At 37.7% G+C, this 63085-nt stretch overlaps 2 protein-coding genes across 3 annotated transcripts; both read right to left on the bottom strand.

The window, feature by feature from the left end:
• Positions 1-11200: 11200 nt before the first annotated feature.
• LOC127646565 (adenosine receptor A1-like) lies at positions 11201-20244 on the bottom strand. Its single transcript, XM_052130320.1, has 4 exons — positions 19971-20244; positions 16342-16346; positions 15837-16213; positions 11201-11831 (listed from the first exon to the last, which is right to left on the bottom strand). Exons 1-4 carry the CDS (start codon positions 20242-20244, stop codon positions 11201-11203), a joined length of 1287 nt encoding a protein of 428 aa, XP_051986280.1.
• Positions 20245-33073: 12829 nt separating this feature from the next.
• On the bottom strand, positions 33074-62710 carry LOC127646927 (adenosine receptor A1-like). 2 transcript variants are annotated; one of them, XM_052130909.1, is made up of 2 exons: positions 38820-39561; positions 33074-36597 (listed from the first exon to the last, which is right to left on the bottom strand). In XM_052130909.1, exons 1-2 carry the CDS (start codon positions 39149-39151, stop codon positions 36003-36005), a joined length of 927 nt encoding a protein of 308 aa, XP_051986869.1. In that variant the 5' UTR covers positions 39152-39561; the 3' UTR covers positions 33074-36002. The 2 variants fall into 2 exon arrangements, 1 of the variants encoding a protein (XP_051986869.1); XR_007970982.1 differs by lacking the exon at positions 38820-39561 and adding an exon at positions 59881-62710 and having other exon boundaries at positions 36473-36597.
• Between the last annotated feature and the right edge of the window lie 375 nt (positions 62711-63085).

Here is a 63085-nt window from a genome sequence, read left to right as displayed (position 1 = left end):
GCAACACCTCGAAAGACCTGAGACTTATGCAAGGATCCTATTTGTGGACTTCAGTTCAGCCTTCAGTACATCATGCCTGATATTCAACCAAACTGACCCAGCTCTCCATGCCCACTCTAATCTGTCGATGGATCACCAGCTTTCTGACAGATAGGCAGCAGCTAGTGAGACTGGGGAAACTCACATCCGGGACCCTCACAATTAGCACTGGTTCTCTTCAGGGATGCATTCTCTCTCCCTGTACACCAATGACTACACTGAAAAAGACCCCACAGTCAAGCTCCTGAAGTCTGCAGATGATACCACGGTCATCTGCCTCATCTACAATGGTGACGAGTCTGCATCAGAGTATGTGAGTGGAGTGGAGCGGCAACAATTTCCCCTCCATACTCAAACCATTCTTTAATCACTCCGCTCCAGTTCCACTCCAGGTTGTCCATTTCCCGCTCCTCGCTCACTCCATGCGCCTAGATTAGAGAAACCCACTCCATGTTCGCTCCATGGAAAAATGAGCGCCGAACTACCTCTCCACTGTAAAGTTAGTTCAGTATGCTTTTTAATATCACAACCTTCCATGCAGAAGGTGTATTAAATTAAAAATAAATACACAATACTAGAAGAAAAGCTGCAATGTGCTTTATTAGAACACTAACATAAGCCCAAGGCTAAATTAAATAATTTTTGTAGCTTACTTTTGAAACATATCAGCAGCATTCTCTGGGTTTGATCAATTAAATAAATTGATAGATGCAAAAAAAAAAAAAAAAAAAAACCATAAAATTTAAAATATAAATGACCAAACAATTTTTTTATATAAATTACATAACAAACAAAAAATCAAAACATTAAATTAAATCAATGTAATAAGTTAACAAAAAAAAAAAAAAAAAAAAAACATAATTAGGCCTATGTATTATTGCCTAATTATTGCCTGTTATTTTCTATTATTGCACTTCTTTTAAATAACCATGCCCTATTATTTTGTGAACGAAAAAAAAAATACATTCTCAGAATATTCTACACTTTTTTAAAGCTACACTAGATAAGATTGTCAAAACTATATTGTCACGATTCACTGTTGTCTGCCCTGTGTTTCTCCCCTGTCATTTATTCTGAGTTACCTGGTTCATCTTTTGTTTTCATTAAAAGCTGCATTTAGATCCTCACTCCTCGTCTGCCTCGTAACATATATGTCTAATGCGGTTCACTTTTAGAAATACTAGCATCTGAATTTAAGATTTTAAATCTTCCTCTTCACATTTGCTGAGCTTCTTCATCTGCAAATGTATAACACATAAATTAGCCTACGGCACTAAAATAAATTTAGATGGCAATCAATTAAAGTCAAACTACGCAATATTAACATGTTGATTAGTTCCGTTGGTGTTTTACGTCGTTAAAAGTTCAGATTCTATTTAATGCGGGCATAATAGCCTACAGTTAAGATTGAGATGCATTAGATTAGAATGTTGATAAGATTATTCAAAGTATTTTATAGGGGATATCTGTATTACTGACCTTTAGATTTTCTCTCCACATGTGAAGGGATTATCATCGTGTTTTTTGGACACGTCTTTTAGGATTTCACAACAAACATTTGATCATGGCAATCACCTCCCCACTCGTGTTCTCCTGCCATCTCATCATTAAATTTCACTAAATGCCAGTTGACATAAGAATAAAGAGACGAGACACAAGCATGTAGTTAAGTCAAGCTTTACCGCCAGCTTAACTCAATAATAGGGAGCGTGAAAACAGGAAGTGAAAGTAACCTTCACCAAGTGCCGCTAGATTTTATATTAGTTTTTTTTTTTATCACATTCCTTCCGGTTATTTCAGAAATGTCATCTTTCCTTCATGCCAATAGTGTTTAACACTGCTTAACACATGGTGAATTATTGCATTAAGGTCCGTTAACAGGTGTTTTGCCTGTAATGGAGCATTAATGGAGCACTCTTGGAGCGAGAGAAAACAATAACGCTCAGATTTTCTAAAAACCTGCTCCTCGCTCCAGGCAAAATCATGCCGCTCCGCTCACATACTCTGGTCTGCATACAGATGGGAGGTTGATCAGCTGGCTATCTGGTGCAGTCACAACAACCATGAGCTGAACATGCTCAAAACAGTGGAGATGATAGTGGACTTCAGGAGCTGATGACACAGTTCTACTCAGCCGTCACTGAGTCTGTCCAGTGTACATCTATAACTGTCTGGTTTGGTTCAGCCACTAAATCAGACTGAAGGAAACTACAATGGACAGTTGGGACTGCTGAGCAAGGCTGTAATTGGGCAGATTCATCTTTGTGAAGGACACATGAATCAAGCCACGTATAAGGTTATCCTGGAAGAAAACTTGCTTCCTTCTGCTTTGACAATGTTCCCTAACTCTGAGGATTGTTTTTTCCAGCAGGACAATGCTTCATGCCACACTGCCAGGTAAGCTAGTAAGCTAATGTGCATAATATTACCAAAAGAAACTATTTGGACATGGAATTTTGATAGATTTTGTTATCTCGTGACCTTTAGTTGATAACGTCATCAGTTTGGTGTAGGAGTAACATTATTGGAATTGGAAAGTTGGAATCCGCGCGTTTGTTTGTGCGTTTGTTTGCGCGTGTGTGTGTGTGTGTGTGTGTGTGTGTGTGTGTGTGTGTGTGCCCCGTGTGTATGTGTGTGTGTGTGTTGGCTCCGTTTGGAGAAGCTTGTCACTCGTTTTTTTCTTGCTAGCTACCGTGAGGCTAAACGCAACAAGGGGTAGGACTTTTAAACACCACAACATTTTTGATAGGATAGGAACATGGTGGATGTTTTCCACTCCTATGGAACAGCAAATACCACTATTTGTATAAGGAGCCAGACTATCTCTGTTTTTCTCCTTGGCTAGGGTAATGCATGATGTCTGTTATATTTACAGATATTTATTTTTTGTCAGGATAAATCCAGAGAAGAGTAAGTGTGCTTCCAAGGTCCAGGTGAGAAGAAGAACTGGCGAGATGGCCCAATGAAAGATTGAGTCCTTCAATTCACATGTGGCATCGTTCATCAGGGACGTCATTGAGGATGACTGGCAGAACAACTAATTCCTTCCACTTCAGGGAAGAAGACTCCAGCCCAGGAAGCAGAATCCAGTTCAGGAACAATAAAGTCAGTCTTAGACATTTTATTGTATAAAATTCTACAGTTTTTGGTTCATATATATTTGTGTTTTTATACATATTTGAATTGCTTCCAGTGCTTGGATTTTACGGTTTTGTTTGAAAAAATTACTATTTTGTGAGTTTTCCACAATGTGATGTTTTTGTGTTTGTTTATGTTTTCCGCATTGAATCAAGGTTACTAGGATACATGCGACTGTCATCGAGTCTCAGAAAGCAAATGTAAACAATAGAGGCATTGCACACATCTTTATGATTAACAACTCCTTCCCTTTGTTTTTTCTTATTATTTCTTTTATATTTGTCTCTAGAATTACAGTCAAATTAACTAAAACTCCTCAAACAATAAATCAATAATTTTAAAACTCTCTAAATATGCACGAAAGTTTCAGGTCATGCAGTTTACATTGTCAGGTTAACTGGAACAAAGAGGAAGGATATGTATGTTCAGGAAATTAGTAGTGTTGTTGTTTACAAAATATAATTTTTTTACAAAATGAAAAACACCAAATAAAATCTATTTAGTGCCTATGTATTTTCAAATTTAAAATGTTGAAAGTTGAATGAAGTTATACAATAAATCTCATTTTTGTGACAAACAGAGTGTCTTCATTTTACAGTATGTAATTAATTTACAGTATTAAAAGTAACGCAGTAATGCCTGTTACAGTAATGTAATAGAAAACAAAATACAGCATCTATTACTCTGATGACAATTACAGTACTGTGATGTATACATCATACAGGGCGTGATGTATTTCCCACGGTACGGTCCCCCTGTCGGCGGACCTGCGTTTCCCTTGGGCAGCCCCGCTGCCCCGGTCGCCGTGCTTGTAGAGTCCCCCCTCATTAGGCTGGACCTACCACCGCACCATTTCCCACGTACGGCTTCACAACCCTCGTGGTGTATTTGCCACATGTTACCTCTCCCTAGACTGGGCAGGATGTGGCCTCCGCAGGGTCTTTTCCCCCTGAAAGAATAGGACCGGGAAAGACCGCCTTCCCCGATGCGTTTCATAGCTTTAAGATAGCCCCAGCCGCTTCACGTCCTATGAGAGACATAGTGAGAGAAAAGATCTCGGCTGCCGGGCTTGCTTCCATGCTAGTCATGTTGCGCCTGTTCCCCCCTCAGGGGTGCGGGGAACCTAAGGTATGTATGTGACATCTCTTTGGGGGCATTGGGTAGGGCTAGGTGCAGCCGACACAGTTGCCTCTAGCACACAGTAGCCTGCTTGCACCTGTCTCGACAGTTTACGTAACACGGTCAGTCCGTGACATTTTTAGATGGGACCCCTTGTGTCACTTCATTCGACTTAACGTCGAGTGAGTGACAGAAGGGGAACGTCATGGTTACTGTTGTAACCTCCATTCCCCAAGGGAAGGAACAAGACGTTGTGTCCCTCCTGCCAGCACTAGACCTACCACTGTAAACGGCCGTACCTTATTTTCCGCTCCTCAGTGCAAAATCCTGACTGGCACTCGCTGCCCCGCTTCCCTTTATACACGTATGTCCGTGCGGGGCATGCAAATTCTGTCTGCCAACTTGACATTGGCCTTTTCTCAGGTTCAGAGGTACGTTTGGCATCCCAGGAATACCCCTTGTGTCACTTCATTCGACACAATGTCTCGTTCCTTCCCTCGGGGAACGGAGGTTACAACAGTAACCATGACGTTACTTTTACCTATTACAATAATATGCGAAGTGCATCATTATTAATAAATGATCAAAACGGAACACTTCTGATTTGTCTGCAATTTCATTGGTTCATTTTTGGACATAATGCCTGCATGCATTGGAAAATACAGCTTCTACGCTTTAAAACGATACTTATTTTGTGTTGGCCAAGACTGTAGTTATAAATATTTTTTTATCGGTACCATCTAAGCTTAAAGGGTTAAATTGCAACACATGCATATACATTTTTGGTTAAAGTTATAGAGTTCAAAAGATATTGTGTTTGTTATCAATAACTCTTTGTTGCCAGAACTGTCAGGTTAACACCCATTATAAAAATCTGCATTAAAAACTCATTAAGTTGGAAGATGTTTTATTATTGTATGTACATTGCATTAGGAATTTTCCAGGACATCACAATTCACCTCTGCTGAGTCATGAAAATGAAGGGAGAGAGAGTGTATATGTGTGTATAGTGCTGATGTAGACACAAGCTATGTGTTCTTTCACTTAGACAGATTAAAGAACATTTTAATCATGTTCAAATCCCTGGCCTCAAATAAAAGCATAATTTACTGTTCACTTTGATTCTTTTGTCTTTAATTTTTAAGTGGAAAACCCATGCATTTGATCACAAATTGTCAAGAATTACAGCATGTAATCCCAGATCCCAGATCGGTCTCCTTCCGCAGTGACACATGATAAGCACATCATCTAGATGCAGATAATTATTTAAGTTATTCTTGTCCTCTTTGATTGTTACTGTTCAATAAGTAAAGCAATAGATTAATTTACATGTACTTTATGGCTATTTAAACATAAAAAATTCAAGGTATACCATTGTACATACAGTATAAGACACATTATCATGCTGTGCAACCAATTATATCATAAACATCTTCTATTTCCATATGAAATATGTCCATTAGAGGGGTGAATCATAGGAAACATGTAAATATTACATCTGGGTCATATTTACCCCAAAATCAAAGACAAATAATAAGAAATTATATTTTGTGTATAGAAAATGAAGATTATTTTTAGTTGGTAGGTCTATTACCACTGCAGAATTTATTTTTACACTACATCTCATTTTAAAAAACTCTATTAATCCTTTATACTCGGGTGCATTTTTGGGCTGCCTGCAATTTTTCACACTCAAATTTAAAATCTCGCCATTCACACATGCTGTGGACTAATTATTTAAAAAAATTCAGAGAATATTATTTTATGTATTTATAATCTTACGATTAACAGATTTGTTTTATTTTTTTATTTTTTATTTTTTTAAACAAAACAAAACAAAACTTTTTTTTTGTAAACATGTAATTCTGGTTCTGTTCACTCTACCTCACTTTGAAAAGTTTCATTTCATTCCACTAGATGGCAGCAATCTTTAAAAAATATATTATTTATTTCTCTATCACATTCCATCACAATATACAGATTTGAAATGTAGGTGGCGCTCTAACGCATTTTAGCCTCATACAGATGTGCACGTCCATAGACATTCATTCTAATTTTCAGTTCATGCACCACTCATGTTTTTCATCAAATATCTCGGCCTCTGAGTGGACTAGAAGATCAATGTAGGTGTCATTAGAAAGCAGAGATCCTCCCCTATGCAATGGTATGTAACATTTGATCATCAATAGTGGAAACATATGTTTCTGATGATTTGATTTGCATGTTTTTCCTTCTGGATGACATATTTTGTTCTGGACATATAAGATATAACATTGGATTCTTCAGCCAAGCAAGCGCACAGACAAGTAAAAAATTGCCATCTAAAAAAAAGGGGCCAAAGGTAAAAGCAGTTATAAGGTTTTAGCTATTTGCTACTTGCTACTTACAGCAGTTGTTATCGGAGCATAAAAAAACTTGATGACTTCAACAGAAATCATATTTCACTTTGTGAAACTTTTGAAAATCTTTTAAAGTGTTGTTTTAGGGCTACAAAAGTAACTGCACATTCACATTCCTGAGAATGAGAGCTTTCATTTGATATATTACTTGTTCATTTAGGCGCTATGTGAACGATAGGGGACTTTTATTTTTATAGAAATATTTCTACCCCATTACCTCTAGGGGGTGCTCATTTTCAATGCAAGTTTTTTGAGGCCATATTTCGTTATTTTAAGTAACATTAATGTAGAAGTGATGGTTATCTCTGAAAAGTTACCATCAGATGATACCTCATATGCCTGACTTACAGTATGTATACGAAGAGTGTAAGGCTTTAAGTTTAAACCTTTTTCGCGATATAGTGTTTCTTGTGGTGTTAATCAAGAAATACAAATTCTCAACTGCATGATAATGTAGATGATTTTTAATTTCAGACACTCTATAGTTAAACAATACACACCATTTTCTTTCCTTTTTTTGGCATAGAAAGCCCTGGTTCTTACTTTATTGTTCGAAACCTGTATAAAACCAATATACAGTATATATATATATATATATATAAACCTACATACAGATGTTTGACGTTTGTATATAAATGTCAATCTTAATCACCCTGAGAAGTAACCCAATGATAAACCCAATCAAGTTAAACCTAAACGTAAACAAACAAATGAAAAAAAAACTAAAAACGCCCCAGTTAAAACTGTATATTGGTTTGTTTCACAGATTGGAAAACCTTTTCTCTATTTTGATCCCTTTTACTCTATATCACTTGCTCTCAACTGGTTTTGCTTCATCGGCATATTTTACATTGAACATCAAGTGGTGAAACAGCTCAATACAAATCCCGTAATCTACAGTATATTTAATGTAGTCTGGGTTGTATTTTACTTTAAATTGAATAGTTCTGTTCAAAAGAAATTTGATGCATTCCTCTTTTAAAATTTGATAAGCCAATTTATTTGTCTTTATGTACAATTATTCACTTTTTGCATTTAGCATTGTTTTCAGCAGACATGCGACCCAACAGTTAAGAACCGATCTTTATCTTTGTTTTGTGGTGTGAATTTTTATTATATAAGAGGTTGAACAAAAATATCCATTGACCATCCTTTGCCACATACGACAGCAAAATATTTCTTACATCATTCCAATGAAAGAGATCTTTTAAGCTTCACAGTTTTTGTTTTCACGGCCTACTCAAAGGGGGAAAATCACTCAAATGTTGTGATGTTTTTAACACAACAATCTGGGTCTTAATCACTTACAATCCAACTTAATAAAAGGATTATTTGTGCAGGTATAGTGATGCGCTGTATCATTGTTTTCAGTGCAAAACTTCTTCCTGTTTATGCAAATGAGACTTATTATAGATTGCGCCATATTCACAAAAGTCAGCACTATTTGCCTGTTGCAATTAATGTTGCGGGTTTCTGCAGGTGGTAATGGAATTTTATTTTAGAAATATATTAGTACACTTTTTAGTGTTGTGATCATTGCAGCAGTAATTCATCAAAAATGATCAAATGATGGAGAAGATTATTATAACCAGGCATACATTTGGACACAAGGTAGCTGAGTGCACTTTCGGCATTTCAAAAAGACAATTCAAGTTTAGAGTCCCAGAAAAGTTTGTCAGATTTGGGGTAGTATAGTACATTCTCCAATACTCAAAACCTGCCTTCAGGATTAAAATAGTGCTTTGCACAAATTGTTTTGACATGTTTGCACCGTTACCTGATTTGCATAATTCCTTTTGTAAATCATTTGCTAAAACAACAAAGACAGTGCATGCAAATAAATTATGTTATCAGCGTGCACAGTGCATTCTTAGTGAATTCCCCCCAAAGTTTACAAGTCATGCTAATTGCAGCTAGCACCTTCCACAAAAAGGGTCCAAATGAGTGCCCAACACTCCTTAAAAAAAGTCAAGCAATAACCATTAAAATAAATGTAAAATGAAATAATTCTTACAGTAATGTTGAATATAGTATTAAACGGTTGAGTCAAATGCAGTCCACAATGCAATTTATGTAAAAATGTGTAAAATTGACTGAGATTTATTTTCCTAGCATGCCGTAGGAGGGTTACTTAACTTTAAGAAATGTACTTATTTTTTTTTAATAGGGGGAAAATCATTAAACGTTTTGCATTTAGCGTTGTTTTCAGCAGACCTGCAACTCAACAGTTGAGAACCGATCTTTACACTTGTTTTGTGGTGTGTATTTTATTATATTAGAGGTCGAACAAAGTTTAACGGTTTTGTATGTAAACTGATAGACAGCTAAACATGAAATTTGTTATTAAAAGAAGTTTATAATAAAAAATACGGAACCACTTTATATTACTGTGTCTTTACCATTTGATAAGCATTTGATACAATGTACGTATTATGTACATATGTGTTGTCGCATTGTACTTACATTTAAAGTATCTTCTTTTAGTTACATCTGTAGTAGCACTATTAACCTTACCCCTAACCCTAAAACCTAACCCTACCTGTAACTCAACCACAGTAGCAGCAAATGTGAACCTTGTGAGAGTTTTGCAGAACAACATGTAGTTACACAATAAGTACATTGTACTGTATGTAGTTTAATGTTAGTACATAGTAGTTAAAGATACCTAATATCAAGTGGGACCAAAAATACCTTTTTACTACAATTAATTGAATATCAATTCAAAAGACTAGGGTACAGTGGGATTAAAGGCACTTTTGATTTTAATTTCTCTCTCCTTTTTGTCACTTTGCACTGCTAAATTTGCCTGATCCATGAGGGCATCACATTGTAAGTTAGGTTATTTGATCTAACATTTGATAACTTTTTTTCTCCCCTTTTCTCCCCAATTGGGAATGCCCAATTCCCAATGCGTTCTAAGTCCTCGTGGTGGCATAGTGACTCGCCTTAATCTGGGTGGTGGAGGACGAATCTCGGTTGTCTCCATGTCTGAGAACGTCAATCCGTGCATCTTATAACGTGGCTGGTTGAGCGCGTTACAGTGTAGAATGTAGCGCGTGTGAAGGCCCATGCTATTCTCCATGGCATCCACGCACAACTCACCACGTGCCCCTCTGAGAGCAAGAACCACACATTGTAGTGACCACGAGGAGGTTACCCCATGTCACTCTACCCTCCCTAGCAACCTGGCCAATTTGGTTGCTTAGGAGACCTGGCTGGAGTCACTCCGCACACTCTGGATTCGAACTCGTGACTCCATGGTTGATATTGTCAATACTCGCCGAGCTACCCAGGCCCTACATTTGATAACTTCTAAAATATTGCAAATGTATAATCCCTGAAATGATCACATTTATTTTGAGACAAGATGCTTATTTGTCATTTTGAATTTTGTTCAAGGTGATTAAACCAAAAGTTTCCCCCCATTTTTTTTTTTTAATGAATTTTATTAAAAAACAACGCAACCTAGAATAAACGTTAGTATGACTAAATTTTTGCAAACCGACATTTACGTGCCACTCTCTACGTTTTGCTGCAGTTTCCATGTGACATTAACACTAGAGGTGCTACAACAATGGCACGTTTTGTTCACTTTCACACAAAGCACGGGTACTATGGCTGTTTATGACTTTATAAACACGTATTTTTCGCTCTATTACTTAGATCTACATTTTAAAGCTTGTGTAACAGACCCGCCTACATGTACACACTTATTCCAATGTGATTAACTTCTGCGGTAGCCGAACTGCTAGAATGTTGGACATTGGACTCGGAGACCGAGCCTCGAACCCAGCCAAGGGTGCACGAAACAAAAGTGAAATGACGTGATTGCATAAGTAAATATGCTTTTAATGTCGAATCATGACGGAATTTGCTTTTAAACATTATTGGTTAGGTTTAGTTGCTGGATTAGGGTAAGGATGACTGTTTTGTTCACATCTCATTTATCGTTTTGAACACTATTGGTTAAGTTTAGGTTAGGGGGTAAGTTTTACTCATTAAAACATCCATCAAAGATTCACCTCAAAGCCCTTGTTTGATTACAACACCATTTCACTCACTTTTGGAGCCCCCTGCTGGACATTTCACTGGGAAACTGCAGCAAAACGTGTAACAATTTTGGTTTTCAAAGATGTTGCTATTGTTAAGTAAATTTCATGAGGCTGAAACAACCATAGTTATTATTTATTTTCACACAAATTATGTGCTCCATCAATATTAGATAAAAAGAAAGGTATTTTTTTATCTTGATGCATTTTGCGACCCGAAAAAAAGCATTTTCCTTAATGGATGCTTTTAGCCCCATTTGTACCTTATGTATACAATATTTTTCTATGATTTAATTTGACTGGCCAAAATCTTTTATAGGGGAGGTGAGTGGACCTTAACCCTACTGACATTTGATAGTTTACAATAGTTCTAACAATAAAAACGGATGTTTAAAACAAACAAAAAAAAAGGATATTCGTGGAAAGTGCCAGTTAATTAGCTTTTAGTCGTAGTGGCTACACCTGAACTTGTGTTTTTTCAGTGATTGGTCCAGGACCATGGTAGCTTGAGATAGTTGAGGTTTTACAAAGCACGAATCGCTGGATGATGTGAATGAGTGTATCACGGAAGCGCTGGATACGGAACGCGTACACCAACGGGTTGAGGGCAGAGTTGCCGTGCGACATAAAGATACCCACATAAAAGGCGCTCTTTGGCACATTACATGTAGGGCAAAAAAACTCAATGCAGTTCATACAATGGAGCGGCAGCCAGCAGAGAGCAAACAGAAAGAGAACTAGCGCCAACGACTTGGCCAGTTTCAGCTCTTTGCGGTAGTACTTGCTGGAGTCGGTAGTAGTAGCCTCGGCTCTGCGATTGAGCTGGCGGCAAATCACGCGGAAAATTTCTGCATACAGTCCAATCATGACCGACAGGGGTACCACCACCCAACCGAAGAAGTTAAAGTAGACCATGTAATCCAGTCTCATGACACTGGTGAACTGGCATTGTATGGGCACCGTGCTGCTGTTCCCGGGTAGGCTGTGGTGCCAGCCGGCCATGGGCACTAAACCGGCCAGAAAAGATAGGAGCCAGCACAAACCCACAGCTAACCATGCCCGTCTCTGCGTAACGATGATGTTGTAGCTGTCAAAAAATATACAGACAATGGCATACATTAGTTTAAATGTGAAGAGTGTAATGTTATGAATAAATTAATTTCAGTAAAAGCTTAATATGCAGAGTCAGCTATAAGTAAGACATTCATAGACTCTTCACTTAAAAGTGTAAACGGTGCAAATAACATATTTCAACAATCATATCATAAATGATGTTTAAAGCTGATTCTCAACTGGTTTTTCTTCAGAACCTAGATTTTACATTGGAGCTTAAGTGGCGACCCAACACAGCCCTTAGTTTCAATGGTTTTATGCTTGTGGCATCCAATAATTCACTAATATAAAAAACGTATTGTGATCAGCACAAACCATGTTATCCCTGTTGCATGTGTGAAAACGTATTTAATCCAGGTTGTATTGTCTTTTGCTTTACATACTGTAGTTTCATTCTTGGTGTTCAAGAATCAGGATATGTGATGCAAACCTGTCCATGTTGGCATCTGCCTAATTAAGCTAGATTCTACCAAGTAACATGAATTTGTGGCAAAATAGAGTTTGCCTGGATGCAAGGCCTTTGGCATCAATAACAAAAGGTATAGAAAGTGTTTTTCCTCATTTTCTAAAGTTAAAGAAATAGTTAATCCAAAAATGATAATTATCTCATCATTTACTCACCTCATGTCATTTCAAACACTATTTTTTTAAAGAATGTACAATTTTCAAGACACTTTGACTTTCAAGCTCCAAAAAGACATAATGGCAGCATAAAGGTAATCTCTGCGACTCAAGGGGTTTAAGCCATGCCTTCTGAAGTGATACAATCGTTTTTGGGCGAGAAACAGACCCAAATCGAACTCCTTTAAATTCCCTGCCATCCGCAATTTAAATGGTTGGAACTCACCAGTTGAGAACCACTGGATCGAAATACACTTGATCTGTGTTTTCTTATTAGCAACTATTAAAAGACAGATATTTGACCAATTTATAGGCATCAGCCAATAACCAGCCAATAATAAGCGTCAATTTGCCTAATTAACATATGGTTAATCTATATAAATATATACTGTATATATATATATATTTATTCAGGGTTGGGAGGGTTACTTTTAAAAATGTATTCCACTACAGATTACAGAATACATGCTGTAAAATTTTTTAATGTATTCCATTAGATTACTTAAGGTCAGTAATGTAATCTAAATACTTTGGATTACTTCTACAGCACTGGCAATTTTTTTTACTTGTTTTGACTATAAAAGACAAAATAAACATGTTAAAAATACATTGTCTGAAAAAACTAAATATCTGATGCAGTGTTGCTTCTAAAACAAGTTCAATCAAATTCATCTTGTTTTAAGGATTTTTAGATATTTTTACAGGAAAACAATACAACATTTTTTATCAAGAATATGATTTTTGAGCCTAATATCAAAGGTCTTACTAGAAAAAATTAATTATGATCCAACGTGAATATTCTTGATAAGAAATATGATCGTGTCTGGTAACGTGTGCATGTAAAATGGCTAGAAATTGCATTTTAGCTTAGCGTAAAGCTAACAGTTTACACAAGGTTTATTTCTATTTCTTCTGCTCCAAACTTACTTCAAAAGTACTTCTTTGTCTGCTCGTATGAATGTAACACATCATAAGAAAGTGTTTCAGCGCTGTTCAAATGCACTTTGGATCGCATCATTTATATGTATAAATGTTTATCTGAATGGACTAAATATTAAATTAAACAAATTACAATAAAATGCTAATTATCTCTTCAGTAATCAAAATACTTTTAGAATGTAACTGTATTCTAATTACAATGATTTTAATTGTAACTGTAATGGAATACAGTTACTTATATTTTGTATTTTAAATATGTAATCCCGTTACATGTATTACGTTACTCCCCAACCCTGTTATATATATATATATAAACAATTTTAAATCAACCCCAAATTGGTCAACCACTATTAGCTATACAGTACTTCACAAGCATTACAAAAAGTACAATACTCTTTATTTATTATATATTTGTAAACATATTTTGACACTTTAAGACATTTTAATATAAACAATTCATAAATGTTTTGCATAAGAATTTAAATCATGTGTTATCTATCTCATAGTAAGCAAATGAGTGGTTAGGGAGGCTGACAAAATACTAAGAGACCAGTGGATATCATTCCCTCTGACGGACAGCAGTTTAATTTAGTTAAAAGCCTCACATTACACCCCTTCATCGATTTGCATTAAAGAAAGCAACAGATATATGGCTGTCCTGCAATATGGCCAAGAACATAATAAAAAAAAAAAAAACTGAAGCATTAAAGCTAGTACTTTAATAAAAAACATCTTCATGTACTGTAACAATTGCAAAATATAGACCAAATATTTCAGCATTCATTTATGCCTCAAATCAAAACGTTTTCTCTTAGTTTGACTACCACACATGTGATGATGTCATAGATACCTATAGTCAGTAAAATAGCACAAAAAGACCAAACTCAAAACAAATTGAGGCAACTTTGTATTTTGAACTGAACAAGTTTGACATATTGGATTTAACATGTTTTCAACATGTAACCCGAAGTAATTCCAACGAAAACTGATCAGTTTACAGGCTATTGTTTAAAGTTACAAAAGGCACTATTTATCTTGTAGTTTACTACCGTTTCAAGAAATATTTACTTATTTTCTCTAATAAGCAACTTGTATTTTTTAACTTAGCTATGCTTGATTTTCAAATGCATTTCATTTGTAAACCAACGTTCCTAATATAGCCTATTTAAAAAAGTATAATAATAAAATAAACCTAAATACAAATTCAAAATAATTTATATATTTTATAATGTATTTACAACATTTCAACAGCCATACATTTGTAAATGTAGCTAATAGGCTGCTCAAAAAAAAAAAAAAAATACAAATGAATTAAACACACCTACTTACATACTACTACTACTACTAAACACAAATGTGAGTACAAGGCAACAGGACAGGAATAGTCCTGTTAAATTAGTTACATTTGGTCTTAGTGTATTTAAAACTCTTAACAAAATGTAGAGAATTCCTTGATTCTGTTAGGAGTTACACTATCTTTCAGTCATCCAAATATTTCCACATCTTGCGGTAGATAGTAGGGCACTGATTCTTGAATACTGGGCCAATCAGGCTACAGAACAAAAATAAAGTTTGTATCAACAAATCAATTTGGATTAACTTATCTGACATGATTTTATTCACCTTTGTGTTGGTACATTTTGGTCCTGCTTTTTGGTGTTTTTTCTAGGGATGTGCAAAACAACATATTTTCAAAATCAACTAGCCGTTTGGTTGCCTGATGACTAGTCAACTAATCAGTCTTAAGGGCGCATCTAATTCGATTTAATTGCATGTGTTTCTATATAAGATGCATTCTTGCAAATGGTATCCTCATGCCATCTCACGGCCTTGTGCGAGGAATCGCTATTTTGGATTTACTATACGCAGCGCATAATTGAAATTAATTTAAACCCATTGCACGCTGTTCGGGACACTCTAAGGAGTCATTTAATGGTTAAACATCTGATGCACATAGTCACGTGACCGAACACCATGGCATGGATTTCCGTGAAATGCTTCTATGGGCACAGTGCCAACAAAATGCCTCTGGTAAGAAACCTCTTCAAATGTTTTCACTGAAACCTGTTTGGTTGTAAAGAGTAGCATCTCTAGATTCATTTGATATGCTGCTTTAAACATTTAGTTAATTTTTCGAGCTTGGGCAGGCTGAGAAACATGAACTATGGACGTTCCAAAAACATGTTCGTTATTTTGACTAACTTTTCACAGTAACAAATCTGTGGGTCATTTCACTTCATGAAATGGATGTATATAAAGATGCACATTTTCAGAGATGGTTTTAACGTGGAACATGTCAAACAGCTAAAGCACAGCATTCTGTTGGCATGCTAATTTAAGCGCTGGTGCTAAACATATAAAAAATATGGAATAATAAATCCCAATAAGACCCCAGATTCAATGATAGTTTTAGACTCACCTGGTGGGGATTTTGACACGTAAGAAGCGGTCGATGGCGATGGCCAACAGGGACAGTATAGAGCTTTGAGTGATGATGACAAGTAGACAGGAGATGAAGAGGCAGGAGTAAAATGGGGTCATTAGCCCAAGACTGATAACCACCGCCAAGGGAATGACCAGAGAGCCAACGGCAATATCAGCCAGTGCCAGAGATACAATGAAACAGAAGGTGGGATCTCTGAGAGTTTGGTTCATGGCGATCACCAAGACCACCAGTACGTTCCCCAGCACTGATGCAAGGGCAATGGTGCTCTCGATAGAGATGTAGATTAGATCCACTTGCCCAAAATTCTCAATCACTGTAGGGGTTGACGTGTTCGCCATCTTTACTTCTTCCTGCACCACAGCACTAAATCTGTTAAATTCTTCAGCTTTTCCTCATGGTGTCATATTGCTATGTATACTCATTGTATTTTATTATTCTCGATTTGCACTGTTTCTTTAGTCTTTGGCTTGTCTCGTACCTGCACTGTAAAAAAAAATATAGTGTGAATGTACGGTATATTCCAGTTTCCCAGTTGTTGCACTGTTACGGTACTTTTCTACAGTAGTAGTCCTACAATTTACAGTTTTACAACTAAATGACATGATAACACTTTACAATAAGGTTTTTTCATTAACATAAGTTGATATTAACTGACTATGAACAATACTTTTAAAGTACTTATTAAGCTGATGTAACATTTTTGGTGTCAAAATACTTTCTGCAGTCTCAGCTAATGGACCCTTTTCACACATAGGCGTTCGCGAAGCCGAAGTCGTCATAGCTGGATAAACGTACGTAAATATGGCTGCTGCCGAGGCAGGGCTGGATTGGTAATCTGGCATACTGGGCATTTTCCCAGTGGGCCGACGCACTTTGGGGCTGATCAGGGGCGGACTGTCCATCGGGAGAACCGAGAGGGCTGGTGGGTCAGCCGCGAAACGGGCCGAATGGGCCGCGATACGCTAAAAGGAGCTGCCGCGTTATGCAGAACAGACCACAAACAGCGCCGCCCCCGTTCAACAACTTCAACTTTTGGGCCAGTTGCTATGTAAAATCCCGGGCCAATTTCTTTTCCCAGTCCAGCCCTGAGCTGAGGTGTTTTCACAGTCCTTAAATGTTTTGCCTGCATACAGTTTGAGACGATAACCGCATTGTCCATCAGTCGTTAAATCTAAACTCAACAAAGGTTACAAATGAAATCAAATCAAATCAAATCAAATCACTTTATTGTCACACTACCATGTACACAAGTGCAACAGTAGGTGAAATTCTTGTGTGCAGTTCCGAGCAACATAGCAGTCATGACAGTGACGAGACATATACCAATTACAGTAAAACAACATACTTACACAACACAATTTACAAATCAAATGTACACATACTTACACAACACAATAATTATATACAATATACAGTAAACAATACACACAATATACAATACACAATATACAGTACAATACAATAAGTAGGAGTATATGAAATATATATACATTATAGGTTAATAAAGTGCAGTGCTAATTATTGATCGTGATAGATCAAGTGTTCAACAGTCTGACTGCTTGGGGAAAGAAGCTGTCATGTAGTCGGCTGGTGCGGTCTTGATGCTGCGATACCGCCTGCCTGATGGTAGCAGTGAGAACAGCCCATGACTCGGGTGGCTGGAGTCTCTGATGATCCTCCGAGCTTTTTTCACACACCGCCTAGTGTATATGTCCTGGAGGGAGGGAAGCTCACCTCTGATGATGTTTCTGGCAGTTCGCACCACCCTTTGCAGGGCTTTGCGGTTGTTTGCGGTGCTATTGCCATAGCAGGCAGTGATGCAGCCAGTCAGGATGCTCTCTACAGTACTGGTGTAGAACCGTGTGAGGATGTGGTGGTTCATTCCAAACTTCCTCAGCCGTCTCAGGAAGAAGAGGCGCTGGTGAGCCTTCTTCACACCGGCCTCAGTGTGAGTTCTTCAGTGATGTGGACACCGAGGAACTTGAAACTGCTGACTCTCTCTACCGGTGCAAGTGATTTATTGAGGGTTATCTTCTGGAATATGATGGTAAATTGATAAAAAAATTATGATAATTGAGAGTTTGTGTGTTATATCCGCAGGAACATATTTATAGGGCACATAGGGGCAGCTGTGGCTCAGTTGGTAGAGCGGGTCGGCCACTAATCGCAGGACTGGTGGTTTGAATCCCGGCCCACATGACTCCACATGCCAAAGTGTCCTTGGGCAAGACATTGAACCCCAAGTTGCTCCCAATGGCAGGCTAGCACCTTGCATGGCAGCTCTGCCGCCATTGGTGTGTGAATGTGTGTATGAATGGGTGAATGAGTCACAGTGTAAAGCGCTTCGAATACCGTTAAGGTTAAAAAGGCGCTATATAAGTGCAGACCATTTACCATTTATGCATTAAAAGAACAATCTACAAATCTGTCCCCATAAATTGCAAAAATACTTAAAGAGGGCACAATTAACAAATCTGTGAGTAGGTCTTGGTGAAACTAATACCTGATGGGGAGGCGACGCAGGATGTGAAGGAGTGGAGAGACCCTTGTCGCTCTCCATCTGACTTCTAACCCTGTCAAACACACACTCTCATGTCGGTTGTGATGTGTAATCATGACGGTACAGCTCAGACCACAAAGCGTTTCACAATTCCACATGTGAGCGACTGCAAAATACTGTCCACAGACGAAAGTGCTTCCTCGTTTAATAACGAAGTAATCTTCTACGCGATTTATTGCCTGAACCCACCGAGCCTGTACAAAGTTCAGCATCTTTTGGAAATTCATGGAAACACCAATCCAGATGTTTTCTTTTAGAATTTGTGCAAATAGGAACTCTGTAGTGGCACTGGTTATTACTCTTCTTCCCGATTGCCACAATAGTTTACCCAACTGACGACTTTCACTTCGCATACACGAAAGTGTGAAAAGGGTCCATATGCAGGGAAAGCTATAAATAAGCCATTTACAAGTAAAAAACTATTTTTTCTTTTATTTAATCACTGTGTCTCTGTGGTGCTATGGAAATTTTGAGCGTTTCTCAAGAGAGACAATAACATTGACTCGACCAATGGCATGAGTTGGGGGCAGACTATCAGTTTCTTTAACCAATGGCAGATTGGGGGGCATATTTAGAAATCTGACTGAAAACAATGTTTATTTTTGCAGTTTCATTTGGTGTAATAGACCATTGATTAATTAAAGGAATTTTTTGGGTTCAATATAAGTTAAGCATGATCGACAGCATTTGTGGCATAATGTTGATAACACCAAAAAATGATTCTCGTCCCTCGTGTTCTTAAAAATAAATAAACAAATCTTGGATACAGTGAGCCACTTACACCTACACAATCCGTAAACGTTAAAATACTCACTATTTCAATATAACCACAAGACATGACCAATATGTGTGTTAGCATGATTTTAGTTTGATAAACCCTTACTACCCTTTTTTGTGTAAAGTTATATCCAATTTTACAACTTCTTTGCCATGACGACAAAACACCATAAATCCTCAAAGTGTAAAAACGACAATTTAAACATCTTTACAGCTCAAATAATGCACAAGTTTTAGCAGAAGAATGAATGTAAGTGCTTTTATAAAATTATAAACTTCACATTTACGCCTAAACAAATTGGTCCCTTTGCCACACTGTTACCTCGTTTTTTTCATTATTGTTTATTCTTTTAAGAAAAGGATATAAATCAAAATAAATGTTTGTGGTATTCAATATTATGTCACAAATAGTATTGAACCCGGAATATTCCTTCAACATTAACCAATAGTAGTATGATGTCCACAGTAATGTGCTGGTGCTTTTGTTCCTGTGTTTTCTGATTTATTTTGCTGTTGCTGTTTTTATTGTCATTTGTAATTAGTTGTTTTAAATGTTTTAATTTTTGTATGTAAAATTGTTTGTTCATTGCCACCATTGCTGTATATGTCATAATGGTAGCATAAAACAAAGCAGCGCTATATAGATTTTGTTTTTCAGTAATTTGTTGTGTTTATCTCACAGTTAAAATTCTCAATACAGTATTTTTTTTTTAAGAAATTATTGTTAAATCTTATAAAATCCTGGCAACATTTTGCAGTTTGAGTCTTACCGTAATAGCTGAACTGACGAGGCTTGTTATTGTATACCAAGATGCTTGGAGAGTCTTCTGAAGCAGTTCCACCAAATCTGAAGTTATTTAGAGATGCTCTTCTCTTACTCTGCATCCTCACAAACTCCTGCTTTTCCTTCTCCCTGATGCGGAGACACTGCTGGTTGGAAAGGGAGGGGTGGTCCTGTCTCTGCAGCACCTTACCCACAACATCTCTCTCTCTCTCTCTCTCTCTCTCTCTCTCTCTTCTTACATTTCCAAACGTATAACACATGGGTGTCTCCATTTGTGTGTAGAAGATTCATAATTTGATATTCAAATTTCATCTTCATCAAATACAATTTTCATAAACAAGCGTTCATTATAGTGCACTAATTAAGATGAGATTCTGTTATAAAGGAAGCACTTCCACGTACACTACCAGTCAAATGTTTGGACATGCCTACTCATTCTTTGTTATTAGGCGACTGTTTCCAACATTATATTAGTAAAGCAGTGTTCAACAATTGGGATTGTTTTTTTGCTGGCCGTGGGGGCAAAAAGTTCTGAATTTAGCTTGCAATGCTAAAATTTTTGCTTGCCCCATCACAAAAACTGATAAGGAAAAATGTTTTGTAAAGACATTCATTCAAATACAATTTATATTTAGAAAAGGGGTTTCAAACCTTTTAGTTTACATTTTTGTATTTTTATGAAATAAAAATAGAAATAAGATTTGTTTTTATATAAAATATTATTCTAGAGCTATAAAATGTATGTGAATGCATAGCTCAGAAAATGTGGTTCTGTCTCTTCCACACAGACCTAAAACTTTGGAAACATGTTACTGAAATTAAACAGCATGCCACCTTGCCAAGAACCTTTCTGATGTTTAACTATATTAAAAAAGGCCATTGTCTAAAGTAAGTGCTAATTGTTCTTTTGGACAGTGTTCTTGACTGTCCTGAAAGGAAATATCTTAATAAGGCAATCTGTTTGATTACTTTCCACTAAAGATGTCGCAGACAATTCTATGTCTTTTCACAGAAATGTCAGATTTATGATGCTTTCTAAGGTAAGCATCATGAATCCTATTATTCATATTATGCTAAGGGGTGTGCTATTACTTTTCTAAGCAATCAGATTTATAGTTTTAGCTTGGCAGACTGAACAAAATTCACTAGAAAATCATAGAGACTTGGCGGTGGGATCTTTTGACTTGGTCTAGTAAGCAACCACAAAAATGCTCTAACAACACCCTAGTAACCACCCAGAACATCTTAGCAACCGCATAGCAACACCTTGTCAACCACAATCAACACCCTAGCAACAACCTTGCAGCCACCCTCAACACTCACCAACCTAGCAGCGCCCTAGTAACCACATAGAACACTCTAGCAACCACCTAGCAGCGCTCTAGCAACCACATAGAACATCCTAGCCACTGCATAGCAACATACTTAAAAACCTCCCAGAACTCCTTAGCAAATGCCTAGTAACACCCTGGAAACCACTCTCAACACCCTAGCAACCACATTGCAGCCACTCTCAACACTTTAGCAGCCACGTATAAACACACTAGCAACCTGAAAGAACACCCTAGCAACTGCATAGTAACATGCTTAAAAGCCACCCTGAACACTTTAGCGACTGCATAGCAATGCCCTGTGAACAGCTCACAACATCCTAGCAGCCAATTTGCAGCCACCCTCAACACTAGCAACAACCTAGCAGCATCCTAGCAATCACATAGAACACCCTAGCAACTGCATAGCAACATGCTTAAATCCACCCAGAACACTTTAGAAACAACATAGCAACACCCTCAACACTCTATCAACCACCTAGCAGCCCCCAAGCAACCACATAGAACAATCCTCCAGCCTCCTAGCAGTGCTCTAGCAACCACATAGAACATCCTAGCCACTGCATAGGTTGCTAAGGAGTTCTGGGTGGCTTTTAAGCATGTTGCTAGTTGCTAGGGTGTTCTATGTGATTGAACATGTACAGTTGTATCATATATATACAGATATAGACATTACAGATTTATCTTCTGTTAATGCCTGATCTTCTATAGAGCTGCTTTGAAATGACGTGTTTTGAAAGGTGCTATACAAATAAAAATGACATGACTTGACTTGATTGCTAAGGCACTGCTAGGTTGTTGCTAGTGTTGAGAGTGGTTGCTAGGATGTTGTGAGTGGTTCCCAGGGAATTGCTATCCAGTTGCTAAAGTGTTCAGGGTGGCTTTTTAGCATGTTACTATGCAGTTGCAAGGGTGCTCTGTGTGGTTGCTAGGGTGCTTCTATATGGTTGCTAAAGTGTTGAGAGTGGCTGCAATGTGGTTGCTAGGGTGTTGAGGGTGGTTGCCAGGGTGTTACTATGGATTTGCTAAGGAGTTCTGGGTGGTTTTTAAGCACGTTAGCCAGCCTCAGTTCAACACTTGTTTCTCAAACAATGTACATAATCATACAGTGTGGAGTGATGGTAAAGCATTCAACTTAGTACATTTGTATGGTACTGTCTTCACTGAAGATTCGCTAGCTGCTACATACTCCTTTATTTTCAATTGTTTTGTCAGACCAGCAATGAGGCATGGTAACGCCGCCCCTTCCGCAATGTACAGCAAGCCACGACTGCTCAGTGCATAAAGTATCCACTGTCCAACATGCCATACTCCATTTTGACGGATGAAGAAGTGCATCATCAGGGTACTCTTAGGACACTTGTATGTGTTGCATTTTCAGTGTTAACATAGTACTACTCACAATACTTACCATTTAAAATCTCATATAATAGTGCAGAAGTGTGCGGTTTGGGATACACCATCAGTTTGTTTCTTTTTTAAGTGAATCGCTGCTGTGTGTGACTATGTCTTCGACTCACTTATATAAAATGGTGTGGTTTTACAATTTTCCACCAAAGTCTGATCGCTTAAAACAAAAAAGGGAAAACCTCTCCACAACTAACCACATGATTTGAGGTATAACTAATATCTCAGATGATATCCCATTGGAGTACAATGGTTTGTATTTAAATGTTGCCATGATTAGAGCACTTTTCCATTTATGCCAACAGTCTTCTACTCTAATCATAAACCTCAAGATGACTGTAAACACATTCATTACTGCTCTTTGAATCATGCCTCTAAATGTGTAATGAGTACCGCGCAACAGGACAATCATCCCATGGGACAGTCTAAAGCTGTTTGTTCTTAATAGAAGAATAAGTGATCTCTCTTCAATTAGATGACATAATACATCTCTATGACAACTCAGGGCTTTATGGCTGTCATGTCACACATCTCCGGAAAAATACTTTGGAAGACTGTTATGCTTGAAGAGATGTCCCAACCAGAATGTTTGCATGAGAGATTTTGGTTTCATTTGCATTCTCTTGTATGAAGATAGGCTTGCATCTGTTTTGCCTATTGTAAATTGTCTATCACATACAAGCAAATGTCTGACCAGGTGTAAAGCCACTGCAATTGAAATTAGATTTTTACATTGACTGAAGAAAATGTGAGTCGTGGTGCTTTCTCACATCCACCATGCTAGGGTGTTGTGGGTGCTTTCAGCCAAACTGAGCGATCGGGGGAGAAGGGCCTTAGTCAGGGAGGTGACCGAGAACCCGATGGTCAGTCTGACAGAGCTTCAGTGTTTCTCTTTGGAGAGAGGAGAACCTTCCAGAAGAACAACCTTCTCTGCAGCACTCCACCAATCAGGCCTGTATGGTAGAGTGGCCAGACAGAAGCCAATCCTCTGAAAAAGGCACATGACAGCCCGCCTGGAGTTTGCCAAAAGGCACCTGAAGGACTCTCAGAACATGAGAAACAAAATTCTCTGGTCCGATGAAAAAAAGATTGAACTCTTTGGCCTGAATGGCAAGCGTCATGTCTGGAGGAAACCAGGCACCACTCATCATCTGGCCAATACCATCCCTACAGTGAAGCATGGTGGTGGCAGCATCATGCTGTGGATGTTTTTCAGCGGCAGGAACTGGGAGACTAGTCAGGATCGAGGGAAAGATGAATGCAGCAATGTACATAGACATCCTTGATGAAAACCTGCTCCAGAGCACTCTGGATGTCAGACTGGGGTGAAGGTTCATCTTCCATCAGGACAACGACCCGAAGCACACAGACAAGATAACAAAGGAGAGGCTATAATGATGGGAAATGTAGTTTTGTTGTTCAGTAGTTCAGAAGTTTGCAGCTCTTCGCCACTAGTGGTGAACCTGCAGCAACCTTTGGCAACAGTGGACAATTTGCCGCAAGTTTACTGCTAATGTACCCTTTTCACATATCCTGGTTCGAGAACAGAAGTAGACGAATAGCAGGGTAAACTTGAATGGTGGTGAATGGGAGACCACAGCAAAGGTTATTTTTGCTTGCCCATTTGCAGCAAAAGAAAAACTGCTTTGCAAAATAAGATAAAAATATATAGAACTTTACATCTCTGCAGCACATTTACAAAAAAAATCTAAACTGGCCGCAAACTTGCTACAAATTTGCAGACAATTTGCCGCTGGTTATTTTCACATGCAAATTAGCCTTTGATTTACCGCAAATGTTTGCCGGAAGTTTGTAGCTCTTCGCCGGTAGTGGTGAACTGCCAGCAAACCTTTGGCAACAATGATCAAAGCTCATTTGCATGTGAAAATTCTCAGTCGCTAATATGCCGCATGTTTTCAGCAAATTTGCCATGAGCTCTTGATTTTTGTAAGGGTGATTCTTAAATCGAGACGCTCCCAACTCGGAAAGTTGAGGCTCAAAGAAAATCCCACTCATAATTACAACTTTGTGGTGCTGTTCATGTGCGTTCAACTCATAAATATGATCATTCTGACGTGACTTGAACGCATCACAGCTTCTTTCTGTGGGGTTTAGTGTGGTGATGAGTGGAGTTAGTGGTTAAAGACAATTATAAAAACCTCTAGTTACGCACTAGATTACCTACAATAGAGCTTTGTCAGATAAAAAGGCATATTTAATGTGACACTAATGAAAATACGGCTGCTGTGAGGGATAGATGTAAAGTCCATTAAATATGCCGTATGTATAAAAATGTTCCAAAGAGCATCTTGTTTTTAATAAAAGCAAGGAAGTCTGACCGTCTAGAGGAGTTAAAGGGGTCATGTCATGAGGAATCCAATTTTCCTTGATATTTCACATATAAGAGGTCATTCTACTATAAAAACAAACTGTACATTTTAGAACTCATGCACTAAACAGACATCTTTGACCATTTGATACATATCTCAGGCCGCTTTTAAAAGACGTGGTTTCAAGTTACAACTTTCATTGAGCCATTCTGCCTCTTGTTGTTTTGAGCACAAATCATGTACGTGTTCTTTTGCCCATCTGTGCTATTTTTAATTGTTGGTGTATGAAAACATGCTAGATGGACATCTTTGACCATTTGGATGCGTTTCTTGGCGATATGCATTTCAGTGCACGATCATACTGGAAACTGGACGTGTGTGCATGTTTTTCCAATGATTATTGATGATTTGATCAATAAACACTTGACAGTACAGTACAAACCACTGAATGGACCAATGCACTAATCCCTCACTGCCTCATTGCCATTTGCTTCAAATTAAACTCTGCATATACTCAGTCTAAGGTCTATTAGGCTATCAGCACACGCAATGTGGTTATGAATGAACTTTGCATATATAATACAGACATTTTCTTATCTGGAAAAGACAGGCGGTTTCAAATCCCTGGTTTCATGCAACTAATGAGAATTGATTTGGATATTGCTTTTCAATACAGTGCCAAGAGGTGTGTTTCACAAGTCTAAACCACAATCAGCAGAATACACTCCGGCAAGAAAAAAAAGTTAAAATTAGGGAATTGAAGATCATAAATCAAACTCATTCTCCTTATGTTGCTTGGACTGAGGCAGATTTTATGGTGTACAGAGATTACGCAGAACACAGTGTTCTGTGTAGAGCTACAGTATCTTCCAGAAAAACAGCGCATTCAGTCCGTTCTACTCCCTGAGGTACTCTCTGAACATTCCCTTCAAAACTTAATTAGCATTGCTCACTTCCACAGGGCCCGTTGCCAGTAAATCAATTTGATGAAGTGGCTGGCCGAGGCAACCATCCAGCTTAATGTATATTGAAGCCAAAATTCATTGTTGTGTTAAAAAGTATTAGACTAAATCTTCTGTATATCTAGAGGTGGATCGTGTACCTGACCAGATGAATGAGGATAACTTGTTTACAGGTTGTAAAGGGGTTCAATGGGAAGGAGGAGGCGAGAACCGGCTTGATAATATAAATAATATTTTAATGATTAACTTAAAAGACACAAACACACATGACTGACATGTCCGTAAACTATCTCTCTCTCGTCGCACCACCATCTGTCATCGGCCTTTATCCCTCTCGGAGGCTTAATTAGCCTGATAAGGGACCGGGTGTGTATAATCACAACCCGGCCCACCCTCCGTCCTGCCACACAGGTACAGGAAAAAGGTGTATTCCAGCAAACACAAAACGATTCCTTAACATTGTGGAAACAATTGCTAACGTTTTTTATTTTTTTTTATTTTTATTTTTTTATATATATAACCAGAAATGTTCCTAGAATGGTGCATGGATGTTTTTTTTTATTATTGTGTTTTTCTGATTGGATAATGAATACAACCGTTTTCACACATTCTTTTGCTGTGCTTCAACATGAATCAAAATCAAATATTTACCTTTTTACTACACATTCATAGACTTATTGTGTACAAATCACGTGTGCACGTTACTTTAAAAAAAATACAAAGTACACTATTTGTAACATTTGGTGTCCAAGGAGTGGAAGAGGAAGAGAGGAGACGCAGGAGTTGAATGGTTGCACCAATGTTGGAATGTGGTCTTTATAATCTTGTTTTTGACACACAATCAATTTTTGCTTATATGTCAAAATGTCAAATGTTAATAAGAGTGGATTTTCTCTCTCCACTTTTGAACCCATCTGGTAGGGACTATAAACTCTAGAATAGATTTTTTGTATATCTAAGTCCCTCATTTCATCTGTTGTTGATTGCTCAATTGGAAACATCTTAGTCTCAGTTCACACCCTGGTGTGTTTAGAGATGTTGCCACATACGGAGAAAAATAAATCATATATTTTGCGCTTTAATGTATCCCTTTTGCAAAATCCTGAATTCCAACAAATGCTAAAGACTGAAATCAATGTTTATATGGAGACCAACTGGTCCTCAGTATCTTCTGTGGGCGTGGCTTGGGTGGCATTTAAGGTGTTTCGTAAGGGCCGGATCATACAGTATGCCTCATTCTCCAAAACATCCAAAGCACAAGAACTTGTGAAACTGGAAGGGAATATTAAAAGTGCAGAGGCAGAGCTGAAGTGCCGAATGTTGTTTAATGGTCTCAGAGAATTGACCCGATTGAAATACAGATATAATACTATATTGTCACTGAAGGTGGAGTTTTGGCTATTCAGGGCAAGACAGACATACTTTGAGTCCTGGGGCAAAGCAGGAAAACTTCTGGCTAGATATATAAAACAGAGAGAGACTTTTTCTACCATTCCCTCAGTGAAATCTGTTGGTGGTGAAATATTTACCTCGGCCATTGATATTAATAATGATTTTAAAGAATTCTATATTGATCTTTATAGTTCTGCATCATCATCTACTGAGGAAGATATTAGAAATTATTGTGGAACCATTAGAACTTCTTAAACAGACGTCTGAGCAAAAATATTCTCTTGATTCTGAGATAACCTTGGAGGAGCTTGGCGAGGTAATTAAGGCCTTGTCTACAGGCAAGGCTCCGGGGCCAGATGGCTTGCTGCTGAATTTCACAGATCTTATGCTACAGAATTGACTCCAATTTTGCTAGAAGTTTATACACAATCATTAAAGAATGGAAAGCTTCTGCCAACCATGACACAAGCCCAGATCAGTCTGATTCTTAGTTACACTTAGAAGTGAAATTATAACATCTCTCATACATATATATCAGGTGGGGTTTATTCAGGGTTGTAGCTCTTCTGATAACATTAGGCATTTCATCAATATCATGTGGTCAGTAGCGAATGATCAGACTCCCGTCGCTGCCATCTCACTTGATGCCGAAAAGGCGTTTGATATGGTAGAATGGGATTTTTTTTCTCCCTATAGTTATTATCCCTCGCTTATTTCAAGCAATTTGATAGCAAAGCGAAGACCTTCATTTGGAATGGTAAGCATCCCAGTTTAATTTTCAATAAGTTACATAGGCCGATTGACAAATGTGGGCTAGGCCCATCCAAGATTGTGTTTATTATTATGCATTCAGTCTCAGACATTTGGCTCATTGGTCGCTTCCACCTGAGATAGCCCCTCCCTGGTTTTGTATTGAACAGGAAATTCTTACCCCTATTTCGCATTGCAAAGCCTTTCTATTAAACTAATCGGAGAAGTTAAGTTACACCCCGTTATCTCGCAATTGCACTCGGTATGGACAAAGGTGTCAAAGAGTTTTTAATTCTGACATTTATTAAAATATTGCTTCTGGCATATGGCTGAACCCAAAATTATGTATTAATAAGTCCCTTTTCTGCTGGACAGAGTGGATTGAGAGGGATGTTAATACACTCGGGGACCAACATGAGAGTGGAGTTTTGAGATATTTAGAAAATTTGGTTCTACATTTTGGGATTCCCAGATCTCAGTTCTTTAGGCATTTACAGCTGCGTCACCTGCTCTGTACTATTTTTGGGGGTAGTATACTCCCCCCTAAAGCGGCAGATACACTGGGAGTGGTGATTACTGCTTTTGAAAAAGGTAATCAGGCATCAGTGTATTACTCCCTGTTAAATCAGAGTCTGGGGGACGGAGCTTCAACTTCTCTCAAGAGATTATGGGAGAAAGATTTAAACTTTGTATTGGAGGAGGGAGAGTGTGATAGGATTCTAAAAAATGTCAAGTCTACATCTAGAAATGCAAGGATGCATCTTATGCAATTTAAGGTTTTACAATGATTCTATTGGACCCCCTCTAGATTGAATAAGCTTGGTCTGAAAGATACACCCACCTGCTGGTGATGCCAATTAGAAGATGGTGACACAACCCATGTTTTTTGTGTGTTTAGATTCAAGAATTTTGGTTGAGGGTACATAGTGTTTTGTTTGACGTTTTGGGCACTCAAATTTTATTTTGCCCCAGACTCTGTATTTTAGGCAATAGGGCAGTCATTAATATAGGGGATAAACATAAAATATTGGGTCCTAGCCAGTGTTATGATCAGCAGACAGATTGTTCTAAGGGCATGGAAGTCAGCTGGAGCGCCCTCATTTCAAGAGTGGTTCACAGAGATGGGGAGGGAGGTGGCATTCTAGGAAATGACATGTAGACGGCTGGGAAACTAAGATTTATTTGATAGGAATGGGGTAGCTATTTGGCCTTCTTGGAGGGCTCTCGGGCAGTGGAGAGAGAAGTATAGTTTTAAATGTGTGTGATTATTATTATTATTTTTATACTCACGTGTGACCACAGGTATGTTTGTTGAGGGTCAGGGTGGGGTTGGGGATTGTGAGGGGGAGGGGTAATAGTGGGTGTTAAATGTTGATTCTGTGAATATATGTTTTTCTTTTCTTTGTCAATTTTGTGAATCAGTAAATAGTGTTAATCAGAAGAAGAAAATGCGTTATTGATACAAGGTCATAGATTCTAGGCCATTGTTTTTGGTTAGTCTGAGGCAATGGAGTGGTGATCTGGCAATCATGTCCTTCTTGTGTTATGCCTGTTTCACAGTTCTTACGTTAAGTCGCAGTGTCTGTTTATATTATAATATAATGTTAATGTTGTAATATTAAGGAATGTAGACTGCCATGTCTATGTTACATTTGCCTTGTGCATTCAGGTTCAGATCGTTGTCTTTGGTGGTCAGATTAGTTCATTGCAACTGTCCATTTCAGTGTTTCTGGCAATCTTTTGTTTTTCTTTTTGTTGTTTGTCAAAACAAGCTCTTTTGGCACTATGATTCATTTTATGATTTAATGGGCATAAACATGCTCGGCTCAATATATGACAATGTTTAATTTGTTTGATATGAGCAATATTACTGTCCTGAATTTAAAGCAATTAGGTCATGAAGTTTGCCTCTGTGACATATTTGTTTCCATTGACTGGTTGGCTCTAAGCAGGGGTGGACTTAGCACTAGACAAAGCTAGGCAACTGCCTAGAGCCCCAGAAGCCAAGGGCCCCCTAAAAATACATATAATATGCTTTTTTTGTGGGTGGCTGTGGCTCAGGTGGTAGAGCGGGTTGTCCACTAATTGCAGGGTTGGTGGTTTGATTCCCCGCCCACACGACTCCACATGCCGAAGTGTCCTTTGGCAAGACACTGCACCCCACATTGCTCCCAATGGCAGGCTAGCACCAGTTTGAATTGAAGTTGTAGTGAGAAAAACATTAAACATCAAGACTTCCTAAGTAACACTGTCTTTCCAAATGGATAATTTCTGCACAGTCTGCACTGCCACCTGCCGATGCTTCCACTAGCACAGCACTCACTATAGTTACCAATACAGTGTTGATGATGATTATTATCTTAAATATGATCATAAATAAGAAAACTTTTTTCTCAGACTGTTGACTCGTTTTCGTCTGATTTAGCAGCATAAATCTAGCTAACTTTTTTCAGCTTTCAAATGTAAAAGTTGATCAAAGGCTTCTGGAAACATGTAGTCAACTTTTATTCAAATAATTTGGATATTGTTATTTCAAGGTCAAATTGATGGAGGAAAAGTGCATTATGAAAGAGGGAGAGTAAGAAAGAAAAAAAGGTATTGTATATACAGTATTGTAGCTCATAGTAGCCAGATTGTGTATTGTGTGTGTGTGTATATATATATATATATATATATTAGGGCTGTCAATCAATTAAAAATTGTAATCTAATTAATTACATGGTGTCCCGATTAATTAACCGCAATTAATCGCATTTAATCGCATATACAAATATTTGCTGAGAAAGCCCCTTATATAACAATACTTCAATATATAATGATGAAATAATTATACAAAGTTATCTTTAAATATTTAAAAAATTATATATATAAAAGATATTCAGATAATTAAAATGCATTCTTGTGTCAGAAGAGTTAATCATTGATAAGACAATACAAAAAGCGGCTTTAGAATACAATGTATTGTTTACTACCATATTATTGATCATAAGTCAATCATTGGCACACAGTTCACAGCAATCCATTTCACACGTGAATTTGTCAATCAGTTGGAGATTTATTATGAGGGCTTGTTTAAGGACCCGTCAATTTACACCTGCGTCAGACGTCTCGGGTGCGTTGCGTCATAAACATAACATGTTTAGGTCACTGTGTCAAGTTAAATATAGTTTAATACTTAGAACACATCTTGAGATCCCTTAGTCCAAATTTGAGCTCCATCAAGTGGTTTTGAACGCAAGAACGTAACGCATGTTTGTGTTGTCTGCTGGATGGTTGTTTTGTTCACTGTATAAACTGCGTGTTGCCACACAGCTGAAATTTAAATTACTGCCCTCTGGAGTAAACAGGTGGTACTACAAGCTTGCATTTCTCAGGAATCTTCCTTATTATGGTGCGTTATTTTTAATAAAATGAATCGCACTGAATTAACGCGTTAAATCGACAGCCCTAATATATATATATATATATATATATATATATATATATATATATATATATATATATATATATTTTTTTTATATATAAAATTCCCTTGCAGCACCTTTAAGAGAAAACCGATGTAAAGGTGTGTCAATGAAGAGGGCCCCATCCCTGTACTTTGCCTAGGCCCCCAAATGATTAAATCCGCCCCTGATTCTAAGGCAACAATTTACATCAATAACATTTCCATGACATTACACTCACCCTTAAAATGAGTTTTGGGCACAGCGTTTAATAGTGTGTACTAAAAATGATTTGATGCTTGTCCAGTGTGAAAGCCGGCACGTGCCTGGTGTACACACATATGGCACACAGAAAATCAAGGTGATATAGTAGTCATTTATATAAATATACTGTAGTACTCATTTGTCTAGATATAAGAAATGTATATACTGTAACAGAAAATGTATACAGTTATGTTATGTTTATGGTAGCGCAATAAATGAAGTAACACTATTACATATCTTGGGTCTTTAATGACCCTCTACACTTTTAGTAATATATCGAAAAATATATTTTGCATGTTTGCCTCTTTTTTTGTTGTTGTTGTTGTTGTTGTTCCAATATTCAGATGAGAAAAATTGAGGAATACTAAAGAGGTGTGGACATAACTCCAAAAAATGGATGAGGTACAGGTGGTGGAATGATGTCCCGGGTAACTAAAGGCATGAGGTATGCATTAAAGGGTTAAATCTGTCAAATTCTGAGTAAGGGATTTAAACATAGTTAAATGGCATAAATGGAGGTGAGAGTACTATTAATGGTAGCCGAAATCGCACCCAAATTAGCCAAAATGTTTACAAAAACAACAACATGGGAGTGGTGGTGGATGTGTAAAAATGTTGAATGGCAGACGTTACAATTTTGCAGAAATCTGCGGGAGTTCTGGGTGTGTGCAGATTTCATGTGGGTCTGCTGATATGGATTTTTCATTCACTGGGAAGTTTTTCAAATGCTAAATATCAAACTCTGCATGTTATGAAGAATGTGGATGCAATTACTGCACACCATGGCTGCAATAATGTCAACTGTCAAATGGCAATTTCTCTTCCCTTTCATCACCGCATTCAGAATTTGATAAAGACAGTGAAGAGAAGTGATATGACATAGTGATGATGTATTTTTGTATTCTTGAAACACACATGGGCACAATAGAGGTCAACTCTGAGGTCATGTTTTCTTTTTTTTTAATGACCGAGACAGGCTGATATCTATAGAGAGCATTGAAGTCTGATGTAATCTGACAAATTAGATTGCAATTGCACATTAATTAAATATTTATTTTACATAATATTCACAAACTTTTTATTTGAAAATATCTGAGGACAGAAAATTTGCATTATCACTTGATAAGACTGTCAATGTATTTCGGAACTGACATAGTTCTGTTAATTGGACAAGTGTGATTCGTTATCGGCCAATGCCTGAAAATGGCCAAAATAACGGCTGATATACACTGTCGCCATTTGGATTTAAATAAGCAGATACTTAAGAGCCTATGATTGGATCATTATTGCAGTGATTAATGCAGTATATCAATCAATCAATCAATCAATTTTATTTCTATAGCACATTTAAAACAACACATGTTGACCAAAGTGCTTCACATTATAGCAAAAACAGATCATATAAATACATAATATATAAAATATAAAAAAAACACATAAAATAAGAACCCACATTAAGCACAATTAAAAGCAAGTGAAAAAAGGTGAGACTTCAAATAAGATTTAAAAACATGAACTGATGTACAAGACCTGATATGTAGTGGAAGGCTATTCCACAGCCGTGGTGCCGCCACTGAAAAGGCCCGATCTCCCTTTGACTTAAGACGGGACTTCGGGATCGTTAAAAATAAACTCTGTGACGACCTTAGTAGTCTACAAGGCGTGTGTTGCTGAAGGAGATCCGTAATATAGGGAGGAGCCATGCCATGTAAACCCTTAAAAGTAAATAATAAAATCTTAAATTGAATCCTAAATTTGACTGGAAGCCAATGAAGAGATGCTAACACGGGATATATTGTTGTTGTTTTTTCCCGGTCAACAAACTTGCAGCAGCATTCTGGACTAACTGCAGACGTGACAGTGAAGTTTGAGAAATGCCGCAGAGCAATGTATTACAGTAATCTAGTCTTGAAGAAATAAAAGCATGTATAACAACTATCTGCTGTATATCAAGCTATCTGCTGTGTACACTACCAGTCACAAGTTTGGCACACCTATTCATTCTTTATTATTGCTATTTTCCACATTTTAAAACCATTTGAAACTCTGAAATAACACCAATGAATGTATAGGAATAATGTAGTGAACACACACACGCAACAAAAAATATTTGAGCTTATTTGACTGGATTCCAGCTTTGCATGGTCAATCTCTCAACCAACTTTTTAAACAGTATTGAAGTAGTTCCCATGTATCCCAATCAGATAACAATCCAATCAATTAAAACATGTCAAGTGACCGAAGGTCAAAGTATACTTCGGTTTTCCGCATGCCAGTACGTCCCACGTACGAAGTTCATCATCAACCCAGTCCGCGTACAGCCCAGTTTTTCATGTTTATTTATACTTTTCAAAGTCCAGTCCATGGTTATAATCACTCTTGACAGTACTAATGGTCAACATTTGAAAGATGTCAGCTTTATCACTGACATCATACCATTCCTAAATGTAATACACATCCACTTTTTCTCTTCCACATTTCCTAAGTTGATATTGCTTCAGACTTCCACATATTTTTGCAATAACCATACTAAGAGAAACTGCTTCTCATTTTTATTTTCTAAATGCAATGAGCTTGTTCATCAAATGATGGCTATGATGGGATTTGGTTCAAGGTTCTTATTAAATTCCTCAGCGAGGCATCGAAAAACTTTTGACCAACGTATTCGTGACTATGTGGATTCAATTTGTTAATGAGTTCAAGGGTTTCATGCTAACAAATAGTCCCAAATTTAAGGATGTGCTTTCTAACATAATCCCGAATATGTAGAAACCTAAAGTAACTTGATGTAGGTATATCATATGTACTTTGAAGCTGGTAAAAAGAAGCAAACACTCTGTCTATGTATAATACTTTACATCACAAATTCCTTTCTGTTTCACAGCCCAGGTTTTGCAGTCCTCATCTGTGCATGTGCACCTGCCGTTGACTGTAACAAAGAGTCACAAAACAATCGTAGTGCATATGCGTCAAACACGTAATAATGTGCTTGTGATTAAAAAGAGTAAAGGCCAAAGTACATTTCTGTTGTCACAGCATGCATGACGTAAATTTCGTCATCAGTACAGTCCATGTGGACTGTCATACAGTCCACGTGGACATGCCCAGATTTTCTCGACAAGGCCCGGATATATTTTGTTTTTCTACATTCCAGATCGGATCGTGCCAAGTCAACTGCATTGCCTTTTAAAGTTTACTCAACTGCTTTGTGATGCTCTTTTAGTGCAGTCAACAGCTGATGTATGCGCCGACAATGCGCACAGTCCTTGTGTGTCCAGAAAATCTAGGCCACGCACGGACAGTCCTGATGATGAAATTTGTGTGGGCGGAGTGATCAGCAATGCGGATAACCAAAGTATTCTTTGGGAGTTCAACGCGGACAGTCCTCGTCTGTGCTAAAAGAGTATCACAATGCAGTCGCGGTGTGCATGCGTCGAATGCAGTCGTATTCGCTCACAGTCACAGGAGTTTGCTTATATAGGCAACGCGGTCGACCGGGGCCGATCAGAGGCCTTAAAAGTGCCTACACACCTACAGTTTATGGTGTGTCAGAGAATGCTGCAAAAGCATTGATTGAAATGGGGATGGTGAATCGGTTGGTCAGAGAGGGAAAACCCAAGGATTTTCAATAGCGACGCTCAGCCACTGAGAGCATTTAAACTTTTGCTGAACGCAATCTGACGTAGGCATGCGTTGACCAATGAGAATCTCAGAAAAGCGGGACTACTGTAGTTGTGCGGTGAAATCGAAAAAACATGGAGGGAAAAAAAATGCCTCTTCCTCTGTGGGACACGCCTTCCAAACGTACCTTACGTATTCCCATGCGTCATATGCTCCTTCCAAGCTTTCCCTAGTTTAAAAGCGACCTATAGAGCAAACTTTTAAAGACTGAGAGCTCGACCATGGAACGGCATGTGAACAAAACCAAAGCATACCAGAGACTTTATGTCCATAAAGTGTGTCCAAACTTTAGACTGGTAGTGTATCAACAGTTCATAATAAGGTTAGCGTATATTTTGTTTGATGCATAGACCCATAGACACATGCTAATCTTTCTGATTTATGGTACAAACAACCTGTGGAGTGGGACTTTTTTCATGGTACATTTGATAATGCTGTTTGAGTTGCTGCTGGCGTTATTATCCAAAGTCTGGCTGCTCTGGTCTGCCTACTGTTCTAAAGCACATTAACTTAATTAGGATGGCTTTATATGCCGCCTTAATCTTTGGGATCTTGAAAGCGTACACTATTGGGTTAACTGCAGAGTTGGCATGCGAGAGGAGTACCCCTATGTGGATGACTACATGGGGTAAAGGTTGATTTGTGATGGAGTAAGCCGTATTCATGATGTGAAGTGGAAGCCAGCACACGGCAAACAGTACCAGGATCAATGCTAGTGAACAGGCCAGTTTTCGCTCTTTACGATAAAACGACCTGGACTCCGCAGCTTTCCCGACTCCATTTCTCAGTTGTTTAGATATTGTATAAAAGATAAAAATATAGAGGGCAAACATTATGACAATGGGTGTAAGTATACAGGCAACAAAGTTGAAGTTGACCATATAGGACATAGATATGACTGTGACAAATTGGCACTTAATGGTTGAGTTGGTGTTTGTCGTCAGGTCAACTTTGTGCCATCCAAACAAAGGGATGAGACCCAGTATGGAAGCGGAGATCCAACATACTGTGATGGCTGCCCACAAGTGTTGTTTTTTGCCTTCTCCTCTGAACCTGAAAATAGAAGATACATTGGTAACAATTTACAATAAGGTTCCATTTGTTAACATTAGGTATCATAAACTAACAATTAACAATATTTTAAACTGCATTTACTTGTATTGTAATGTAATTTTCTATGTAGGTATTTCTTCAACTTTTAGCACTAGAAAGTAAAGTTTAAAAAAATGTCACACTCTTACTAGTTTATTTAATCTAACTACTGACAAAGTCTAACAGTGTATGTACATTTCTGAAAGTCGTGAACATTTTCACCACAGTGTCATTTCTAGCACATCTCAAACCCTGTATGTTACTATAAATTCTCCTCCCTGCCCAGTAGGTGGCGATATGCCAAAAACAAAAGAAGAATGCTGAAGTGAAAGTGGAGATTTACAGTAAAAAGTACTTACATTTGTGATCTGTTTCTCACTCACACCTATCATATTGCTTCTGAAGACTTGTATTAAACCACTGGAGTCCTATGGATTACTTTTATGCTGCCTTTATGAGCTTTTTGGGCCTTCAAAATTCTGGCCTCCATTCAGTTGTATTGTATGGACCTACAGAGCTGAAATATTCTTCTTAAAATCTTTGTTTGTGTTCAGCATTAGAAAGAAAGTCATGCACATCTGGGATGGCATGAGGGTGAGTAAATGAGAAAATGTACATTTTTGGGTGAATTATCTCTTTAAATAATATTGTCCCACTTTTTGCATAATTTAACAAAATGTAATCTTAATTGGAAATTACGCCCATTAAAAATATTCTGCTCAAGTTTAAGTTATTTACCTTGAATTTTCTTTGTTTTCTTTACACATTAATTCAGGCATCCCAACCTGCAAAAAGTCATTTCAGGGAGGTATCCCGGACCCCCCCCCCAAAAGATATAAATGCATAATATATAATTTCTTTAGGCTATAGGCCTATGCAATTATTTGTTAATTATGTAGATTACTTTTAATATAAACTGCTTATACTATTTACGTAAACTGCTTTTATTTATATTCCATTGCAACTTTAAACAGGTCTAAGGAGTTTATTGTTTTCATGTAGCCTAGGTAACTAGCCGGCCTGAACAATATGCACATGAAATGACACTTGTTTAACTCACCTCAACATGTCTTTTACAATCATTTAACCCGCCATGGGCAATGCTGAAGTCACTGTTACAAACTGTACAGCGTGCAAGACTGTCATTATGTTTCACTCTTATTAGACAGGGGTACACTTTCCTGTAGTCTGGCGTAAAATGTGTCTTATATTTTCGCTTTTTGGGGCACTCTCCCTCTGCCATGGCGCTCCTGTGTCTAGATACACTGTCCTGATTAATTAGGTTCGGGAGAAGAGATAAAAGCCCGCCCACACTGACAATTGATTGGTTGACTTACCGAAACAGGCCAATCAGGATGCTCTCTGTCTTACATGCACTTCTTGCTGCACACACGCACACACACACGCAAGGTCTCTCGCTCTCTCCCTCTCTGCCGTGCGCGCTACACGGTTTGGAGCACAGTCTAACCGCTCTTGCTCGCTCGCTCTTGATTCCGGGAGATTTTAACTAATTTGCGGGCATCAGGGAGCCGCTATCAATACGCGGGAGACTCCCGGAACTTCCGGGAGACTTGGGATGTCTGTTAATTGTCTTATGTTTTATCTCAAGCATGATCTTAACTGATGCTTTTGTCCACTTGGTTAACAGGTACACTGACTTAAAAAAAAAAAAAAAACTTTATGAGGGGCAAAATGGTTTTGTGAGGTAGAAATGATGCCACAACTGTGCACTGTCCTAATTTTGGAAAGATTGATAGAAATGCTTTTTTTTTCCCACAATAAATATTTAAATGGATTGTTTATTTAACTCTTTGTTTAGATGGCATGCAATAATGTGTATTTTTATAATGGATTTTCATAGTGTAATATTGAAAGTTGAGGTCAGGTCAAGCTAAAACTGTCAAATCTATACATAAAAGGCATTTGAAAAGTACCAGAAATAAATTATAAAGGGCTGGTTTCTTAGAGAGTTTTTTGACAATTTGAAACAATTTGACATTTGTATTTCATTACAACATTCTTCTGTTGTGTTGCATCTCAGATTACATTATCTGACCTCATACTAAGAAAAAACATGTATCATTTCCAATAATTATCTAATTTAATCTGCAAGCCTGTAATTTCTCTGTCACTTGAGAAAAACTTTAAATATGAATTACAAAAGACATGACAAACGTTCAAACCTGAGAGGGTTATAGACACGCAGGGATCGGTCGACTGCGATGGCCAGCAGGGAGTGTACAGATGCCTGGGTCAACACGATGATCACGCAGCTGATAAAGAGGCAGCTGTGGAAACTAGTCTCCACACCTATATCAACTACCAAGGCAAGAGGCACAGCCACAGCCCCCACCAAAAAATCTGCAACTGCCAGCGACACGACAAAACAAAATGTGGTCTGTTGGAGAGCTCGCCTGGACCAGACAGCCCAGAAGACCAGCAGGTTGCCAAAGCAACATCCTATAGCAATGGAGACTTCCAAAAAAGTATAGATCACCTTTTCAACATCAGCCATGGCAAGTTAAAGAAGCAGAAGAACCTAAGAGGAACTTAGTGGTGGCATTGGTGGTCTAGATAGGAAGCTGTCTTCGGAAGGAAGTCACTGACTCAAACATGCTGAATTTGCTTGATTCAGATGTGCTTATATTTACACCAACCTTCTGACAATCAAGGCAGATGTACCAGGCAGTTGTTTTGTTATTTTATTAAACTGATGAGCTATGTGTGGGTGTACAGTGTCATTTTTGTCAAAGGAAAAAAAATCCCATTTAACTTAAACATCAACACATAGTAATGTTAAATCCCAAATGAGCTATGATAGTTTCTGGAGAGACTCCCAACTCATCACAAGCTTTTGACTTCCTCAACAGGGTAAAATTCACCAAGGCCAGATGTATTCAAATTTTAGGATGTTGTTTTGTCTCACTGGAGGCATTTTGAGCACTGAAATATAATTGTTTTAATCTAATGATTGGCACCTGACATAAAAAATGTCAGTCCACCCCAGCAATCTCTAACACAAATTTATTTTCGCATAATCACAACAAACGACTGTGATTGGGCCGTTTTCACCAGCGCTGAGAAAAGTAACAGGTGCAAATAGAAAATAGAAAACGCTGGCTATGTGCCATCGGTTATTTAAAGTACATCTAAATACTGACCATGATTTAAAATTAACATTCGCTAAATAGGTGAAAATTTACCTTTTCGAGTTAAGTTGTCAACTCACTTGCCAATTTGGCCGATTATATGACGCTACAACTTAATATTTTCCCTGACAATATTCCAGCAATCCATTCATTTGCCCGGTATTTTCCTTCGGCTGTTTAGAAACCGAGTTAGCCAAAAGCGATTCGCAAATCAAACACTCTGTTGAATCGGTTCTTTTCAAAATGGTCATATCAAGTCATTGAAAAGAACTGACTGAATCGTTTGAAGTGGTCTTGCACTCCTTACAACATATTTTACTTTTTCGTAAACAAAAACCACTTGAAGAAGTGGAATATATTTACCTTTAATCAACTAAAAATAATGTCTTAAAGGTCTACTTTCTTTTATTTTACTCCAAAAGAAAGGAATTGTAATTTTGAACCATATGTATAAAATCATGAGCTGAGATCTAGACTCCTGTAACATCAGTAACCTTATAAAAGCTGTTTTATTCTACATTTAGAGTGTCCCCTCATGGGGGTGGCCATATTGAGATCACATGACCAGCACATGACTTGCTTAATCTTTAACTCATTGATTATAGTAATCATGGCTGACTGTGAATAGTGAATTTCTGCAATGGCATCAGTAACTGAAAACTATTGGTTTTGAATGATGCTGCATCCAAGCCACTACTCAGCGTAAGTCCAAAATGACAAGCCAAAAAAAAGTTACTGAGTGTACCTTTAAAGCATACGTAAGTAATTCCTATGCCACTAGCGCCACCAAACGAATTTAAAAAAATAAAAAATTATCTTTCTGAATATGCTCCCCTTCTGCCATTGGTCAAAGAAACTGATAGTCCTGCCCCACGACATTGGTCAGGTCAATGTTATTGTCACCCTTGATATGGGTCGCTCAAAACAAACACACAGTTTCAAGAACATTAATCTATGAATGGCTTACTTTTATAGTTTCCCCTGCATATTAAGCTGGGATAGGATAACATATTTTAACACCAAAAAAGTTACACACTTAAGCATTAAGTTCATTACCCTCATGCGAGTGAAGTTTGTGAACGTGTATTTGTGAACGTAAATTGTAAACACATTTCGCATTTGTCGACCGCATGTGTCATCAAGGCTTAAAAGTGAGTAGGACACTTCGAATGCAGCCTTCTTTCACGGGAATTCGGAGGATGCATGATCCTTCGTGGGCACTCACAACCCACAATTCTTTGCTTCAACAGAAATACCTAAAAACAATTACGCAAATTTGCCCGTAAATATGATGTTCAAACGCAAGGAATGTTAATTCCCATGTTGAAATACCTTAGTAGATGTGTGCAGAGTATATAACATGTATAATTTTATTAATATATAATTAAAATAAAGAATTAGACTAAAAGTACACCTGTAAAAACTATTTTCTTTTCTCTTTACATTATTATAACTCTCCTAAAATGTACCTCATACATTCCCTTCCAAAGGGACTGTTCCCTTCTCAGTCAAAGCACTCGCGCTTGTTAAAGTGTGGCGTGCTGTCATAGCAACCCGTTACGTTACGTTACGTTTGTCCTACGAAGGCCGTCTCGTTTAAACGATATTTATTTAAAGGAGGAAGCACGCAACCTTCGAAACGAGACACAGCCTATATTGACCCATGTACAAAAAAAAACATGTATTTCGGTGTTATTTTCCCCCCACCCGTTTTCTGGCAGGTCCCACCTCCTGGATTCGGATTGGCTACTAAGAGCTACTTACAAGCGGTTAGATTTTCACTGACTGTGATGACGCGTTTCCGCCTTATTTAGCCGCGTAAATCTAGTAAACGTTTTTATTTGATACTTTTTTTTAAATATTGAGTGTAAGTTTGTAACATTATTCTTTGTGTTATATTACCCTGTAATTGGTTTATTTTTATTTTTTTTAAGAATTACTACAGCTGTGAGGGGGTTTTATTACAGCTGCTGAGAGAATGACCGTAAATTTGGCATCTTCTCCCATCTGATTGTCTTAATTCACCGTTTTCTATTTATTTCATCTTTTGGAAAGTCATTCAAATGTAATTCTGAACTTTTCTTTTGCTTTTGGAGCAAATGGTAAGTGAAAATAACATTTGCTGTGATTTCCCATTCACTCACATTCACTGCTGTCGAAGTTTACCCTGCAAACATTTACTGGAGTGTGATAAAGGTTGTTCATATAGCCTTATAACCTATAAGTTGCAGAAAAACAAACAGCCAATAAGTTTGAAGTTCAGCGCAAATTTTAATTGGTTATCTTTAGACAAGACAAAACTATCACATGCATTTAAATCAGCTGTTTACTGACTTGATTAACTGTTTACTTACTCAATTAATATTATAATGGTGGCGATTTAATACTGTATGAACGCGCGTGTGTGTGTTTGTTTACTCTCTCCTGTCCTATACAACGTAAGTTATGACCATAACTGTGGATCTATGAGACCGAACGATGACCATCACCACGGTCTTACCTTGAATGACGCCATTCTTCCGCCTATCCTCGAGACCTAATATCAACAATGTCAGGTGACTGACCTTAGGGGTTGCTATATAACATCCAGGTGAACCAACCACTTCCTCTTGCCTGGAACGCCCAGTTCGTCCCGAGTGACAAGGGATGGTGACGGTCATCGTTCGGTCTCATAGATCCATAGTTATGGTCATAACTTACGATCTATTTCGACCTCACTCAGACCGTCACCACGGTCTTACCTTGGATGACTTATACCACCAGGGTCACTAGGGGTTCATTTAGTCACAGATAATAAAGCAGACCCGAAAGAATTCGGATTTGACCCATTAATCCTATAAAATCTAGTGAACGTGTATGGGCTGCTCCAAGGGGCTGCTGCACAGATGTCTGAGAGCGCTACCCCCTTGAGTGCCGCCCAGGAAGTAGCCATGCTCCTGGTAGAGTGAGCCACCAGATCACCAGGGATAGGTAGATTTTGGTTGACATAAGCTTGTGAAATTGTATCCACTACCCAATGAGACAATCGTTGCTTAGACACAGGTTTGCCTGCACACCTCTTGTCAAAGCATATGAATAGTTGCATGTGTGACTGCTGAAATTGATGAGTACGCTCAATGTATGTGTGCAATGCTCTAATAGGACATAGAGAAGAATTATCTAACCCAGCACCCGAACAAAGGGGACCTGGACGGAAAGCATCAAGCTCAATCACTTGATTTATTGTACTAGGTTTAAGGACCTTGGGTAGAAATGACGGGTTTGGCCAAAGAAAAACCCCTGTTTTTTCCGCCTTCCATCTCAAGCATTCTTCACTGACTGATAAAGAGTGTAATTCACCAACTCTCTTGGCCGAACATATCGCCAGTAGGAAGACTGTCTTCCATGTCAAGAACTTGAGATCGGCTTGCTCCAGAGGTTCAAAAGGTGCTTTGGTCAGTGAGTGTAAGACAATAGAAAGGTCCCAAGCAGGTGCTCTCATACTTCTCCTTGGATGTAAACGGTGTGCACCCTTAAGAAATTGAGACACCAAAGGGTGTTTGCCAATATTTGCACCATCCACTGATACATGAAAGTGGGAGATGGCTGCAATGTAGACCTTTATGGTATTAACTGACTTCCCCGAATCGATCAATGATTGAAGAAAACGAAGAACCAAACTGGTGTCACACTTGGCTGGATCTAGTTGTTGGTCTTGACACCACGTTGAGTATATCCGCCACTTGCTAGAATAGTTACTCCACGTAGATGGTGCCTTAGAACTATTTATTGTCCTCAATACAGCTTCGTCTAAGTCTTTAGAGAGGGGCTGAGCAAGGGCCATACCCACAGTTGTAGTATCTCTGGTTTTGGGTGCCAGATTTGGCCCTCCGCTTGGGAGAGAATATCGGCTCTCTTTGGTAACTGCCAAGGTTGACCTTGGACCAAACGTACAAGGTTCGGAAACCAATGCTTTTTTGGCCACCTGGGGGCCACAAGTAAAACCTTGCGATGACCCAACGCTACCCTGTTGAGCACCAGGTGAATCAGAGGTAGGGGAGGAAAGGCGTACAACAATCCCTCCGGCCATTCTTGAGATAGTGCATCTATCCCCAAGGGACCTCCCTGGTTGTTCAGGGAATACCATAGAGCAATGAGTTGTCTCTGTAGTCGCAAACAGATCGACCCTCGCCATTCCGAACTGACTCCATATGATTCTTACCACTTCGGGATGGAGACGCCACTCTCCCGGGAGAGGTCCAGTTCGAGACAGCAGGTCTGCTGCTCTGTTTGCTACTCCCGGTATGTATACTGCTCTGAGTGATGAGAGCTTCAGAAATGCCCAAGAGAGTAGTTCCTTTGTCACCTGGAGACATCAGCTGATCTGGTGCCGCCTTGGTGATTGATGTGGTACACTGCAGACATGTTGTCTGTTCTCACCAAAACATGTTTGTTCTGCAACAACGGGAGCAAAGCCCTCAAGGAGAGATGGACTGCCTTGAGTTCCAGCACATTGATGTGCTCCGAGGTCCAAGGGGATTCCCAGAGTCCCCTGATGGACCTGCCTTCCCAAACTGCTCCCCAGCCTGTTAGAGAAGCATCTGTCGTTATCACAGATCGCCTTGCTGGGATGTTGCCTAGAGGAACCTCTTGTGATGGTAACGTCTTCGTATTCCAAGGGCGTAACATTTGGATACATCTTCATGTAACCTTTATCTTCACATGCCTTTGTAATTTGGGATGCAAGTGGAAGTTGTTCAACCAACGTTGTAGTGGACGGGTTCTGAGAAGGCCGAGTGGGACCACAGTCACTGCCGCTGCAATCATGCCCAATAATCGCTGAAATTGAATTAACTTCATTCTCTTGTTCAGACGAAATGACTGAGCTAGACTGACCAACTGTTCCACCCTCTGGGGTGACAAAGATGCAGTCATCAGTTGGGAATCCAGCGAAATTCCCACAAACACTGTCTGTTGTCTGGGACTTAGATTGCTCTTTTCCCAGTTCACCTTGAAACCCAGTGACTGTACATGTTGAAGGACCATTTCTGTGTCCTTCAGTACTTGGCTGCGAGAAGGAGCACAAATTAGCCAGTCGTCCAGGTATGATAGAATTTTCAAACCTGCACATTGAAGAGGACGAAGGGCTGCAGAAACCACTCTGGTGCAGACCCTTGGAGACAGAGACAGGCCAAATAGAAGGACCCTGAACTGGTAGACCCGATCTTGAAAAGAAAAGCGAAGAAACGGGCAATGATCCTGACAGATGGGTATGTGGAAATATGCATCCTTTAAGTCTATGGAAGTGAACCATTCTCCCGGTTCTATGGATTCCAGAATTTGAACTGTAGTCAGCATTTTGAAGGGCAATACTTTTATGAATCGGTTCAGCTGTCGTAAGTCCAGAATGGGTCGAAGTCCCCCGTCTTTCTTTGGTACTAGGAAATACTTCGAATAGAACCCAGTGAGCTGTTTGCTGGTACTTATCTGTACAATTGCTTTTTTCTGTACTAAGACTGTGATTTCGTTGGCCAAAATTTGTGCCTGGACTGGGTTTCTGACTATGGTCATTTGAACCCCTGAAAAAGTAGGAGGGCGCCACCGGGACTGTATCCTGTATCCTGTCTTGATGGTATCTAGAACCCAAGGATCTGATGTTACCTTCTCCCAACTGTCCAGGCATAGTTGGGAGCATTCTCCGGCGACTCCAAGACCGCTATGCCTGGCCTCCCCGAGGTTTGAAACCCCTGGTAGTACGCCTCTTAAATGACCCTCCCCTGACTGGAGTATGAGACTGGTCAGTTTGGGGAGCCTGGTAAAATGGTCTGGTGCCTTGATCATGTAATTGGTAACACCTGGTTCGCCTTCTGTCATACCCCCGAGTTTCTGAACGTGGAAAGTGTGGGGGCTGAAAGGAATGGGCTGCTCTATGGCCATATTTGGTAAGTCCACCAAATGTCTGCTGAACTGATTCCCTTCTGCGTCTTGCTTGATCAGCAGTGTCCAGCAGAGACTGTGAATCAGTGTGAAATATCCGACCTGGAACCACTGGCATATTAGTCAGGTCTTTCCTAATAGCGTCAGGCAAAGATGTCTGCGCCAACCAGATTTGTCTTCTGGCTAAGATAGCTGAAGACATGGATGCTCCAATATCCCTAGTAAGCTGTGAGTGTGTGATGAGTGCTGTGTCAATTAAACTCATCATATCATGCTCTTCTTTATTAACAACCTTCCTCAAAGCAGCCAGAACTATTGCTAAAGCATTTCCTGATCGAGCTGCTCGGGTAGCTGCATTATACGCTTGGCTCATTAACCGATCGGTCTTTTGGCACTCTTTACCAGGACAACGAGGGTTATCTGTAACCTTATCAGGTCCCAAAGTGGTTAAGGCTGCGATCTCTCGCTCCACTGATGGCATGTTCCCCATACCACTCTCAGGGGGATAATCCAATTTAACAAACCGCCTGCAACCTGCATTAAACTGGGGTGCAGCCTTTGGATTATTCCAGGCTTTCCTCAGCATCTGGGAATAATCCTCAGCCACAGGAATGGACACAGTAGGCTGTGCAGGGGAAATACTCGTCCATACACCTTGTGTGGGGGTTGGAGCTGTAGCTTCTTCCTGAGCACCAAGGCCCAGGATCCTTGCTGCACTTAAAATGCGTGAAAGAATGTCAGAATGCAGGCTTCCTTCTGAAACTTCGGACCTTCCTCATTTTCGCCAATATCCTCCTCACTACCATAAAGGGAATTATTTGCATGCAGTGACACAGCATCCATAGAATCATCCCTCTCTTCCTGATGTGGTGTTAACTCATCTCCAGGAGAGGGTGCAATAGGGGCTGCAGATGGCTGCGTGCTAATTGAAGTGTTACATGTTTCAAGCTTACCAGCTAAGTCACGTAATGCTGCCAATATTTGTAACTGAGTATCGTCCTTGGGCTCTTGCACTACCGTGGCCTTCTCCCGTTTATCTTGAGGCATGTCAGAACTTGGAGACCTGATCGACTCATCAGGCCCCTTGCGTTTGTGAGAGGGACTACTGGGAATCATTTCTTTGCCACCAGTTAAATGTTTGGCTCTCTGCACTCTTTCCTGCAAAGTTAGCTCTATTGCAGCTGCACAGGGGTTTTCGATATCATCTAACAGATGTTGCATACCCAAACAGGAGGGACATTCACGGTGCCCATCTCTTGACTGTATGCCAGTTTGGCAAAACCGACATCTTGAGTGACTCATAACAACAAGCCAGAGGTCAAGTCACTCATATAATAAAGGTCTATGATAATAAAACTAAATAAATAGACAGATTAACTGTAACGAATCACAGTATTTTAATTCATTCTTGGAGTTGAACTGCAAGATTTTAAAATAAACTAGCGACAATGCCATTAACATAGATTGTGACGAATCACCATTCATTAATCAAATCAAACACTTCCTTAAACTGCAGGTATCAGTTAAACACAGTTAACCAGATATCCTTAATATATAGATTGTGCCGAATCACTTCATACTCATCTTTCAAAATAAGTCTGCGAACAGAACTCCTTGAAAATCATATAATCTAGTAGAAAATAATATATCCATCACTCTAAGTGCGCACACGCGGTAAACAAGATGGAAAAACTCTCTTCTGCTGCGAACAGCTGACCCAAGAACCAATAATAAATACCTGTAAACAAGCTGAAAAAATAAAGAAACACTCACTGACGTGCGGAGAAAACCACCTCAATCGTCAGGGACGTGAAGCACCTGCACGAAAATGTGACGGATTGGAACTAGTTTTTCCTGTAATCAAAAATTCGCTCTACCGCGACGGTCTCAGATGAGGCGAGAAAGGCAAGAGGAAGTGGTTGGTTCATCTGGATGTTATATAGCCAACCCCTAAGGTCAGTCACCTGACATTGTTGATATTAGGTCTCGAGGATAGGCGGAGGAATGGCGTCATTCAAGGTAAGAACGTGGTGACGGTCTGAGTGAGGTCGAAATAGATCTGATATACCTATTTACTATACAGTATATTCCATACAGCTCAATATAGGCTACAATATGTAACATCATTTTTCACTTATTTTCTATAAGTTATTATCATTAATTAATTCTGCAATTCGTTTTTTATTATTAAAAAGTATATTATTTCAAATTAACAATTAGATCAAAGGGTTAGTTCACCCATAAATAAAAAAGATCTCATAATTTACTCACCCTCATGCCATCACAGATGTGTATGACTTTCTTTCTTCACCAGAACTCAAATGAAGATTTTTAGACAAATATTTCAGCTCTGTGATGATCATACAATGATGATTTGATTTTCAAAGACATTCAAAAAAAAATTTCTCCAGTAAAATATTTAAAATAAAAATGTCCATTCATGTCTTCTTGAACTCTTTCTATCTCAAACTGAATTTCTTCACATTCCATCTCTACGTAATAATGTATTTCTTTTCCACAGCATTCTCAGAAATGTCTGAAATAGTTAATTACATAAAATACATATTCTCTCACGGGAAGTGATACTTACCTTGATATTTTATATTTTTATATTTGACATAAAGGGAAACCAAAGATATGGGAGCCAGGCAAACTCAGTTTGGCATAAAAAAAAATATATTTTTCATATCATACATTATTGTTTAGGACAGAGTGATGTTGATGGTTTTTTTTAATGGCCTATGCCGATATCCAGAGAGCAGGGTAGCCGATAGGCTGATACAATGCCGATATATCACACAATTTAATATAGTGAATAACAAACATGAAATTGCTAAATAAAGAACTCTTATTAAGCACTAAATTTACAAAATGTCACACAAAACTACAAAAATTACATTGTATTATTAAAGGTGATTTCTGTTTAGTCCTCAAATTTTAGTAATTTATTTGCTCATGAAGAAATTGTTAATATATAAGAAAGAAGGACATAACAGTACACACAGTAGTCCAGCAACCATGGATGGCATGTCCATGTTAGCAATCGCATTTACTCAAAAAATACTGAATCAAACCAATTGTACATACAGTGTATAGTGAAGCGCTTTTACCTTGAACTTGCACTCAAGCGTTCGTGCGGATCCAGAATGAGCGTCAGTCTCCTGATAGTTTAAACGGCCTGATCACCTGCTTGGATTGTCACAGACTGACCGTCATGATTTGTGTATCAGAGGAACTTTTGATCCCGATCCTGAAGTTTTGATTCTGGCTGATGGAATACACACTTCAGAGGAAGATATTAGAGGAGTGCTCGATGGGAAGTAAAGGCTGGATTTTCATGACGTTCATGAATTACATCTGTTTAAATGAGATATCTGCATATTTGCAATTGGTATATAGCACAAGTTTTATTGATGTTTGCCTTTTATCATTGGAAAAGAATGTTAAAGGTAGCAGGGAACTGTTGAGGAGAGACTGTTAGAATATGTGCTTCAGAGGAAGATTTATGAGCACTCCTCAGGATACTGGATCTGCTGAAGTTTTGTGAGGTTGGTTTATTACATATGTTTAAACGAGATATGCGTATATTTGCAGCCGGTATATGATATTAGTTTGATTGATATTTGCCTTTTTATCAATAGACGAGGCAGTTTAAGTTACATGCAACTGTTGTGGAGAGAGAGGGAGAATGAAACAGGAGAGCACTTTAACGTTATGTGCTCAAACGCATCTGTCGCGACTGATATGCGGACAATTTAAATGACACCGTGTTGCACAGCAGTCTATTATTGTAGTATCACAATGATACGTAACAACAAAACGAACCATGACTGGCTGTTTACATGTCTCAGTCTCTTCACATCTAAGCAGGTGATTTTCGGTGCCCTCAAGAAAATAATCGGCCAAACAGGAACATTTATCAGCCGTTGCAATAATTAAAAAAAGTCAGAATATCATCGATTTATCACCACGTTGATATATCGGTCGAACACTACTAATTATATCAATAGTGGGAGTTGCCGGAATACGGGTGGGAAAAAAATATTATTATTTACTGTATTTTATTTTTGCAATATATTGATTGAGAAGCGCATCTAGCATGTAAAAAGCACTTTTGGGATAAATCACTGAACTTTTAAGAGGGATTCCAGTCATCCCACACACTAGATTGTCTTTTATTATTAAAAAAGAACAGTCTTCATTTGAGCTAATCAGTGCAAAGTGGCTATTTCTAACAGAATTACGCAGAAAATAATTGCAATACATAATATTTCAAGAATTTTTATTATATTTATTAATGAAATTCATGAGTTTGTAGGTTCATACAATGCAAGTGAATGGTGCCCAGAACTTTGAAGCTTTAATAAGCACATAAATGCTGCATATAAGTAATCCATAAGACTACTTCTGAAGAGTAGGGCCTTAAATCAACCAACGTTCTGCTTGATTGTGTCGCTGGCCATTCCTTGTTGGAGTTTTGGCCATTCCACTTGCTGTTGTTGTGGACATATGTGTTTCAATGCCTTTCTATGCATGCCTCTTCAGAAATTGTGTCCTTATAGTACCATTGCAAGCATCTGTGCTCACCCTTCTGGCTATTGCAGTAGACCGATCTCTGCGTGTTTGTGCCCCTTGAGGCCAGTTTTGAAGTGACATGGACCACATGGATACGTTTTAACATCTGTCAGATGTTTTAAAAGTACAAACAGATTGTGGTTTATTCTATAAATTGGTGTGTTGTAATTTAGTCATTTTTATGGGGGTTTCTTTAACTTCAGGCACTTTTAGCACTGTGGACTTCCAGTAATAAAAAATCTCAACAAAAATGTTTTCACACCCCCCACAATTTTTTTATCCATCATCTAATAATGTCCAACATGGTATGAACATGCACCACAGAAGATTTATGTATTTTCCCACCACAGTCTCATTTCCAGCACATCTCATTTATTGTGTTTGATAAAATTCTGTGCTGGTAATGAAGCTGATGGAAATTACATTTTACCCATTTTTCTAATAAAATTACGTACTGTTTGTTTGTTTTACTAAGGCTAATTTCATGGCTAACATTTATTGTATCTTAAAACACACAATTGAATAATATTTTCACACTTTGTGCATAATTTGGCCATAATTACAGCTTGATTGTAAATGAAGCCCATTAAAAAAATATTCTTGTCACAAGTGATATTTACCTTGATTTTTTTTCTTTGTTTTCTTCTGGTCTCGTATTTCATCTCAAGCATGCTCTTCACTGACACATTTGTCGACAGTTAAAAAGCACACTAACTTTTGAGGGGGGAAATTATTAGGTGCAAAATTAAGTGGTGTGGTGGAAATGACGCCTGAGTCTGTAGGACGAGGCTAAAACAGTCAAATCTATACATAACAGGCATTTGAAAGGTACCAAAATTAAATGATGAATGTCTGGTAACAAGTTTCCATTTCAGTTTTAAAGAGACCTTCAAATAACAAAAAGTAAAAGTACTTTTGTTTTAAGTTTTACTAAAAATCAACCCCTGGGACATGAAAGTGCCTGAAGTTAATAAAAAAAAAAACAGCCTTATGTGTTTGCTAAGATTGCACAACACAAACATAATGACATAGTTTCAGCATTCACCATCCAATTAACCTTAAGGACAATGTGAAATGCCATTTTACTTTCATAATCTGGCATATCTATGAGTGAAACAGGAAACTCTGGAGGGGAAAGCATGATATTGCAGAGAAAAATGCAGGGACTTGATTTTATGTTTCGGAAATGTATTGGATTGTGAAAAAATTGGACATTAAAATGGTCCATTTTGATTTCATACAGACTCTAGCAGCTTTTTAGTTTAAAATGTTTTGCAGTCAAATTAATATTATTATTATTTACTTTTTTATGGAAGGTATAAATCTACAGTCACCAAAAAGCACTCTTGGATTCTTTCCACTGTATGTTGGATAATGGCTGCCATACTGGGCCTCTTACCAATGTTTGGATGGTACAACCATAACATTCCGAAACATTACAAATCCACCTCCATAGACTGTGAATCACAGCTGTCATTCCCACTTCATACCTGATCAACTTTTCTTTGAGGGGATCTTTGCCAATCTAGTGGTCAGTTTGTCCAGATACTCCAGTGACCTTCCACCCCACACTTCCTGTAGCACTTGCCATAGATGTGACTGTCTTGTCGGGCACTTCTCACGCACCTTAGAGTCTAACTGATCCCACAAAAGCTCAATGGGGTTAAGATCCGTAACACTCTTTTCCAATTATCTGTTGTCCAATGTCTGTGTTTCTTTGCCCACTCTAACATTTAGTGGCTTTTTCTTTGCAATTCTTCCCATAAGTCCTCCTGAGTCTTCTCTTTACTGTTGCACATGAAACTGGGGTTTAGCGGGTAGAATTCAATGAAGCTGTCAGCGGAGGACATGTGAGGCGTCTATTTCTCAAACTAGAGACTCTGATGTACTTATCCTCTTGTTTAGTTGTACATCTGGTCTTCCACATCTCTTTCTGTCCTTGTTAGAGACAGTTGTCCTTTGGCTCAAATAATTCACAAGTTTTAACAGAGGAATTAATGTAAGTGCTTTTATAAAATTATAAGCTTCACATTTCTACCTTTTACCCTCCAAAAATGGTCCCCATTCACTTCCATTGTAAGAGCCTCACTGTAATCACAATTTTTGCATTTTCTTGAAAGAAAAGGAGGGATGAGTCAAAATATTTTTTTGCGCTAATCAACATTATGCCACAAATGCTGTCGATTGAGCTTAACTTGTATTGAACCCGGAACGTTCCTTTAAACATTTCAAGTAATACAGTATGTTTACCGTTTAAATCTGATGTGATGTAAAATAACTTCGTAACATTCCTTAAGTTTAAAACATGTTTAGTTCATGTGGAAGGCTTAATGCATGCTGGTCTGTGAATCAACTTCACCTTGCATTATTGGTGTGAGTAGAAATGGAGCCACACACTCAACACTTGGTGCACAATACAAGATAACAGTAACAATCAATTGATAATTTTTTGATCATGATATTTTAGGATTGATACTTGATGCATTGTAAATATAAAAAATCATTAATAATATTATAGAGCATTAATCTCTACTTGTGTGACTACAAATGTACAATTTACTTAATATTTTCAGGTTTATGTTAAACTTACTTAATCAGTGCAGAAATACTTAAACTTTTCTGCTATTTGCTACTTTTATTGACTATTGCTGAAATTTGTATCAATTTTAAAATGCCAGAAATTTTAAAGGACATAAATGAGGAAGGGCAATAAATAGTATGCTATGAGCAACAAATAATAGCATAAGCATGTACATTTGTTAGCCACATTTTCAGCATGAGAAAGTCAACAATTAACAGAGTATTAACAGACACATTTTTATTTCATTTTAAAGCATCGCAAAAATATTTCATGTCATTTTTACATCATTTTAATACAATATATACATTTTAATTACCAATTTTGAAAACTCTTCCTCTTCACCCTTGCTCATTATATCTCTCAAGGAAGGCAATAGACTGTATAGTTATCACCTGAATAGGATTCGATCCTTCCCATAAACTATACAACCTACTACCTCACCTTGTGGATACACTCAGACACTTTGTTTTATTTTCACAGGAACACTGAGAACTCATTATCTCGATGTGCACGTCATTCTATAGAGAACACCCATGTTATTTAATCCTCTCCACGGATTGAGTTCTAATGAATTAACTCGAAACATTATTTGGTCAGCATTGTTGTTGACAGCTGGTTAGCCCATCTCCGTAAGCAAGACAGTAGATTGTATAGTTATCTCAAAGGGAGGATTTATACTCCACAACTATTCAATCTACTACCTCAGCTTTAGGGACAGCAACGCTCATGTTGTGGATTTAAGCCTTGGTTACTCCAAGTCTGCACAAGAACCTCAAAAAGCAAAAGAAAGATTGAGAGAGAGATGATTTATTATGAATCATACAACATTACATGACAAAACTTATTCATTTAGGTCGATGGCGTGACATTTATTTTCCCCCCCGGATCTTTTAAATTATTCAAAAAAATACTTGAAGACACCTCTACTACGATCAACAAGTTTTCAAATACATATCTCAAAGTCATATCTTGAGTAGAAAATGTCACATGGTGTGATTATGTTGTCATGAGTAGTGTAGAATATATTTTGTTATCGTTTAAAAAAAAAACAATTTATTAATATTTTTAAAACGTTTGTCCATCAAATTAAAGTCAGGTGGTGTAACCAACATGTGGGTTGCTATTTTGTTGTTTGTGATGAATAAAAAACATAAAACAGAGGACCAATTTAGACCCCATGACCATGTGTGAAGTTTAAAAAAAATAATTATATTGTCAGATCATTAAATATCAATATGACCTTTTTGTGACCAGGCACATTTTGTTCAGGTCATAATTGTATAAGCCCGAGAAAGCTTCTATTTTTTATTGACTATTTTTTACCTTTAAATATGTTTGAAACTTTAAAGAAATTAATTTGGGAACATTGTGGTATCAAAAAAGTGTTTGGTGTAATTTTAAAGAAAACGTTTCAAATTTTTTAATTATATAGATTCTGATAAATTCTGAGACTCTCAGCCTAAGGCTAGGTCTGCATTAATCCAGATACATTTGAAAACGGCGTTTTCGTTTCAAAACTACTCTCCGTCCACACTAACGTTTTCAAGCGTTTTCCAAAAGTTGCTCGTCAACATTGAAATGTATGAAAATGCTTAAATTGTGTCACTGCGCATGCGGAAAATCCCCGTTGCATGCACAGTCTGAAACGCAATTGTCCTCATGACACCAATTCCGTGTAAATTCCCTTCGCCTTTGAAGGAACGCAATGTGAAGGTTGTACAAAGTGACATTTATTTTTTAACAATGCTATCAAAGGGAGTATCAGGCACAACAGCGCCGCTATAACACGGGCCGCCATCTTGATTGTTTTGGTTGTAAAGATCACATGACTAAAAATGCGTCATCGTTTTCCAAAGCATCTGTTTTCACAGTCCACACTACAATATAAAAACTGCATTTTCATATGTGTCCACTTTGGAGTGCTTTTTCAAAAAGCTCAGTTTTCGTGGCAAAAACGCCATCTCCGTGTGGACGAAAGGCCAAAACGGAGAGAACAAGATGTGTTTTCAAACGAAAATGTAATGGTGTGGAGCTTTTGTTTTGTTCCCATTCATGTCAACTGTATATGAGAGAACATTTGTTCTGACAAATATGACAAAGCAATCAAATGTTATAGCATCACAAACATAATTTATCAAAGTGTCCAAAAGCCTCGCATACATAAATTGCATGCATGATTTCTGTAATTTGAGTCATCATTGAGTCTGTGTCATATACTTAGCACCACATACGGTATGTAATTAGAGTGATTGATCACATGACTCTCTGCCCAAATATGGAGGACTATCATCACTGGTTGGAGCAATCTGAACCCAATCTGATTGTTTTAGTGTTCCATGACGCTACACCAATTCCGATGCGTCATCTGATCCAGTAAAGCATAGCTGCGTGTGTTATATAATGATCTATGCATCTGATTACTTTGTGTGTGGTCTCATTTTAAATTGCCTCCACTAAGTGATGGCATGTGATATTTTATGTTCTGTTCATTTTTCGTGAAGTTATAAGCGAAAACACGGCATATGAGCAACACCTGTTCACATGAAACATAAATGTCAAAGACATATACTTAGCTGTTACTCGCTATATTTTGGTCTGTGAGTAAAACAAATAGGCTGTGTGTTTTCTTCTCTTTGAGAGCTTTCCTTTGACATATGACACATGGCTATTTGATCAGTTTGATGTTTTACCGATTACAATAATATGTGCAGCGCAAAATTCTTAATCAGTAATCAAAACAGAACACTTCTGATTTGTCTGCAAATTTCGAAGCACTTGTTTAGTGTTGGTAATGTCTGCATGCATTGGAAAGTACAGCTTCTAAGCTTTTAAACGATACTTATTTTGTGTTGGTCAAGACTGTAGTTATTAATATTTTGATAAGCAATTTTTTTCTCGCGGGCCCACCGAAAGGGTTAAAAAAATGTTTCCATAGAAAATGCTACAAATGCAAACTTGATACAGGTTTTAAACTTGAGATTTAAAAGATTTTTTTAATAAAGATTTTTATTCCCTTTGACAACTTTATTTGTCATTGACACATTTTCTTAATATTACATGAATTTATTTAAAATTAATACATTCATTGTTAATATCATGAATATTTTTTCATAAATGTATATTTTAAATATGGTTGCAACGACAGTTAAGCTACACAAACGATGCCACGCCCTAGCAGGATGGCGTCGTAGATTCTTGGCAAACTGGGTCACCAGGGCAGCCAAAAGAATGGGCTGGCATTGTAAGGGGCCGGCGCTATCTCAATGCATAAATTAGCATGTGAACCAGAGGAACTGAAAGACACTGGCACAGGACATTAACATTCTGAGTCCCTCTTTGGTCTAATTAACAGCGACAGTGATTGAAATGTTTCGTTGTGGCAGAGGAGCAGTGTAATATAATTTCACAATTTACATTTTTCAGGTTATACATTTTTTTTCATTATGTTTTTAAATAACCTGGCCTTTTGCTCATGATGTTTCTAGACTCTGGCCTATTTTAAATAATATATGTACAGTATTCGCAGTTGTAGCATACTAACATTATGTGTAAAACCATTTCGCTATTCAGTTTTAATATCAGTGGATTTTGTACCATTTTGAACAGCCTTCATGTCGTGAGCATGCCTATGATGACTAAAAATGCTGACTAGGTAGGCAGCTCACTAGGGTTTGGAATGGAGCCCAAGTAGTCAAATATGTTTGACCTATGCTCTCTGAAACTGTTTCTATCTGGAACTATGGCCTCGTTTGACATTTTTCTTGGATCTCAAAAGCGCTACTTGTTATTCCTTCATAGTACATGGTCCACGTCTCACTGAAGATCATGGTCCATTAAATAAAGTAATGGCTGTGTCAACATGCACTAAATCTTCATGTCTTGAGAGAGATTATATAAGCAAAGCAACAGGCAGTATAGGAAATTTGAACTCTCCACTTTACCACTGAGCAATTTCACCTATATAGTGTCAACAAAACACTATAAAAAATTTTTATTTCTGTGAACTGAAACAGCAGAATGATGCAAACATACATTTGTTAATAGAATGTGAGATATTGCAGTTGCATGTTTGTGATAATATCTTGCTGATCTCAAGAAAACTAGTTCAAAGCGACGCTCCCCTAGCGGAAGCGGTTCAGTTTTTCTTTAACCTCGATTTTGAGGTTAAACACAGAGGTGTTTTTTTTTATATACCTCTATTCTCAGTTTCCGCATGTGTATTCTGCACTTCCTGAACTTATTCCAAAGCAGTTTATTTCACCTTCATGTACTAAAAATACTGTGACATTTATGAAGATAAAAGATCAGATTTTAATGGCACAACATTCCACAATATTTTAAAATATCAAATTTTTTATATATAATATTACATTTAAATGTGCATTTATAAAATTATTGTGAAATATATATATATATATATATATATATATATATATATATATATATATATATATATATATATATATATATATATCTGTATGTATTTATTATTATTATTAATATAAGATAATATCATATATTTTATATTTTCTTAAAGGAATATTGCAGGTTTAATACAAGTTAAGCTCAATTGACAGAATTTGTGGCATAATGTTGATTACCAGAATTTTGTTTTTTAAATAAATCTTTAAATAAAAGAAATACAAAAATGGATGCACTTTCAATGGAAGTGAATGGGGCCAATTTTTGGAGGGTTTAAATGCAGAAATGTGAAGCTTATAATTTAATAAAAGCTATAGTTTTTTATTATATAATCTTGCATTAATTCTTCTGTTAACTTTTGATTTATTTGAGATGTAATGTTGTTTAAATCATCATTTTTAATGGTCATTTTGGGATGTAAAGTTTACAACAGCACGTTGTCATGGCAACAAAGTTATAAAATTAGCTATAACTTTACACAGAAAAGGTTTGTCAGTGATTGCAACATATAAACATCATATTAACACGCATATGGTTTACGTCTTGTGGCGATACGTTTAAAACAATATTTTACCGTTTATGGATTGGCACCATTGACTTCCATTGTAACTGTCTCAATGTAACCCAAATGTGTGCTTTTTTATTTTTTTAAAGATAAAGAGGAACTAGTCGAAAATCATTTTTAAAGTAATCAAAATTATGCCACAAATTCTGTCGATTGAGCTGAACTTTTAATGAACCCGGAATATTCCATTAACACTCTTCATGACTGCAATATTAGAATGCGCATCAGCAAGGATTTATTTAGGATTAATTTGTTAAACACAATTCACCTACGTTTTGGTGCAACCTCATACTTCTGTCAATGTATGCATATTTTAAATATTTAGAAATCTAACAATTTCGTTAATTATAGCTGAAGTGTGTAATTTCTGCGCCACTAGCATCAACAAACCGAATTTTCAGGAATACTAATGATTGTGGACATATTTTATCCGAAAGATCAGTGTTGATATTTATTATCTTTCCATCAGCTTATATAAAAATACATTTTATAGTATTAACTGCAATGTATGGTGATACAAATATCATATCAAGTCACAAATATGATACATTTGGAACTTTCTTTGCAGCATTTGTCTAGCCAAATATAAAAGTAAAACTAATACAAAAGAAATGCAGTTTAGCGACCTGCGCTTTGACTGTTTATTCAACATCAGTGTGATACTGACATCTCCTGAAAGATAAGTAAACGTAATCCTACCTGCACATTAAAAGTGTAATAACAGCAAGTTCTAGTATGCCTTCTCCCTTCACTTCCCGTATCACGCTAAATTCTCATTTGCACATCCATCCGTTCATACAGTGTGTGTGTTTAAATTCACAGCGCACAAATCCAGAGGCCTTTCACCAAACTTCTCATTTGCAATGACCCTTGACAGTCTGCAGAACTAGAGCGCTACACCCAGGATGCAAAAATAGCAATTCTAAACAGGAAGTGCCTGCTGCCCGATGACCCTGTTTGTGTACGAGGTCTCACGAAGTTCAATACTTATCAATGCCATAGCTGTATTGCAAACAGACATAACTTGCAACATTCACTCCTATATTTAGGCCTACATAAATAGAATGTTGCAACAAACCTGGCGCAAACGAAAGGTGAAAGTGAACACTTGTTATTAACTAGTTATTAAGGCCTTATAGTTTAAAAGAATACCGAATCAAGAGAAAAGCCATGCGCTTTTGGAATTAAATATTAAATAGCACAGAACTTGATCTCTATTGACTTTTAGATATCTGGTCATATCATGTGATCTGGACCGGTACACAATTAAACCTTGAATCACATTAGCAAATAACTGGGGTTTCTTTAACTATGGGGACTTTTTTGGCATTTGAACTTACTCAGAACTCACCTTTCACACTTACTAGATTATTAAAATGAACCAATAATGTCCAACAGTGAATATACATGCATCTCATATTCCTTGAACCAACAAGTGTTCCTTCTACCGCCTCCAAATATGTATTTTGTTTGATAGACGACTCTAAATCTGTCTTGCTAAGGCTAATTTCAAAGTTAGTATTTTATGCATCCAACACACATACTTTAATTATAATTCAGTAATATTTTCACACTTTTTGCATAGTTTGAAAATTTTGCACTTTTGCAAATTTTACAATTGTGCATTATTTAGAAATGAAGCACAATAAAAATGACCTATATATATATATATATATATATATATATATATATATATATATATATATATATATATATAAAAGGTTTACGCTTGTATGTTTCACTCTATGTTTATATTAATAGTTTTAAAGATGTAATTAATAGTTTATGCTGGATATTCATATTTTAAGATCTGGAGCAAGGGTAAAATAACAATCTAAAGAATAATCAAATCTGAACATACAATACATTTGCATAGTAGCAAAATTAAAAGATGAAGGAAAGTTTCCAAGACACTTCTAATGTGACATATAGCAAAAAGACAAAAAGTTAAATCTGTTAGTTTGACTAAAAATCAACACTGTTGATTTTGTGCCATTGAAAGTGCCATTCAAGTAGTTGAAAAAACACTCAAATACCTGTTCTGGATAGTGTCAGGCAGCTGAAATTACAGTCATACAGCTGGACATCCGAGGGTTAGGTTGCTATCCACACTGTCCTTCATAATGTGACGTTCTTTGTGTTGTTACTGTCTCGTAAGTGGAGGTGATAACTGAAATACGTTTCCTGATAAAGGCCCTGTGACTTTGTTCCTGGTTACCACGCCGACACAGACACAGAGAGAGAGAGAGAGAGAGAGAGCACAAAATAGCAGGAAGTAGAAAGGGTAAGCCAGAAAAAAAAAAATCATCAAGTAACGTGACAAGTTCATCTGAGGATAGAGAGGGAGGGGTGAAGGAAGTGTTTTCCTTTTTTTATCTATCACCCCACCCACAGTCCTATTGCTTTTTCTCCCTTCCTCCCCATTTTTTTTTTTTGTTTTGTCTTTGTATAGCTTTAAAGGCAGCTTTCATTTAGTTTATTCTTCTAAAAAAGAAACAAGATTATTTGATGACAAATGATACTGAATTAAAAATGGTTTGGTTAATTAAACATGAGGTGGTTTGATATGCAAATGGAATGTATATTATTAGTTAATTAATGGATGAAATATAGATGGAGCTAAGTATGTGTTGTACATTTCTTTGTATTATGTTTTGTCTATGATGATCAAAATATATAGTGAACTTATAGTATACATATAAACATTTTACACTACATATAGTCTGTATATACTCTATGTATATATGTAGACCCCACTATACAAATTTGTTGTTAGACCTATCAATCAGTTAGATTTGTTATCAAATTAAGTACACGATGTGCCGATTAATTAATCAAATTAATATTTCAATATTTACTTAGGCCCTTTAATTACTTATTAATTTAATAAATAATAATTAAACTGATTATTAATCTATAAATTTAATATATATTATATTGCAAGTACAGTACATCACATATATGTATATGGGTGTGTGTGTGTGTGTGTGTGTGTGTGTGTGTGTGTGTGTGTGTGTATATATGTGTAGTGGCAACAGACAAGCATTTGGACAATGTAAAAAATATAATGCAACAACAAAAAAACTAACAAACGTTGAGCGTGAAAGTTACTATTTTCATAATGTACCTAGTTAGATGGTCCGCTGTATAATTATCAGCATTAGCTGGTAGAGACCTTATTTCATATGTAAGCAAATGGACATTATAATTGAAAAATACCCATATGAATTGATATCAAATTGAATCTAAATTTGAATAAAATAGAATCGAGAGCTTGTGAATCGGAATCAAATTGAATCAGTAAATCTGTATCAATACCTAGCCCGAATGTATGTATGTATATATATATATGAGACCACATAGAAAATGTAGGATAATTTTACCTGTTTTAAAACTGAAAATACACAATTATATATATATATATATATGTGTGTGTGTGTGTGTGTGTGTGTGTGTGTGTGTGTGTGTATATATATATATACTACTTATTCTTATACTACATAGAAGCCTTTTATAGTTACACAGTATTCTTGATGTTTTTACATTTTAAACTCTCAACACACATGCTATATCCTTCTGTATATCCTTCTCTGTGTTCTTAATCTCAGTTGTGTCTAAGGTTCAGTTTCTCCAAACATGCCAGACTATGAGGAAGAATAGAATTGTATGTGGTACACTTCTTAACATTCAACCCTGACCAAACAAAAAATGATTGTGAAATTTTTGCACCGATTGCACAGAGATTTTTAATGTTAATTTTTATCTCACAGTGTATTTGGCAGGTTGAGCGCAGCGGTTTGTAGTGAAGGCCTAAGACATCGAATTTTGTTTAAAGCAGTGTATTATAAATGCTCTTAATAACAATACTAAGTTACTGTATTGGTAAGTTGCATGATGTGTGATTTGTTTAAATATATTGTGCAAACAAGTTGTATATAAACCGAAACGGTGGTCACGCATGGGGCACAGAACAAACAAGAGAAACAAAACCAGGAAAAATCACTACTGACTTGTCACTTTTGCTCAAACACATTTAGACATCTAATACCCGTTTTTATAATTTTTTTGATTGTTTTATGTCTCATCGGACAGTAATGGCGAACAGTTAAGCATGGCGGCGAAAGACAAACGGCACGTGCATGAGGAAGATGATGATGAGGAGCAGCTAAAGTCTGAGAAATGGAAGAAAACTACATTATTTCAAAACATGAAAGTCAAGTGCTAGCCAAAAATGAAAGTTCGAGCGGAATGAAAGGTTGGAAATACCTGTGCGAGAGCTTTTTCGGACACTGCAGGAGACTCCAGACGACGCTTGAAGGGGAAGTACTGTAACAACGACATAAAAAACGGAGGGAAGGAAGAGAGACGAGACCATTTCCACGTCTCAGTCTCTCAAAAGACAAGGGAAAGGCAGAGAGAGAGAGAGGTGTGCAAACCCTTCTTGCTCAAGGGCCCCTGCCAACACTGAGCAGATTCGGCTATGCCCTCCTATTTGCCTGCCCACTTCAGCACTGTTGCCAAGAGAGACAGACCGAGAAAGAGAAAGAAAGAGCATGAGTTCACAACAGCATGAGAAAGGAAAAGAAAACAAGGCACTGACTTTTCGGGACACCTTTCAGCTCACTCGCCCAAGCCCAAGTGTCTCAAGTTGGGTTAGTTTGTTGTTGTTGGTTTAGTAGTCCTCCATGTTTAATAGGCAACTCTCTGGGAGTTGGCATGAAATACTAAATACCGTCACCTGGCTCAGGCCTGAAGGCGGAGAATGGAACTTGGAACTAGCGAAACAAGCAAATCTCATTCCCTCATGAGCGTGTTGTTACTCAACAACCAAAGGAAAAAGGAGGGGACAAAAATATAGGCCTATAAATCTTGAGGAAAATTGGCTCTGTTGCAAAACCTAGTGAACTACCTTACTGTCTACTGACTACAATGGCAGTTGCCTTCTAAGCTAGCATCCTTACTAAAATTGAACTTTATGCAATGCAATGCACAAACAAATGTCAAGGAAAACAGTACATTTATAAATAGTTTGAGCTATTTTGATCACATTTTCTCATTGCAACGCATTATGGGAAGGATAATGCATTATCAGCAAAAGACAAATGTGATACTGCCGTAGAATTTGGCCAAAAGAGGGTATCTTTTGGAACAGACTTTACATCGGTAGCCTATAATGCCCTTAAAATGCTACCTATGTCGGCAGCTCACTAGGTATTGGATCAGAATCTCAGGTACATGCAC

The sequence above is a fragment of the Xyrauchen texanus genome, chromosome 7 (assembly GCF_025860055.1).
Source record: "Xyrauchen texanus isolate HMW12.3.18 chromosome 7, RBS_HiC_50CHRs, whole genome shotgun sequence".
In the NCBI taxonomy this organism is placed as follows: domain Eukaryota; kingdom Metazoa; phylum Chordata; class Actinopteri; order Cypriniformes; family Catostomidae; genus Xyrauchen; species Xyrauchen texanus.
This window is presented reverse-complemented; position numbering and strand designations above follow the sequence as displayed.

Coding starts and splice junctions, on each gene's coding strand:
- LOC127646927 (XM_052130909.1), bottom strand. CDS start 39,151: ATGGCTGATGTTGAAAAGGTGATCTATACTTTTTTGGAAGTCTCCATT. Junction 36,598..38,819: donor CGTGTCTATAACCCTCTCAG/GTTTGAACGTTT, acceptor TTCTATTTTCAG/GTTCAGAGGAGAAGGCAAAA.
- LOC127646565 (XM_052130320.1), bottom strand. CDS start 20,244: ATGTGTTATACGTTTGGAAATGTAAGAAGAGAGAGAGAGAGAGAGAGA. Junction 11,832..15,836: donor CGTGTCAAAATCCCCACCAG/GTGAGTCTAAAA, acceptor ATTTTTTGACAG/CTACAACATCATCGTTACGC.